Source organism: Enhydra lutris, unplaced genomic scaffold (genome assembly GCF_002288905.1).
Source record: "Enhydra lutris kenyoni isolate GAN:26980312 unplaced genomic scaffold, ASM228890v2 scaffoldscaffold30, whole genome shotgun sequence".
Taxonomy (NCBI): domain Eukaryota; kingdom Metazoa; phylum Chordata; class Mammalia; order Carnivora; family Mustelidae; genus Enhydra; species Enhydra lutris.
In genome coordinates, this window is record NW_019154114.1 from 10,901,460 (window position 1) to 10,971,773 (window position 70,314).

Genomic DNA, 70,314 nt, shown 5'->3' on the forward strand with positions numbered 1-70,314 from the left:
ATAGCCCTGGGTGGGGGCAGGTTTGTGAGGTTGTCCCCCCCTCACCCCATGCCTGCCCGGAGGTAAGAGGTCCTTGTGGCCAAGGTTAAGAACAGGTCAAAGGAGGCTTGGCCTCACCCCCCCAAAACTAGCTGCTTTTCTCTAGGCCTGTTTGCCCCGGACGACCAGACACATGGCCAGAGTGAGTGCCCTGCCCTGCCCACAGAGGCTTCGCCAGCTCTCACCTTGCTCCCTGCCGGGCCACATGCAGGGCGCACGTGGAGGGGCCCAGGCGGCCACGCCTTCGCACATGCTGCCTGGAGCCCAGTCTCCCCTTCCATTTGGCTGACCCCTTCTGCTTCATCCTCCCTCCAGCCAGCCTGCCCTCTGCGTGCACGGACCCTAAGAGCACCTGCGCTGTCCCTGTGCCCAGGCCGGGGCTCCCTCCTGAGGGTTTGGCAGACAACTACTTCCCCGATAGACAGTGTCTGAGAAGCAGACACTGGGTAGGGGCCAGGCTGCCCACAGTGGGTCTCAGCCTCCTGCTTGGGACAGCAGGATGGTGGGCAGTGGCGGCTACCTGCACCCCAGCCCAACTCACCTTGCAGCCCGGCCGCAGGGCCAGAGCGGCGTACCAGGCGTTGTGCCGCGCCGCCCAGAGCCGGCTGCGCTCCTGGGCACCCTTGGCCCAGGAGAAGTGGGAGGCTCCGTTGTGCTGGGTGATCTCCTCTGCAAGGGTGGGGTGGGGGGAGGTTCACACGGGGCCTCACTCGGGGCCAGCCTGAGACCCCACCCCACAGGAGCCCAGCACACCTGCCCGCTCTATCTGCTCGGCCAGTGCCCTCTCAGACCCATGGAACTCGAGGAAGAGTGTGGGTGCCACGGAGGAGTTCAGCTGGCTGTGCCTGTTGCAGGCGTCCATCATGACTTCATCCAGAAACTCTGGGGCCAAGGAGAGGGCAGGTGAGGTGAGGCCCAGCCTTCAAAGAGGGCCTCTTCCAGGAAGCCCACCCAGACGGCCCAGCCCCCAGCTCACCAATGCGGGCCACGGGCACTGCAGCTTGGAGGATGTGAACGGTGGCATCCACAGCCGCCTGAACACTGGGAAATGTGCAGGTGGCGGCCACCGTGGCCTCAGGGGCAGGGTGCAGGCGCAGGGTGGCGGCCGTGATGAGTCCCAGTGTCCCCTCAGAGCCCACGAAGAGCCCTGTGAGGTTGTAGCCGGCTGCACTCTTCCTGGACCCCGGGGACATATAAGGCAGGTGAGTGCCCGGCCATGAGGTGGTGGCTTTCTGGCCACCAGCCTGAGCTGGAGGCCCAGCACCATCCCCCCGGCCCCTGCCAAGTGGGGAGTCAGCCCAGCCTGCCATCAAGACAGGTGAAGAACGTTGGCCCGTGTGTGTGATGGGAGCCTCAGAGCCCTCAGGGGCCTGGCCCCCCAATCCCATTTCCGGGAGGGGGAGGGTGCTCACCGGAAGTGCCGGCCCAGGCCCGCGGTGTGAAGCAGCCGGCCACCAGGCAGCACCACCTCCAGGTTCAGCACGTTGTCCCGCATCGTGCCGTACCGCACAGCGTTGGTGCCGGAGGCCGCGGTGGCCACCATGCCCCCGAGGGAGGCGTCCGCGCCGGGGTCTGCAGGGCAGAGTACAGGCAGAAAGCTGCCTGGGGTACGTACCCGGGGACGGAGGGCTCCCCTCGCACCTGGAAACAGCCCTGTCCCCCTGGGAGCCCTCAGGGCACCGGGGAAGGGCCTGGAGCTCCAGCCTACCCACAGGAAACCAGAGGCCACTGTCCCGCAGGTAGGTGTTGAGAGTTTTGCGGGTGACGCCGGGCTCCACCACCACAGAGAAGTCCTGTGGGTTCACCCTCAGGATTCGGTCCATGTGTGTCAGGTTGATGCAGACGCCGCCCTGGTGGGAAGGGATGCCAAGGAGCTGATGGACCTCGGTCCTCCCGGGGCCAGGCCACCTCCCATAGGACCTCCTCTCCAGGCTGAGCTGCGGCTGGGTCAGGAGCCTCAGGAGGCCAGGCGGGGAGGAGGCAGCCACAGGTGTGACAGGCAGGAGTGGGGGCCAGAGCCCAGGCCTGGGGAGGGGGGCGCCTACCTGCATGGCACAGACTCCACCCTCAAGCCCCGTGCCGGTGCCAAATGGGACGATGGGCACTCCTTGGCTGTAGCACAGGGCGGCCAGCCGGCTGACCTGTTCCACATTCTGGGGCCACACCACAGCGCCTGGAGGTCGGCACCTGGAACCAGACCATCAGTAGTTTCTGCAAGTACGGTGTATCCTCAGGTCCTGCTCATGTCGGAGGAGCCCAAGGTATCACAGGGCCTGAGGCTACACGTGGGAGAGGGATGGGTGGGGAGGAGAGGCAGAGAATGCAGCCCTCCCCCCAAAAAACGAAAGGGTGGGGTAGAAGACAGCCCAGGACTCTGATGGGGGAGGGGCCCCCACACCTGTGCATGGACTCATCGTGCCCGTGCTGCTCTCGGTCAGCAGCGGTAGTGGACACATGAGGGCTCCCCACAACTGCCTTCAGAGCCTCCACAAAGCCTTTGCTGAGCTCGCCCTGCAAAGAAGAAACAAACTGCCAGAGTCGCTCAGAGCCCCCCCACCCCCGGCCCCCCTGGGGCAGGTCCAGGAGTGGGGGAGGGGCTGCCAGCACCCCACTGATATTAATGGGAGGGCCAGCACAGCTAGGCCTGGCCCGTGGACCCACAGGAAGTAAACCCACTCTACAAGAAGGCACCTTTCTAAACAGAACCATCGAGGTCAGTGTTTCACTTGGGAAAAAACAGCACCTGGGTCAAAATAGGAGCCAGATTCACTCTACAGAAAGGAACCCTACAGGGTTCCATAACGTAGCCAGTCCTGCCCTAGTGGCTTGGAAGAGTTACTTATCTCTGCCCTTCCTCCAACACTGCCCCAGGTACGCTAGGAAGCTGAGAGGGATAAAAGAAGAATGGGAAGGGAAAGCCCCATCCCCAAGCCACTGAGGTGCCTCCCCCCACCATCCTTACCTCCTAGGCATTGTTTCAAAATGTGTCTACACATTTGGGAGCCCCAAAGAGAGCGTTCTGGAGCCCACACACTTTCAGTTTTATACCCCCCAGCCTCATTTGTGGCAGCTGTGGGGACCTCAGCCTATCTCATTCAACACCCACGCTTGGCACTGAGTGAGCCCAGTGGTCCTCCGCTCAAGGTCATAGGGTGCTGGTGCAGCACACAGAGCCTGGTGGAAGCTTGACATCTGGCCCCACACCCTCCAGCGGGCTTCCCCGTCGTCCCCCACCTACCTGCGTCCCCCTGGAGCAGTAGCCCCTCCAGGGGAACAGCCCCCGGGGATTCGCAGCAGCCCAGAGCAGACTGGCCATTGTGGGGCAGCAGCCTAAGGGGAGTGTGCAAGGTGGCCAGGTTGCCACCCCAGCCCAATGGCTGCGCTTGGTGGAGGGGGGGGGGTGCCTGCTTAAGGTGGCACGGCCTTAAGGTGGCCCTGCCAGCCCTTGGTGAGTCAGGCGTGCACCCCATAGGCGTGTGTCAGTACTCCCAAAGAGGTGAGGGTTACCTAACACAAAGGGAAACAGGCTAGCGGCCCCTCTCTGGCTTAAGGCTCTGTGGCGGCTTCCCTTGGTCTTTAAAATAAAGGCAGCATCCTTGCCATGGACTTAAAGGTCTCTATGGTCCCTGCTGTCCTTGACATCTACCCACTTTTTTCCAGTCTCCTCTTTGGCATCTGAGTTCCAGTTTCCCTTTGGGTTCCTGTATCCCCTGAGCTCCAGCCCAGCTCAGGGCCTTGGCACACACCCTTTGTCTCTCTTACCCTGCAAGTCTCAGGACTCTGAGGAGGGAAGTGCACAGAGGCGGAGGTGGGGAGGGAGTAGGGCAGTGAGGCAAGCCCGGAAGTCTCCCTGGAAGAAGGGAGATCTAAGTAGGCACTGCTCTAGTTCACCAGCTAGGTGAAAGGAAAGGAGGGTGTCCTTTCATCTCCACTGTTCCACTGGGTGGATTTCAGACCCATCCTGCAGTGATGTGGCTGCCGCTCCTGAAGCTCTTCCAAGCTCCGTTTTCCTTCCACAGCAAATTTGGAGATGCATGTTGCTAACATTACTAAGATAAAGCTATTCCCAGCTTTGTTTTTCTTCTCAATTGAATCACGAATACAAACTCCTACTTGGGTCCTTCTCCCCAGCCACGTTTGAATGAATTCACATTTCCACTCCCAGTGTGTTGCTTAACTGGCTTGTCTCAAAAAACGTCTCTTACAGTTGGCTAGTTCAAATCAAGATCCTGTGAAAGTCCACACAATGCATTTGGTTAACATGTCTCATAAATCTGTTTTCTTCTCTAGCAGTTTCCCTCGCCCCATACCTTTTTTCCATGCCATTTATTTGTTAAAGAAACTGGGTCTCTTGTGTAGAATTTTCTATCTTCTGTTTGTGGATGATTGCATCCATGTGGTATTGTTTGATATCTTCCTCTGGTCCCTGTATTTCTTGTAAATTGTTAGATCAAGGTGTGGCGCTGTGCAGTACAACTTCCTGTTAACTTTTAGAAATATTCAGTATCTGTGCTTCCATTAGCCACAGGTAGCTAATGGTACTGGAGGTATCTGTTGTTTGAGGAGAGATGCCAGGGAGAGATTGTGGCAAACCCTAAAAGAAGAACTGCAGTGCAGATCCCTAAGGTTTGGAAGCAGGGTCATGACATTTGCAAGAGGGACTATATACACCATTCAATAAAGTGCCCCTGGCCTGTTACCAGGTCCTGGTTATGATGGTGAGTATGAGCACATCAAGTGGCTACCTGGCTGGAACTGGGCATCATGGGCTGTGTTTTTTGTTTGTTTGTTTGTTTTTAAGATTCCATCCATTCATTTGTCAGAGAGAGAGAGAGAGAGAGAGAGAGAGGACAGCAGGCAAGGGAGGGAGCCCAATGTGGGACTCAATCCAAGGACCCTAGGATTGTGACCTGAGCTGAAGGCAGAAGCTTAACTGACTCAGCCACCCAGGCATCCCCATGGGCTGTATTCTATCAGACTCACCAATTCATAAAGGCAGGTGGGTCCAAAACAACCCATCATTAGACAAAAGAGTAATAGGCAAAATTGGACACAACCAGGGCCAGAAGGCAAACTAAGCTGCACAGGTAGACAGCTTGGATCCCCAGGTCACCCACCATCACCTGGCCAGCACTTTCCTTCAGCTCACACCTTTATGGCCATAAGGGGAACTTTGATGACCAGCTGATAGAAGAAGGAATAGTTCAAGCTCGGTTCATGAATGGGTAGGCTCAGTATGAGGGTGTGAGCCAACAGACTGTTGCTACACTAGGGCTCCACTTAGGGGTAAAGGAAGTCCCTCCAGTTGGCAGAGCTCCAGGTCATGCACCTAATCATCCCCTTTTGTAAAAAGAAAAATGGCCCCGTAGAAGAATAAGTATAGGCTCCTGGGCAATGGCAAATGGCTTGACTATGTGGTCAAGGTCCTATTAAGGAGAAAGATTGGAAAATCAGGGTCCAAGAGGTTTGGAGAAGAGGCATGTAGATGGATCTCTAGGAGTAAGCACAAAGTGGGATCTCTGTAGCACAGGTATCACACGTTAATGCCCACCAGCCAGTATCTGACACGGAAGAGACCAAATGAAGCAGATAGCATGATTCTGCCAGTTATCATTGGCCAATGATATCAGTGGTCAAAGACCACTCCAGTGCTGGCACAATGGTAGCATGGATAGAGGCTAATAATGGATCCGCCAGCGTGGAAACCATTCACTAAGGCTGATCTGGGCTGCCACTGCTGGGCATTCACCCTATTGCCACATTGAATCCCCCACATAGTACCATTCCTCAAGGAGACCAACCAGCCATTTGGTCACAAGTCAGTTACAATGGACTGCTTCCACTCTGAAAGGGGAGCAATTTATGTGGGCTGAGATCAACACAACACATGTTATGCATGTGGGATTGCCTCTCCTGCCTCCATGGCCTCAGCCAACCCTACTGTCTGGAGGTTCACAGAATATTTGATCCACCAACACAGCATACCACATAACATAGCCTAAAGCCAAAAAACCCACTTTTTTTTTGTTCAGTTCAGAGGCCATTGACCTTACAGAACAGTGGTGGAATGGCCTTTGGGAGGTACAACTAAGACAGCAGCTTGGAGATACATCCACTCCACTGCAGTGCCAGAAGAGGAAGAGATTTTCATATAACTAACAGATAAAAGGTGAGTATCAAAATGACTTTTAACCTTTTATTTTGAAATAATTTTAGACTTCAAGAAAAATTGCAAAATTAGTACAGGGAGTTCCTATATACCCTTAACTTGGTTTTCACTAGTGTTTACATTATATATAACCATAGGACAGCTGTCAAAACTAAGAACAAGTAAAATATTCATCAATATAGTTAGAGAATTGGTGCAAATTTGATTTCACCAGCTCTTCCAATAAAGTCCTCTTTTTGGGGGGTGGGGAGAGGAGTTGTTTGGTCCAGGATCTAATCGATCATCTCATTCTGCCATTAGTTGTCTTGTCTCCTTCGTCTCCTACAATCTGTTGCAATTCCTTAGTCTTTTCTTGTCTTTCTGACCTTGACATCTTGAGGAGTACTTGTCAGTTACTTTATTGAATGTTCTTCAGTTTGGATTGTCTGTTGTTTTCTCATGAGTATATTGAGGTCATGTGTTTCTGGCAAGGATGCCACAGAAGGGCGATGCCCTTCTCAATATATCATATCAGCGGTTTCAGATGTCAGTATGTCTTATTAGCAGTGACGTTTACTTTGAACACTTGGTTTAGGTCATGTCTGTGGGGTTTCTGCACTGCGAAATAACATTTTTCTCTCTCTCTTTTTTAAAAGATTTTATTTATTTATTTGTCAGAGAGAGAGAGAGCGCGCGCGAGCGAGCGGAGGCAGACAGAATGGCAGGCAGAGGCGGAAGGAGAAGCAGGCTCCCTGCTGAGCAAGGAGCCCGATATGGGACTCCATCCCAGGGCGCTGGGATCATGACCTGAGCTGAAGGCAGCTGCTTAACCAACTGAGCCACCCAGGAGTCCCACATTTTTCTCTTTTTAATTAGCAAATATTTGGGGTAGATACTTGAAGACTGTACCAATATCCTGTTTCATCTCACTTTCATCCACCATTCTTAGCTTCTACTGGTGGATCTTGCCTGCAGTCGTTGTTATTGTGTTCTGTGTGTTCTGTTGGTGATTTTCTACTTCCCTTATTCCCTCAGTATTCGTTGATTAGAATTATTCTCTAAGGAAGAGCCATCCTTCTGCCTCATTTATTTATTTACCTACTCAATTATTTATATATTATCAGTATGGACTGATAAATACTTATTTTATTCCACAGGTTATAATCTAATACTGTTATTATTTTGTTGCTCAGTCAGTTCTGGCTTTGGCCACTGGAGACCGCTGTCATATGGATTTCTCTGCCCTTTAGACACCCACAGCTATTTCTGAGCACTGCCTTACTTTCTAGAACTATAAGATGCTCCAGGCTCATCTTGTCTTCCCCCTTCTCACACCAGTAACCAACCACTTTTCCAAGGACTTCTGGCTCCTTTTAGTGGAGAATAGTATTTTGAACTCGAGATTTGCTTGTTAGATGTGCTCCTAAACTGAACAATAAGAAAACAAAAAACGTGTTTTAAAAATGTGCAAAAGATCTGAACACTTCACCAAAGAAAACATACAGGTGGAAAAAAAGCATATGAAAAGATGCTCAACATCACCTGTCATCACAGAATTACAAGTTAAAACAAGACATGCACCCATTAGAATGATGAAAATTAAAAAAAAAACAAAAAAACAAAAAACCTGACATCAAACGCTGACAAGGACACAGAGCAACAGGAATTCTCATTCACTGCTGGTGGGAATGCAAAATGGTACAGTCACTTTGGAAGATAGTTTGACAGCTTCTTACAAAGAAATGCCATAGTCTTACCATATGATCTAGCGATCATGTTCCTAAGTACTTATCCAATTGAGTTGAAAACATATGTCTCTACAGAAGTCTGCACGTGAATGTTTACAGCAGCTTTACTCAAAATCTCCATAAACTCCACATCTCCAAGATGTCCATCCAAAGGTGAATGGTAAGCCGACCATAGTGCATTAAAACAAGAGAATACTTAGCTCCTAAAAGTCACAAAAAGACATGGAGGAATCTTAAATGCATCGTGCCAAGTAAAAGAAATCAGTCTGAAAAAAGCCACATGCTATATAATTCCAACCATGTGACATTCTGGAAAAGATAAAACTAGGCAGGCAGTAAAAAGACCAGTGGTTTCCAGGGACTAGAGTTGCAAGGGAGGAATACATGAACTACAGGGGATTTTTAGGGTGGTAGAACTATTCTGTATACCTTGGTAATGGTGGGTACATGACCTTACGCAATGCTCAAAACCTACAGAACTTTACAACACCAAGAGTGAACCTTACCTCAAACAAATTTTAAAAAAAATCATTTAGGGGATTGGAAGATCCCAGCAAAGAATGCAGGCTGTGACAAGAGGATCTAACTATATTTTTCTAAATATATGAAGTAAACTCACTGAAGGAGGTGGGGGAAAGTAGTGCTGACCCAAGGAACTTTGGGAATGGAGTGTATAAGACTAAAGGCAAAAGGAACTGCCCATGTACCTAGTCAGTACCACAGAGGTACGAATTAACAGTTCTGATACAACCATACATATATGCTGGATTGATTGAATAAAGTAATAAATGGGGAGAAGAAACAAGCTCCCCATGCAGAAGAATTCCAAATAAGTTATGTAGGTACTCAACCCTAAAGATAGGGAGCATAACTTCCCACTCCAAAAATGTGGACTGTTCATAGTGACTTCCTTGCCAAGAATAAAGTATGGAGAGGGGATAAGAAAAGAGTCACTTTGCAGTGGGGAGCTCTAACAAACACTACGTGGCCAAGGTCAATACCAACAGTCATAAATCATGTTGATAGCATGGGTTCAAGAGTATCCTCCCAAAATTCATGTCCTTCCCAAGACCTCAGAATTTGACTCTATTTGGAAATTGGGTCATTGCAGATGTAATTAGTTAAGATGGGGTGATTCTGGGGTGCCTGGGTGGCTCAGTGAGTTAAGCCTCTGCCTTTGGCTCAGGTCATGATCTTGGGGTCCTGGGATCGAGCCCCATATCAGGCTTTCTGCTCAGTAGAGAACTTGCTTTCCTGTCTCTCTCTCTGCTTGCCTCTCTGCGTACTTGTGATCTGTCAAATAAATAAATGAAATAAAAAAAAAAAGATGGGGTGATTCTGGAGTAGGGTTGGCCCTTAATTCAATATGATTTGTCTCTTTGTAAGAAGAGGAGAAGAGACATAGGGACAAGAGCTGAGAATACCGTGTGACAAAGAGGCAGGGCCCAACATGCTACAGCAGGAGCCAAGGAAGCTAGGGAAACCACTGGAAGCTACAGAGAAGCAAAGAAGGATTTTTCTGTGGTTTTCAGATATGGGATGGCCTTGCCAACTTGATTTCAGACCTCCAGGCTCCAGAACCAGGAAAGAACAAATTTATGTTGCTTTAAGCCAGTTTGTGGTACTTGGTTATGACAGCCCTAGGAAATTGATACAGTGCCCTTGACATGGTATGATGAAAATGGTCCTTTATCTTTCCTCCCTAGAACCCATAACTCCTGTCTAATCAGGAGAAAAACACCAAACAAATGCCAAACATCCTACAAAAGTCCTGACTAGAACTCAAAACTGACTAGAACTCAAAACTGTCAACATCATAAAAAACAAGGAAAGTCAGAGAAACAGTCACAGCCAAGAAGGGCCTATCTCTTAAGCCACTAGAGCTGCTGAAACCATTAACAACATGTGTTTCTCATAGTTCTGGAGGCCAGGAAGTCCGAGCTTTAGTTTTTCCATTTGTAAAGAAGTATTTGGACCAAAGAGACCCCACAATCCATTCTGTTTCTGGATCCACTCATGAAAAATGGGACTCTTTGATTCAACTGCTTAATTTTGTAATAATACTTGGCCCAAGAGTACTCATACCCGTGTCTTTTTTTTTTTTTTTTTAAGATTTATTTATTTAAGAGAGGGAGTAGTGAGAGAACAGGAGCATGAATGGCGGAGGGAGAGGAAGAAGCAGGCTCCCGCTGAGCAGGGACCCCATTGTGGAGACCCATCCCAGGACCCTGAGATCATGACCAGAGCCAAAGGCACAAACTTAAACCAACTGAACCACCCAGGCACCCCTACCTATGTCTTTCTGATCCATATGAAATTATCTCTAAATCCTCTACAAAAATAATGCATCCAGTACTGAAACTTATTCAAAATGACTATGATTTTGTTTTTTCACTTTACAAACTATTCTTCATTCTGTTTTTGTTTTTTTTTTTTTAGTTTTTGTTTTTTTAATTTAAATTCGATCAGCCAACATCTGGTACATCATTAGTTTCCCATGTAGAGTTCAAAAATTCATCAGTTGCCTATAACAGAATGATGATTACTTTTTTTTAAAGATTTTATTTATCTGTTTGACAGAGAGAGACACAGTGAGAATGGGAACACAAGCATAGGGAGTGGGAGAAGCAGGCTTTCCACTGAGCAGGGGGGCTCGATCCCAGGACCCTGGGACCATGATCTGAGCCGAAGGCAGATGCTTAACAACTGAGCCACCCAGGCATCCCTGAGGATGACTTTTTTGCAGAGCCAAGATCTGGCCAGCAGGAGAAACAAGCTAAGGGGGCAGCTCCCTCCTCTGGCATGGGTACCGCTTGTTCCCCTCTGTGACAAAGAAATGTTGGGTGGTGCTGGTAGCCACCCCCTGAGGCAAGAGGCAGCCTGCACAGGCAGCACCTGGTACCCTCAGGTGGACAGGACTACAAAGTTGGATGATCTTGGTCCTGGCTGCATTTCAAGCATCATAAATTCCTGCTCCTGTCATTCTTTTTTTTTTTTTTAAGATTTTATTTATTTGTTTGACAGAGAGAAAGAGATCACAAGTAGGCAGAGAGGCAGGCAGAAAGAGAGGGGGAAGCAGGTTCCCCGCTGAGCAGAGAGAGCCTGATGCGGGGCTCAATCCCAGGATCCTGAGATCATGACCTGAGTCGAAGGCAGAGGCTTAACCCACTAAGCCACCCAGGCACCCCATCTTTTTCATTCCTTATCTATCCCAAGCATAGTACTGGAAAGACAGAGAAAAATGAAACAGTCCCTGTATCCCCAGGGACTCCTTGGATAAAACCTTTCTAAGCCATTGGCCATGTGAGAATCCTTCACTTACCAGGGAGAAAGACTTGTCAGATGCTCAGTAAGATAACTGGATTTTGCAAGGTTCAAGCTGTTCCATTTATGTTTAATTTACGTTTAAAAATGGAGGAATAAAAGCACAAGGTGTTTACTTTGCTCGGATTTGGGAGAATTTTTTGTGGGCTTCCTACTTTGTAATTTTGCAGGGAGAGAAAAAGAGATTGAAGGCCATTTCTCAGAGCCCCCAGATGAGGAAGGAGAAGCTGTGATCAGGTATCATTCCCTTCCATCATCTCAGGTATGAAAGGGGGAAGCAGGTTGGCTTGCTGGGAGGAATGGAAACCAGATGGAGTGGTGTTGTCAGACACTGGGAATAATCAAGGGCATCTCCCACTAGGGGTCTGCTGATAGAGTCTTGGAATTATGATTACTGAGCCTCATACCTGATTGCAGTCTTGGCTCAAACCTCACCTGCTTCCCTAACCACTCTGTTCCAAAATGCACCCCACCACAGCGCTCCTGATAGGTCCTCTTTAGTGGTGAATGCCACCTGACTCGCTCTATATTTTGCTTTTTGTTTATTGCCTGTCCTCCAACAGGAATGTAAGCTCGCAAGGGGAGGGAGCTTTGTGTGTGGCTCACAGCTGTGTCTTCACGGGTGCCTGATAAACCTTGATTGCAGGAATGCTGAATCGAGGGGTAGAAAATAAAGACACCTGGTGGAAAAACCCGACCCTGTCACTAAGTATCTTTTTTTTAATTTTATTTTTAAAAGATTTTATTTATTTATTTGAGAGAGAGAGACAGCGAGAGAGGGAGCACAAGCAGCAGCAGAGGCAGAGGAAGAAGCAGGCTTCTGGCTGAGCAGAGAGCCCACATGGGATTCAATGCCAGGACCCTAAGATCATGACCTGAGCCGAAGGCAGATACTTAGCCACAGAGCCACCCAGGTGCCCCTGTCACTAAGTATCTTAGAAAAAGAATCATTTTTAGACCTGGCAAGGAGTAGGGAATCGCTATTAATATGTGGCCAAAAATTCTTCCTAAACATTGACCTCAGGTTTGGAGTCCAGATAAAGGAACAGAAAGTTGTTAATTAAAATTTAACATGATCAGGAAAATCCAAATGTGGAAATTCTTCAGGAGAAACAACACTGTGTTTTCAACATATAAACGGCAAAGAAAGAAAAGATACAGATGGAGAACCTACGATATGGAGTTATTTGGATCTTGAGTTATAAAAACTTAAAGAAATATATGATGTTTTTGAAAAGAATTGGGAAATATGAGAGCACCTGGATGGCTCAGTTGGTTAAACATCAGCCTTCCACTCAGATCATGATCCCAGGGGCCTGGGATGGAGTCCTGGAGTGGGTTCTCTGCTCAGCGGGAGTCTGCCTCTCTCTCTCTCTGCCCCTCCCCGCTGCTTGTGGGCTCTCTCTCACTCTCTCAAATAAATACATAAAATCTTAAAAAAAAAAAAAAAGGATTTGGAAATACGAACAGCAACTGGATATTTGAATACCACTAAGGAAACGATGTTAATTTTTTTAGGTGTGATAATGGCACATAAAGATTATACTGTTAATGTAGTCTGTAGACTCCTGGGGTTCCCAGGATACTAGCAGGAAATCCAGGAGGTCAAGATTATTTTGATAATAATACTTAGACATTACTTTCTTGCAAAAGCAGTTGGAGGGGAGGGGGCTTTCCTGGGGCCACCGCAGGATTGAAGAGAGTGACACCCCACTGAACTAGCCCTCATTGCATTCTGTGCTCTCATGTAATTCTAGAGAAGGAATGCTTGGTTTACTTAAGAATGACCTTAATGGAGCAGTAAACATTATTAATTGTATTAAGTCTCAACCTTCCGAGCATGTCTTGTTTTTGTATTTGTTTTTAAGACTTTATTCATTTATTTGAGAGAGCACAAGCAGGGGGAGCGGCAGGGAGAGGGAGAAGCAGACTCCCTGAGGAGAAAGGAGCCCCACGTGAGACTTAGTCCCAGGACCCTGGGAACCACGACCTCAGCCAAAGGGAGGCACTTAACAACTGAGCCACCCAGGTGCCCCGAATGTGTGTTTTTAATAATCTGATGAAACAAGAACGCACAAGTATTCTGTCCCAGGCAGGGACCTGATGATTGTCTCCAGGAAAATCACTCCTGCAGTCCTTTTTGAGTGGTGAGCTAAACGGGCTGCTTTTCTCATGGAACACCATTTTTACTGGATTGGCTGACAGTCAAACGAAGCCTGAGTGTTTGGCAGACATTTTCTCAGAAATGAATGAAGAGAGCTGTCACTTCAAGGAAAACAACTGACTATATTTGTTGCTCAATGATAAAATGAGCTTTCAAGTGAAGATCAGAGTTTTGGCAAAGACTTGTGTCTGCTTCCGAATACTTAAAGCTTTTCTGATGAGACCGGTGGTGATATTATTGCTGTCCTTTGACACTATGTAATGAAATCTATTAACACTTGAAAGATCTTCATGACTCAGTGAGCCAGTTATTTTTCAAATGCTCATTTTCTCTCTCTCTCAAATAAAACAATAAAATCTTTCAAAAATAAATAAATAACTTATTTATTTATTTATTTGAGAGAGAGAGAGAAAGCACACGTGGTGTGGGGGAGGATCAGAGAGAAGGGGAGGAGCAGACTCCCCACTGAGCAGGAAGCCCAATGCAGGGCTTGGTCCCAGGACCCCAGGATCACTACCTGACCTGAAGGCAGACGCTTAACCAACTGAGCCACTCAGGGGCCCCCAATGGATTTTAATATAACAGAGTACAAAAGTTCATTGATATGCAATGTGGCAACACCTGGATGCCTTCCTTGGCTGAACAGTTGGTTGAATAGTTGCTTCCAGCTGAGGTCATAACTCCAGGGTCCTGGGATCAAGACCCACATCGGGCTCCTTGCTCAGCAGGGAGCCTGCTTGTGAGTGCGCGCGCTCTCTCTCTCTCTCTCTCTCTGACAAATAAATAAAATCTTAAAAAAAAAGCACAAATAAAAATGCAATGTGTTTTCCAAAAAGCATTCTCTACATTTGTCCTTTATTCCTAAGAGGAAATTAATAGAAAATAATGTGGTTTTGAATTTTTCAAGCTCTTCAGAAACAGTCCACACTACACAGTATTCTGTGTTGTTAAGCATAAGGCATAGGAGAAATTATTTTGTGTGTGCATATGGGGGATGGGTTCTTCCCTTTTTGTATATTCCAGTAGTCTTTTCAAAATACACCCAAAAGTTTTTCATTATTTTGTGTAATACATGTTTATATCTATTAGCTATTAATCTGTCTTTTTATTTTATTTTAAAGATTTTATTTATTTATTTGACAGAGATCACAAGTAGGCAAAGAAGCAGACAAAGAGAGAGGAGGAAGCAGGCTCCCTGCCGAGCAGAGAGCCCGATGAGGGGCTCGATCCCAGAACCCTGGGATCATGACCTGAGCCAAAGGCAGAGGCTTTAACCCACTGAGCCACCCAGGCACCCCACCCAGTTTATTTTTTAAAATTCTGATAAAATGTACATAACATAGGGCGCCTGGGTGGCTCAGTGTGTTAAAGCCCCTGTCTTCGGCTCAGGTCATGATCCTGGGGTCCTGGAATCAAGCCCTGCATCAGGCTCTCTGCTCAGCGGGGAGCCTGCTTCCTCCTCCCTCTCTCTCTCTCTTTCTGGCTGACTCTCTGCCTACTTGTGATCTCTGTCAAATAAATAAATAAAATCTTTAAAAAATAAAATATACATAACATGAAATTTACCATTTTAACCATTCCAAGCATACAATTCAGTGGCATTAAACATATTCACAATGTTGTATAGCCACCAGCATTATCTGTTTTTTTTTTAAGATTATTTATTTTTTTGAGAGAGAGAGAGTGTGAGCAGGGCTGGAGGGGCAGAGGGAGAGATAGAGAAGTTCAAGCAGGCTCTGTGCCACCAACCACGACCTGGAGATCATAACCTGAGTGGAAATCCTGAGTCAGGCACTCAACCGACAGCCACCAAAGCACCCCATCACTATCTCTTTTCAGAACTTTTTCATCATCCTACACATTGTCCCCATGCCTCCCTTCCTCTAGGCCTTGGTAATCTCTATTCTACTTTCTCTATGAATTTACTTAGTCTAGATACTTCCTGTAAGTGGAATTACACAATATTGGCTTAAGTCACTTAGCATATCTTCAGTGTTCAGCCATGTTGCACCATGGGTCAGAACTTCATTCTTTTTTTTTTAAGATTTTATTTATTTATTTGACAGAGAGAGATCACAAGTAATCAGAGAGGCAGGCAGAGAGAGAGAGGGGGTGGTGAAGCAGGCTCCTTGCCGAGCAGAGAACACGATGCGGGACTTGATCCCAGGACCCTGAGACCATGACCTGAGCTGAAGGCAGAGGCTTAACCCACTGAGCCACCCAGGTGCCCCTTCATTCTTTTTTTGGCTGAATGATACTGCATCATACATATATACCACATTGATTTATCCATTCTTTTGTTGGTGGGCACTTGGGTTCTTCCTACTGTTTGCCTATTGTGAATACTGCCACTATGAATATTGATGTACAAGTACCTTTTTGAAATCATATATTGTTTTAATTAAAAGCTAGTTGTTACCACCACACACCTATTAGAATGGCCAAAATCCACAACAGTGACAATACCAAATGCTGACAAGGATGTGGAGCAAAGTGAATTCTCATTCACTGCTGGTGGGAATGCAAAATGGCACAGCCACTTTGAAAGACACTTTGACAGTTTCTTACAAAATGAAACAAACTCCTCCCACATGAACTAGCAATTATACTCCTTAGTGCTTACCCAAATAAGTTATTTTGTTTCCACACAACCCTCTGCACATGAATGTTTATAGCAGCTTTATTCCTAATTTTCAAAACTTGGAAGCAACTTGGGACACCTGGGTGGCTTAAAACAAAACAAGACAAAACTTTAAAAAAATGAACTACCAAGCCATGAAAAGATATACAGGAACTTCTAATGCATATTTCTAAGTGCAAGAAGCTAATCTGAAAAGGCTACATTCTATATGATTCCAACTATATTAAACTATGCACATGTAAATATCAGTGTTTTCCAGGGGCTTGGGGAGAAGGAGGAAGGGATGACTAGAAGGAACACAGGGGATGAAAAACTATTCCATATGATGTTATAGTGGTGGATATATGTCATTATGTATAATACTTTATATATACGTATCAAAATCTATAGAATGTACAACATGAAGAGTGAATCCCAAAGTAAACAACAAGAAGAGTGAAACTGTGTCAATGGACATTTCATTATAACAAATTTACCACTGTGGTTAGGGGATGTTGATAGTGGAGGAGACTATGCAGGTTCAGGGGCAAGTGGTGTACAGAAATTCTCTGTACTTTCTCCTCAAATTTTGCTGTGAACATAAATCTGCCCTAAAAAATAAAGACAGAAGAAGCTAGTTGCAGCCTATGATATCTTTATGGCCTTTTTTTTTTTTTGCTTTAAAAAAGAAAAGATTTTATTTTTAAGTAATCTCTGCACCCAACGTGGGGCTTGAACCCATAACCCTGAGATCAAGAGTTGCATGCTTGGCGCCTGGGTGGCTCAGTGGGTTAAGCCTCTGCCTCCAGCTCAGGTCATGATCTCAGGGTCCTGGGATTGAGCCCTGCATTGGGTGGCGGGGAGCCTGCTTCCTCCTCTCTCTCTCTGCCTGCCTCTTTGCCTACTTGTGATCTCTGTCAAATAAATAAAAATAAAATCTTAAAAAAAAAAAAAGTTGCATGCTCCACGGACTGAGCCAGCTAGGCACCCCTGGCCAATTTTATTTTTTAAAAATCACGAAGGTATGAATTTAATGTTACACAAGGCTATCTTTGAAAAATTATAGATGATATTTATTTTACACATATTTTCTAATTAGTTACCATAGATTACCTATGTAATCTTTAGAAGCCAGGTTTTTATATTTTTGGGGAGGTGGTGGTTGTAATTCATAACCCTTTCTGCGGGAAATGAACAGTTCAGGGGGGTGATTACCGCCTCCGCCAGGGATTATCTCCGTCAGGCTCAAGCCACCCGCCAAACTAGAAACCTTCCTTAGGAGTCCCTACAGCGGCACGCCCAAAGACTTATGGGAAATGTAGTCCCGGAATTTGATAAACCACCCCTCAGAGGACCCTGGGACGGCCAGCAGCCCTTGCATCTGCGCATGTGCAATGCTGCGAGCGCGCCGGTGGCTGCCCTTCCCCCACCTCCTGCCGCGAGTGGGTGACAGGGACCCGGTCTCCGCGCGTCTTCGCCGACTCACTCCCTGACCCGGCTAGGCACTGAGCCACAAGTGGAGGCTGTGCCCCTCCAGGTATGAAGGTGGCTCCCACGCAGATCTGCGAGGCCTGGGGGCTGAGGGGAAGGAGTTGAGGGATGGGCTCCTGTCCGCGCGGGGTGGGAGCCCAAACTTCCGCGACTCGAAGGCGGCGACGACCCTCGGGGCGGCGTCGGGGGCTGCCTGGCGTTGTTCTCGGCGCGGGGCTGGCGGGACCCGCCTGGCCGGACGTGCGGGGGCGGAGACGGAGGCTGGGGGGGCGGCGGCGAGGGCTCGCCTTCCTCCCTTTGTCAAAAGAAGCGCCGCCGACCGGCCGCAAGTGTCTTTTGCCGCGCGGGAGCGAGTCCGGAAGCTCGCGCGGGTGCGCGCGTGACCAGTTCCCGGGGACGCGGGGCGAGTCTGGGGGCGGGGGCGGGGCCGGACACACCTGGCGGCTCCGGGAAGGCGCGTGCGGCGTGCAGGAGCCTCCCCAGGTGCGGGGAGGAATGAAAGCCCCGGCAAGTTACCTGAGGCACACGGGGTTCTTAATAAGAGCTCTGACCTCTTAGGAAAAACCTTTTCAGCCAAATCTTCCTCTGATCCTTACACCTGGCCTGCGACGCCGCTAGTATCTCAGCTGCAACCGGAGGAAAAAGGGAGGCTCAGATGGGTGGAAGACCCGAGATCATACAGACAGCCAGTACTTTGTGTAAATGGCACGTGTTTTTTCCATTTGCCTTTTGATTTCACTCACTGATAGTTTTGCCATGCAGGCGTTTTGAATTTCTCTGTTGTTTAATTTACTGCTCTTCCCTTGTATGACGTCCAGAAACCTTCACCACTTTGAGATTATGCAGGTTGACTTATGATTCCCACTGTACTTTAGAATCAGTTGTATTTAAAAAAATCTGTCCGTACTTTTATTATTATCCAATTAATGGCTGCATTTAATGAGGAATGGACTCCTTTATGATACTCCTTTATGATAGGCCTTCCCAGTGTTCAAGTCCTGTTTTGTTTTGTCCCCTTCAGGGCACTTGATAATTACAGTTTGTCGTTTTTTCAGCTTTATTCTTTTTTTTTTTTTTAAGATTTTATTTATTTATTTGACGGAGAGAGAGAGAGAGATCACAAATAGGCAGAGTGGCAGGCAGAGAGAGGGGGAAGCAGGCTCACAGCTGAGCAGAGAACCCGATGCGGGGCTCAATCCTAGGACCCTGAGATCATGACCTGAGCCGAAGGCAGAGGCTTAACCCACTGAGCCACCCAGACGCCCCTTCAGCTTTATTCTTTTTTTTTTTTTTTTAGATTTTATTTATTTATTTGACAGACAGAGATCACAAGTAGGCAGAGAGGCAGGCAGAGAGAGGAGGAAGCAGGCTCCCCGCTGAGCAGAGAGCCCGAGGCGTCCCTTCAGCTTTATTCTTATGTAGTATTTTATTGAAGATGTAATCATTTTTCCATTATTTCATATGTTTTCTCTTGCTTTTGTTCATATTTTCCACTGTTCTTATTTTGTATCTTGGGACTTCTCCCCTTTTTGTTTTTGCCTCCTTTATTATGGTAGCTAATGGTTATTTTTATTATTAATAACTTTAATATCTGTAGCATCTGTAGTAGTGTCTACTCCGTCATTTTTTATCTTGGAAATTGGTGTCCTTTTTTTTTTTTTTTTTTTCTTTTTTTTTTTTTTTGGTAATTGGTTTTTTTTTTTTTTTTTTTTTTTTCACTTTTGGCCAGTTTGCTTAGAGGTTTTTCAATATTATTGATGTTTTCAAATAACCAGCTTTTTGGTTTTATTGAATTTTTCTGTTTTGAGGGTTTTTTTTTTATTTTTTATTTTTTATTTTTTTTAAAGATTTTATTTATTTATTTGTCAGAGAGAGAGGGGGAGAGAGCGAGCACAGGCAGACAGAATGGCAAGCAGAGGCAGAGGGAGAAGCAGGTTCCCTGACGAGCAAGGAGCCCGATGTGGGACTCAATCCCAGGACGCTGGGATCATGACCTGAGCCGAAGGCAGCCGCTTAACCAACTGAGCCACCCAGGCGTCCCTGTTTTGAGGGTTTTTTTAAAATTTCTATGCTTACCTTTATTATTTCCTTTCTTATGTTTGCTTTGGGTTTAATTTCCTTTTTTTTCTGATTTCTTAAGGTGGAAGCTGAGATCATTGATGAGAATCTTTTTTTTTTTTTTTTTAAGATTGATTTATTTATTTATTTGAAAGAGAGGCAGTGAGAGAGAGCATGAGCAAGGAGAAGGTCAGAGGGAGAAGCAGACTTCCCATGGAGCTGGGAGCCCCATGAGGGACTCGATCCCAGGACTCCGGGATCATGACCTGAGCCGAAAGCAGTTGTCCAACCAACTGAGCCACCCAGGCGTCCCTGTTCTTTTCTGATATAAATAGTGTAATGCAGTGGTTTTTAATTTTTTTTAAAATTTTTTAGGATTTTATCTGTCAGAGAGAGAGCATAAGTGGGGAGAGCGGCAGGCAGAGGGAGAAGCAGTCTCTGCTGAGCGAGGAGCCCAATGCAGGACTCTATTCTAGGACCCCAGGATTATGACTGGAGGCGAGGGCAGAGGCTTAATTGACTGAGCCACACAGGTGTCCCTAATGCAATGTTTATAGTTACAGTTTATATAGTTAATAGCTTAATGCTGTATTACTACTTCAGCTATATCCCTCAAATTTTGTTATGTTGTGCTTTCATTTCCATTTAGTTCTTTGGTTTTTTAAGCTTTTCCTTGTGACTTTTCACCCCTTGGCTATTTAGAATTCTGTTTAATTTCCAAGTATTTGGAAGGAAGGAATTTCCAGATCTGTTTCCATTAATTGATTTTTAGTTTAATTCTGTCAAGGAATATACATTGTTACAAATTTCAGTTCTTTAAAACTTGAGGTTTATGGGGTACCTGGGTGGCTCAGTTGGTTGGGCAACTGCCTTCAGCTCAGGTGGTGATCCCGGAGTCCCGGGATTGAGTCCCACATAGGGCTCCCGGCTCCACGGGGAGTCTGATTCTCCCTCTGACCTTCTCCCCTCTCATGTGCTGCTCACTGTCTCTCTCTCAAATAAATAAATAAAATCTTTAAAAAAAAAAAAAAGCTTGAGGTTTGTTTTCTGACCAATCTTAGGAATTTTTAATATGTATTTTAATGACTATTGTGCTGTTGGTGGTAGAGTCTTCTATAAATTTGAAATGGGTCAGGGTGGTTTATAGTATGGTTCAGTTCTTCTGTATCCTACTGGTTTTCTCTCAACCAATTCAGTCACTGAGAAAAGAGTATTGATGTCTCCAACTATAATTATGGATTCATCTATTTTTTCTTTCAGTTCTGTCAGTTTTTGCTTCATGTATTTTGAAGTTGGTAGGGACAATACATTTAGGATTGTTAGGTCTTCTGGTCATTTGACACATTGATCAGGTGTTATCTATCACATCTATCTATTGATCAGGTGATATCTATAATATCACTCTCTGGTAATATTATTTTGAAGCCTACTCCATTTGATATTAATATAATCACTCTAGCTTTTTTTTGATTAGTGTTTACAAAGCATATCTTTTTCATACTTTTACTTTTTTTTTTAAAGATTTTTATTCATTCTAGAGAGGGAGAGAGAATGATCGTGTGGGGGGGAGGGGAAGAATAGGGAGAAGGACAAGCAGACTCTGCTCAGCATGGAGCCGCATGTGGGGCTTCATCTTAGGTCCCCGAGATCGTGACCTGAGCCTAAACTAAGAGTCAGACAAATACACTGTGTCAGTCAAGTGCCCCCATCCTTTTACTTTTGATCTAGCTATGTTTTTATGTTTCAAACTGTGTATCAACAGCACCTAGTTTGGCCTTGATTTTTTTTTTTCCCAGTTGGACAGCCTCTGTCATTTCATTGGTGTATTTATACCAATTATCAGTGTGGTTTGATTAAAACCTACTGTCTTGCTAGTTTTTTCTACTTGTCCTATTTGGTCTTTGTTCCTGTTTTCTTCCTTTTCTACTTTTGGATTAGTGGGTACTTTTATGATTTCATTTTTTTCCTCCACTATTGGCTTATCATTTATATGTCTTTAAAAAAATTTTTTTGTGGTTGCTCTAGAGTTTATAATGTAAATCTGGAGTTAATTCACAGTGGACCTTTAAGTAATATTATACTGCTTTATGTATAAGATCATATATATACTCCCAATTCATCATCCTATCTTTTGTGCTGTTGTCATGTATTTTGCATATGCCATAAGCCCTCGAAACTATTTTTTGACAAATCAGTTATCCTTTAGAGTGATTAAAAGTAAGAAAAAGTTTCCTTTAGAGTCATCTTTATTTTAACTACTCCCAGAGATCTTTATTTCTTTGTGTAGATCTAGGTTTTTGTCTGGTTTTATCATATTCCTTCTACCTGAAGAACTGCTTTAAATATTTTGTGTAGTACAAGTCTACTGGTAATGAGTTCTCTATGTTTTTGTTTGTTAGAAAAGGTTTGGATTTCACTTTCATTTTTTGAAGAATATATTTGCTGCGTATAGAATACTGGGTTGATAGTTGCCCCCCACCCCTTTTAAAGTACTTCACAGATGTCACTGCATTATCTTCTGGCTTGTATAGTTTCTAAGGAAAAATTGGCTGTGACTCTTTATCTTGGTCCTCTATATAATGTGTCAGTTTTCCCTCTGGCTACTTTCAAGACTTTCTCTTTAACCTCAGTTGTCAGTGGTTTGAATATGTTGTGTTGCATATGGTTTGGCTTGCTATTTATCCTATTTGGATAAATTATTTGAGCTTCTTGGATCTGTTGTTGGTATCATTCCTTTTTTTTTGGAGAATTCTCAGTCATTATGTCTTCAAAACTTCTTCTGTCCCATTCTCTCTTCTCCTTTTGGGATTCCAGTGACGTGTTTGTTAGGCTGATTGATACTGTACTACAGCCTTTGGATTCTCTAATTTTTCATTCTGCTTTGTCTTTGTGTTTCATTTGGGTAATTTATTTTTAAAAAGGATTTATTTATTTGAGAGAGAGAGACTGTGAATAGGGGGAGGGCAGAGGGGGAGAGAGAGAGAGAGAGAATCCTAAAGCAGACTCCCTGCTTTATCAAGAGTCAGGAGTCAGCTGCTCAACTTATTGAGCCACCCAAGTACCCCCTTTCTGTCCATTCTGAAGAGACAAGGGACTATCCCAGTAGGTGGTGTTTCCCCCAGTGATGTGTAAAGCTCTATAAACAAGTTATTGTTTGTAGGGATTGTAGGCGTTTGTAGGGATTCCAAGATAGGTCAGATCATTAATAACAATATCTTCCTTTTTCTCTCTTCCAGTTCTGCCTTCATAGTTCCTGGGCTTCACCCAAATACTGCAAAAAATGAACAAATCCCAGGTGAGTTGATTGTTTTTCCCAACTTTATTTTTCAGTGCGTTTGAGGAAGTTTATAAGGACCCAGAGAATGAAATAGAAGGGAAAACATAGTAAGAATGGTTGATCAATACTAGCAGCCAAAAAGCAAACAAGTTGTCTTGAATTGATTATGTGAGTGTTATGTTCTTGGTTCTCTGGTATTAGTTCTGAACAAATTTTATGGACCTTCACGTAAATGGTGTTTTGGACAACATCCCCAGACACCGTGGGTTTATCAGTTTGTCTCTGGTTGTTTTATATTGCATTCTTCACTGCAAATGCAGGGTTTTGTGTGTATTTTATTCTTTCAATCAAATTAGCATGATGCCAAAGAATTCAGTAAATCTCTGGGTGTGTATTTAAATTCTCCACCAGCCTCCACGAGTGCCACTGTCATTACTTTCTTGACTAGCTTTCCAGAGTTTGTATGTACATATTTATACAAGTATAGGTTATTTTAAGATAGCATATTAATCATGCTGGTTTGTTTATATGTGTTTTTTTTTAAAGATTTTTTTTTTTTGAGAGTGTGAGTGAGAGAGGGAACACAATGAGAGGGAGTGGCAGAGGGAGAAGCAGGGTCCACACTACACAGGGAGCCCAATGTGGGGCTCAATCCCAGGACCCCAGGATCATGATCCAAGCTGAAGGCAGATGCTTAACTATCTGAGCCACCCAGGCGCCGTATATGAGTTTTATTTTGTTTTTACTTAATACACTTCAGGGTTTTCTTCTTTTTTTTTTTTTAAAGATTTTATTTATTCATTTGACAGAGAGAGGGGGGTGACACAAGTAGGGAGAGTGGGGAGGAAGAAGCAGGCTTCCCACTGAGCAGGGAGCCCAGTGCAGGGCTTGATCCCAGGATCCTGGGATCATGACCCGAGCCAAAGGCAAATGCTTAATGACTGAGGCACCCCTAGACTTTTAGATTTTTTTAGAGCAGTTTGAATTTACAGAAGATGTGAGCAAAAAGTACAGAGTTCCCATATACTCCTTCACTCCTTCCACACAGTTTACCCTTATTAACATCTTGCATTAATGTGGTATACCTCTTATAATTCATGAGTCAATATGGACACTTCAAAATCTGTAGTTTACATTAGGGTTCATCTTGGTGTTGTACAGTCTACGGATTTTCCCATTATATGACAAGTATTCCCCACTATGGTTTCCTAGAATATTTTCCTGGCCTATCTGTTAATCCTTCTCTCCCTCTCCCTGAGCCCCTGGAAACCACTGATCTTTTTACTGTGTGCATAGTTTTGCCTTTCCCAGGATGTCATATAGTTGGAATCATACAGTATGTAACCATTAGTTTCTTTCACTTAGAAATATGCATTTGAGTTTCCTGTATATCTTTTCATGGCTTGATCATTTCATTTTACCACTGAACAATATTCTGTTTTATGGTTGCACTGACATGTATTTTTCCATTCACCTATTGAATGGTTGCTTCCAAGTTTTGATAGTTATGACAGGTGCTACAAACATTCATTTGCAGGAGATAAAATAACTTGAGTAACTACAGAGGACTGTAATTGCTAGATCATATGGTAAGGGTGTGTTTAGTGCTGTGATAAACTGCCAGAGTGTCTTTCAAAGTGTCTGTGCCATTTAGCATTCCTGTGAGCAGTGAATGAGAATTCCTGTTGCTCCATATCCTTGCCAGCATTTGTTGCTGTCAGGGTTGTGGATTTTGGCCATTCTGATAGGTGTGTAGCAGTATTTCACTGTAATTTGAAATTCCTTTATGACATGATGTTGAGCATGTTTTCCTATGTTTATTCGCCATCTCTATATTTTCCTTGATGAATTGTCTGTGAAGATCTTTGGCCCATTTTTAAATCAGGCTGTTTGCTTTCATATTGTTGATTTTTAAGAGTTCTTTTATAGAATTGGATACCAGTCCCTTTTCAGGTATGTGTTTTGCAAAGATTTTCTCCCTATCTGTGGCTTGTCTTTTCATTCTCTCAATTTTGTATTTTTATCACTCTATAACATGTCTGAGGTCTCCATATCAGAACAGTTTCCTGTTTTTTTAATTGTATAATGTAACATATATACAGAGGAGTGTTTAAAGCTTTGTGAAACTCTTTATATACATTACAACAATGTGTATAATAAATATGTATGCCTTGGGTGCCTGGGTGGCTTAGTTGGCTAAGCGTCTGCCTTCGGCTCAGGTCATGGTGTCAGGGTCCTGGGATCATGTCCCTCATCTGGCTTCTTGCTCAGTGAGGAGCCTGCTTCTCCCTCTCCCTCTCCCTCTGCTGCTCTCCCTGCTTGTGCTCTCTCACTCTCTCTGTCAAATAAATGACTTTTTTTTTTTTTAAGATTTTATTTGTTTAATTGACAGAGAGACACAGAGCACAAGTAAGCAGAGTGGCAGGCAGAGGGAGAGAGAGAAGCAGGCTCTCCGCCGAGCAGGGAGCCCAATGCAGGGCTCGATCCCAGGACCCTGAGATCATGATCCGAGCTGAAGACAGAGGCTTTAACCACTGAGCCACCCAGGCACCCCTGTCAAATAAATGACTTTAAGAAAATAAAAATAAATAAATATGCATGCCTTAATAATAAAATGGGCATCCATGTACCATACCCAAGTTAAGAAACAGAACATTCTCTGGGGTGCCTGACTTATTCATTTAAGTGTCTGCCTTCTGCTCAGGTCTTGATCCCTGGTCCTGGAATCGAGCTCCACATCAGGCTCCGTCCTCAGCAGGGAGCCTGCTTTTCTCTCTCTTTCTGCCCCTCTACCCTGGTGCACATATAGGCACGCTCTCAAATAAAATTTTTAAAAAAGCGAAACATTCTGTGTTCCTTATGATACATTTTCTGATTCAGTCCTCCTAGTAGGTAGCCACTATCTTGATATTTCTGTGAATTCCCCTCCTTTCTCTAAAGATTTTATAGCTTATCTATATATATTCCTAATCAATATAAAATTCAGTTTTGAGAAACTATAACTGGAATTTATATTACTTTGTTTTGCATAATTTTCTTTCTGGTTGGTGGGGTTTTTTCTTTTTCTTCCAGACAATAAGATTTAAAGATGTCCTTTTATGCACCCGTGTTCCCTTTGTCAAGACTTGGGTGTTTTTTGTTTTTTGGGGGTGGTTTAAGAAATTCAATTATTATATAGTATATTATTAGTTTCAGAGGAAGAATACAGTAATTCATGAGTTATGAATAACACCCAGTTCTTATGACATCATGTGCCCTCCTTAATGCCCATCACGCAGTTACTCCATCCCCCAACCCACCTCCCTTCTAGCAACCCTCAGGTTGTTTCCCATAGTTAAGAGTCTCTTATGGTTCTCTCTCTCTCTGGTTTCATCTTACAAAATTTTCCCCTCTCTTCCCCTTCTCCTATGATTCTGCTTTGTTTCTTAAATTCGACATATGAGTGAAATCATGATACCTGTCTTTCTCTGATTGACTTATTTTGCTTAGCATAATATCCTCTAGTTCCATCCACATACAAAGGTTAAGATTTCATGGGTTTTTTTGATGGCTGAGTAATATTCCATTGTATACATGTACCACATCTTTATCCATCTGTTGATGGACATCTGGGCTCTTTCCATAGTTTGGCTATTGTGGACTTTGCTGCTCCAAACATCGGAGTGCAGGTGCCCCTTCAGATCACTACCTTTGTATCTTTTGGGTAAATATGTTTTTTGGTAATCATTGTTTTTTCAAGTTACATTAGCCAGTGTTCACTAGAGAGATGTAACCACTCATGTGTTATTGGTGATAGTCTAAAATGATACAACCTTACTGGGGAGCAATATGGCAAAAATGATTAAGTAAGCATAAGTCTAATTGTATCTAGAAATTTTGCTGTATTGGGTAAAGGTTTCTAGGAGAAAATGAGCTGAATAGAGTCTCTGGGTCATAGTCTTGCTTCAGCTTTTCTGAGAGTTTCCAAAAATCCCATTTGGAGATGTCATTGGCAAGGTCATGAGAAACATAGGAAAACATAGGGCTCACATAGTTGGGCCATCTGGCAGGGTCAAAGTGTGGATCAGGTATAGAATGGTAGAAATATAATTAGAGCAAGTGGGTTGCTCTATATTCTTTATTTCTTAGCTCACTGGGCAACGGCCACCTCTCAGGAGTAGATTACAGCAGAACACAAGAAGTGAGTGTCTTCATCTGATCTAGGGTAGCCTGGTGTGGAGGGGAGAAATAGATGCCATCACTACGTGTTCAAACCAAGTCAAACCACATATGGCTAAGAATCTGGGCCAGGCTCACCCAGGCATTCTACCCTCCGGTTGAAAAGGTGGTACAGTGCGGTAGGCATCTTGTTTATGACAACCCTCAAAATGCTTGCTTTTGAATCAAACTATTACAATCTCTATGACAAGCGGTTTGGTACCAGTAGAGGATCAGTGCCGTCCTGCAGTCTCCTTGAAACTTGGCCTAGCGATTTCCTTCGGCTCTGATATTGATCATTTCTTTGCCCCTTCCCATGTCTTTGTCTTATTTGGGTTACTGTTGTTTTACTGGAATACATTCATTCTCCAGTATCCTCTTAAGAAAGGGTACGTTTTGTAGACTTTGCATTTCTGAAAATGTCTTCCTTCTGTTGTGATACTTGCTTGATAAGATAGTATGAATGTGTATTTGTCCATTTGTTGCTTTAGTTCTCTCTGGTGTTGCTTCTTGTAATTTGAAGCTGTGTTATTGAGTGTGTGTGCATTTATGATTGCTCTGTCTTCCTGGTGGTTTTACCCTTCTGTCATTTTGGAATGCCCTTCTTTATTTGTGGTTATAGAAATACAGCCATACCTGCCTTTTTATGATTAGTGCTTTTGTGTTGTATTTTTTAAGTGGTTTCTGTAGGGATTACAGCTTATATACTTTACTAGTCATCTTGAATTAATATTTTACGACCTGGGGACACCTGGGTGGCTCCGTTGGTTGAGCATCTGCCTTTGGCTCAGGTCACGATCCTGGGATCATGGGATCGAGTCCCACATTGGGCTCCTGGGATTGAGTCCCACATTGGGATCCCAGGGTCCTGGGATCAAGTCCCACATTGCTTCTCCCTCTGCCTCTGTTGCTCCCCCTGCTTCTGCTTTCTCTCTCTCTCTCTCTCTGACAAATAAATTAAATCTTAAAAAAAAAAAATACTATACCACCTCAATATGATCCAAGAACAGTATATATTATATTGCAATGAATTGCAGCTTTTGTTTATCTCTATGTATGCCTTTATTTTACCTTTTTTTTTTAAGATTTTATTTATTTATTTGACAGAGATCACAAGTAGGCAGAGAGGCAAGCAGAGAGAGAGGAGGAAGCAGGCTCCCCGATGAGCAGAGAGCACGATGCGGGACTCGATCTCAGGACCCTGAGATCATGACCTGAGCCAAAGGCAGAGGCTTAACCCACTGAGCCACCCAGGCGCCCCTACCTTTTTTTTTTTTTTTTTTTTAGATTTTATTTATTCATTTGCGAGAGAGAGTGCACACCACACAAGCAGAGAGGAGGTTCAGTATGGTTCAGAGGCAGAGGGAGAAGTAGACTCCCCACTGAGCAGGGAGCCTGACATGGGATTTGATCCCAGGACCTGGAGATCATGACCCAAGCCAAAGGCAGACATCCAACCATCTGAGCCACCCAGGCAGTGCCCCTATTTTACCTTTATTTTTATTTATTTATTTTATAAAAAGATTTTTATTTATTTATTTGACAGACAGAGATCATAAGTAGACAGGCAGGCAGAGAGAGAGAGGGAAGCAGGCTCCCCGCTGAGCAGAGAACCCGATGCGGGACTCGATCCCAGGACCCTGAGACCATGACCTGAGCCGAAGGCAGCGGCTTAACCCACTGAGCCACCCAGGCACCCCTATTTTACCTTTATTTTGAAAAATATTTTCCCTGGGGATAGAATTCTAGGGTTTGTTTTTTCTCTCAGTACTTTTTTTTTTAAGAGTATTTGTTTGTTTATTTGATAGACAAAGAACACAAGTAGGCAGAGAGGCAGGCAGAGAGAGAGGAAAAGCAGGATCCCTGCTGAGCAGAGAGCCTGATGCGGGGCTTGATCCCAGGACCCTGAGATCAAGACCTGAGCCTAAGGCAGAGGCTTAACCCACTGAGCCACACAAGCCCCTCTTTCAGTACTTTATTATTTTTTTCATTTTTTAAAATTTTACTTTTTTTCAGTGTTCTAGAATTCATTCTTTATGCACCACACCCAGTGCTCCATGCAATACATGCCTCCATAATACCCACCACCAGGTTCACCCAACCCCCCCACCCTCTTCCTTCCAAAACCTGCAGTTTGTTTCTCAGAGTCCACAGTCTTTCATGGTTTGTCTCCCCCTCCAATTTCCCTCAGCTCACTTCTCTCCATCTCCCAATGTCCTCCATGTTATTCCTTATGTTCCACAAGTAAGTGAAACCATATGATAATTGACTCTCTTTGCTTGACTTACTTCACTCAGCATAATCTCCTCCAGTCCCATTCATGTTGATACAGAAGTTGGGTATTCATCCTTTCTGATGGAGGCATAATACTCCATTGTATATATGGACCATATCTTCTTTTCCATTTGTCCATTGAAGGGCATCTTGGTTCTTTCCAGTTTGGCGACTGTGGCCATTGCTGCTATGAACACTGGGGTACAGATGGCTCTTCCTTTCACTAAATCAGTATCTTTGGGGTAGATACCCAGTAGTGCAATTGCAGGGTCATAGGGAAGCTCTATTTTTAATTTCTTAAGGAATTTCTACACTGTTTTCCAAAGTGGCTGCACCAGCTTGCATTCCCTTGAACAGTATAAGAGGGTTCCCCTTTCTCCACATCCTCTCCAACACTTGTTGTTTACTGTCTTGTTAATTTTGGTCATTCTAACTGGTGTAAGGTGGTATCTCAATGTGGTTTTGATTTGAATTTCCCTGATGGCTAATGATGATGAACATTTTTTCATGTGTCTGATAGCCATTTGTATGTCTTCTTTGGAGAAGTGTCTGTTCATGTCTTCTGCCCATTTTTTTTTTAAGATTTTATTTATTTATTTGACAGACAAGCTTTGCGCAGTGGCAGTATCGTAGCCAATGAGGTTTATCCGAGGCGCGATTATTGCTATTTATTTGACAGACAGAGATCACAAGTAGGCAAAGAGGCAGACAGATAGAGAGGAGGAAGCAGGCTCCCTGCTAAGCAGAGAGCCCAATGTGGGGCTTGATCCCAGAATCTTGGGATCATGACCTGAGCCAAAGGCAGAGGCTTTAACCCACTGAGCTACCCAGGCGCACCTCTTCTGCTCATTTTTTGACGTGATTATCTGTTTTGTGTGTGTTGAGTTTGAGGACTTCTTTATAGATCTTGGATATCAGCTCTTTGTAGTGTCATTTACGAGTATCTTCTCCCATTCCACAGGTTGCCTCTTTGTTTTGTTGACTGTTTCCTTTGCTGTGCAGAAGCTTTTGATCTTGATGAGGTCCCAAAAGTTCCATTTTCGCTTTTGTTTCCTTTGCCTTTGGAGACATATCTTGAAAGAATTTCCTGTGGCCAATATCGAAGAGGTTATTGCCTATGTTCTTCTCCAGGATTTTGATAGATTCCTGCCTCACGTTTAGGTCTTTTATCCATTTCGAGTTTATCTTTGTGTATGGTGTAAGATAAGGTCGAGTTTCATTCTTCTACACTTCCAGTTTTTCCAGTATCATTTATTGAAGAGACTGTCTTTTTTCCACTGTATATTTTTTACTGCTTTGTCGAAGATTATTTGGTCATAGAGTTGCAGGTCCATATCTGGGCTCTACTCTGTTCCCCTGGTCTATGTGTCTGTTTTTGTGCCAGTACCATGCTGTCTTGGTGATCACAGCTTTGTAGTAAAGCTTGAAATCAGGCAACGTGATGCCTCAGTTTTGTTTTTCTTTTTCAACATTTCCTTAGCAATTTGGGGTCTCTTCTGGTTCCATACAAATTTAGGATTGTTTGTTCCAGCTCTTTGAAAAATGCCCGTGGAATTTTGATCAGGATGGCATTGAAAGTATAGATTGCTTTAGGCAGTACAGACATTTTAACAATGTTTATTCTTCCGATCCATGCGCATGGAATGGTCTTCCATCTTTTTGTGTCTTCTTCAATTTCTTTTTTTTTTTATAAAGATTTTTATTTATTTATTTGACAGAGAGAGAGATCACAAGTAGGCAGAGAGAGAGGAAGGGAAACAGGCTCCCCGCTGAGCAGAGAGCCCCATGCGGGGCTCGATCCCAGGACCCCGGGATCACGAACTGAGCTGAAGGCAGAGGCTTAACCCACTGAGCCACCCAGGCGCCCCCCAATTTCTTTTTTTTTTTAAATAAACACAATATACTTATCAGTATTACTGTTTTTGTTTTTGTTTTAAAGATTTTATTTATTTGACAGAGAGAGATTGCAAGTAGGCAGAGAGGCAGGCAGAGAGAGAGGGGGAAACAGGCTTCCCGCTGAGCAGAGAGCCTGACATGGGGCTCGATTCCAGGACCCTGAGATCATGACCTGACCTGAAGGCAGAGGCTCAACCCACTAAGCCACCCAGGGGTGCCCCGTCTTCTTCAGTTTCTTTCATGAGTGTTCTGTAGTTCCTTGAGTACGGATCCTTTACCTCTTTGGTTGGGTTATTCCCAGGTATCTTATGGTTCTTGGTGCTGTAGTAAATGGAATCAATTCTCTAATTTCCCTTTCTATATTTTCATTGTTAGTGTATAAGAAAGCAACTGATTTCTGTACACTGATTTTGTATCCTGCCACATTACTGAATTGCTGTATGAGTTCTAGTAGTTTGGGGGTAGAGTCTTTTGGGTTTTCCCAAAAGATATATATAACATTTCCCCAAAATATATATATAACATTTATATATATATATATAAATGTTATATATAAAGTATCATGTCATCTGTGAAGAGAGAGAGTCTGATTTCTTCATTGCCAATTTGAATACCTTTTATTTCTCTTTATTGTCTGATTGCTGTTGCTGGGACTTCTAGTACTATGTTGAACAAGAGTGGCGAGAGTGGGTATCCTTGTCGTGTTCCTGATCTCAAAGGGAAGGCTGTCAGCTTTTCCCCATTGAGGATGATATTCGCTGTGGGTTTTTCATAGATAGATTTTATGAAGTTGAGGAATGTTCCCTCTATCCCTATACTTTGAATCATTTTAATCAGGAACGGATGCTGTGTCTTGTCAAATGCTTTTTCTGTATCAACTGAGAGGACCATGTGGTTCTTCTGTCTCACTGACTTGTTCCGTCACATTGATTGATTTGTGAATGTTGAACCACCCTTGCATCCCATGGATAAATCCCACCTGGTCATGGTGGATAATCTTTTTAATGCACTGTTGGATCCTATTAGCTAGGATCTTGTTGAGAGTCTTGGCATCCATATTCATCAGGGATATTGGTCTGAAATTCTCCCTTTTGGTGGGGTCTTTGCTTGGTTTGGGGGTCAGGGTAATGCTGGCTTCATAGAAAAAGTCTGGAAGTTTTCTTTCTGTTTCTATATTTTGAAACAGCTTCAGAAGAATTGGTATTATTTCTTCTTTGAATGTTTTAGGGAGAGATCATGACTAACACCAAGGAAATAGAAACAATCATTAGAAATTATCATCAACAATTATATGCCAATAAGTTAAGCAACCTAGATGAAATGGATGCATTCCTGGAAGCCTATAAACTTCCAAAACTGAATCAGGAGGAAATTGACAACTTGAATAGACCAATATCTAGTAACGAGATTGAAGCAGTTATCAAAAGCCTCCCAAAAAAACAAGAGCTCAGGACCTGATGGATTCCCTGGAGAATTCTTTGAATACTTTTTTTTTTTTTTTGGACAGACAGAGATCACAAGTAGGCAGAGAGAGAGGAAGGGAAGCAGGCTCCCTGCTGAGCAGAGAGCCCGATGCGCTGTGGGCTCGATCCCAGGACCCTGGGATCATGACCCGAGCTGAAGGCAGAGGCTTTAACCGACTGAGCCACCCAGGCGCTTTCCTTTCAGTACTTTAAAGATGACATTCTGTTTTTGTATCACTTCTGTGATTTCTTTCTTTTTTTCTTTTTTTTTAAATTTATTTGACAGAGGAGACGCCTGGGTGGCTCAGTGGGTTAAGCCGCTGCCTTCAGCTCAGGTCATGATCCTGGGGTCCTGGGATCGAGTCCCGTATCGGGCTCCTTGCTTAGCGGGGAGCCTGCCTCTCTGCCTGCTTGTGTGCTTTCTCTCTCTCTTTCTGACAAATAAATAAATAAAATCTTTAAAAAAAAAAAAATTTTATTTGACAGAGATCACAAGTAGGCAGAGAGGCAGGCAGAGAGAGAGGAAGGGAAGCAGGGTCCCCACTGAGCAGAGAGCCCGATGCGGGGCTTGATCCCAGGACCCTGGGACCATGACCCGAGCCGAAAGCAGAGGCCTTAACCCACTGAGCCACCCAGGCACCCCTATTTGCAGAATTTTAGGATTTGCAGAATTTTTTATTCTGTACCCCTATGCAGAATTTTAGAATCAAATCTCAGTTGCTTTGCAGACCCACATGCTAATTTTTTTTTTTTTTTTTTCAATGTAGCAACAGTGCCACTTGCTGCTTGGGTTCTATTTCTCTGTGTTACTGTTTAGAGAAGATACCTTTAGGGACATTTTTGCTGTATGTAGAATTCAATATTGATTTTTTTTTTTTCAGGGCTTTTATCATCATTTGAATGTGGGGCTCCCCTCATGTTCACTGTTCTTTCTGTAATTGTAGCCCTGCAGTGGTTGCTCTCCAGTGCCTGCAAATTACTTTATATATTTGCCCAGCTTTTATTACGGTTTTTCTTTCTCAGAATTTTAAAGTGATTGCTTTTCAGTGTTGTAGGCATGAAGTCCAAATGCCTTTCTGCTTAACAGAATGTGACCTTTGAGTTCTCTCCAGAAACTTGTATCCTTTTCTCTTTGTACCCAGTATTTTTAAATTTTCTGATTTGTCTTTAATTCCTGTTTGCATGATAGTTTCGGAGATATTTTTTGTCACCTTTTTGTGTTTGAGTTTGTGAGGTGTGAAAGTGCAGAGAAGTACAAATCAAATTGTACTAGGTTTGAGCTGTATGAAATTGCAGTATTTGTATGTCAGAATAGTTGAAGGGCATTGATTTCAATGTGGTTCAGCCTAATAACTATCAACCTATTACAGTATCCAGTAGTCAAGACTTAACATCTTGGCTTGTTTGCTCCCATTCTGTGGGTATATATAATATGTGCATACACTAGAGAGAGATACTATATGTATATAATGTATATACTATGTATATATATGTAAGTTTTGTCTTTACATTACATAGTTGATATGTGAATTCTGTCTCAGTCTTTCTCACTGTCATGGTTCTGATCTCCCTAGCCGGCTGTCACTCCTGGTATTGTCACCTTATTCAATGTTAAAGTCTTCTTGACCATAAAAGCTTGTCTCCTCACTTTAGAGGTAGCCACTATTACAAGTTTTGTGCAGGTGTAGCCACTTCTCATTTTTTTGCATTCTTTTGTATGCATTAAATAGAATGTATAGGTTGTGGCATATACATATTTTTGGAATTCTGTTGATTTTTTTGTTTAATTATTAATGTTCCTGTGGCAGTGTTTCTGCGGCTTTTATTTTGAAGCTTTACTATTCAAGTTTGCCTCTTGTAAAAAGTATGTGTTTTTTTGTTTGTTTTTTTAATTATCTGGAGGCATCTGGGTGGTACAGTTGGCTAAGTGTCAAGCATGACTCTTGGTTTCAGCTCCAGTCACGATCTCAGAATCGTGAGATCGAGCCCCATGAAAGGCTCTGCACTCTGGGAAGTATTTGTAAGTTTCTTTCTCCCTCTTCCCCTGCCCCCACCTCTAAAATAAACTAACCTTTTTTTTTTTTTTTTTTTTTTTTTTAAGATTTTATTCCTTTATTTGACAGAGAGAGAGACAGCGAGAGAGGGAGCACAAGCAGGGGAGTGGGAGAGGGACAATCAGGCTCCCCACTGAGCCCCCAATGTGGGGCTTGATCTCAGGACCCTGGGATCATGGCTTGAGCGAAAGGCAGATGCTTAACAACTGAGCCACCCAGGTGCCCCTAAATAAACCTTTAAAAAGGAATCTTCTCTGAGGATCTTTTTTTTTTTTAAGATTTTATTTATTTATTTGACAGACAGAGATCACAAGTTGGTAGAGAGGCAGGCAGAGAGAGAGGAGGAAGCAGGCTCCCTGCTGAGCAGAAAGCCCAATGTGATGTGGGGCACGACCCCAGGACCCTGGGATCATGACCTGAGCCAAAGGCAGAAGCTTTAACCCACTGAGCCACTCAGGTGCCCCTTGGTGCTTATATTTAACAAAGTTTAAGAAGTTAATTACAATTTATATTTTCTCCCCACGCACAATACTTTCTGCTACAACTCCCAGATTGCTGGAATCCAAAAATTAGTTTCAGCTAATTATTTAAAACCTCCTTCCCACATCCTTTATATACTTATTTTAACAGCATATTTTGCTCTCTTATTTGCTCCTTGATGCTTTTTGCATTCAACTGACTCTTACTGGATTTAACTGTCCTCTTTATGGTTCATATCATTTTATAGTAGTAAAAATACCTAATATTTACCTGACATTTATTATTTAGGAGCCATCATTTTTTTTTTTTTTTTTAGATTTTTAAAAAAATTTATATATTTGACAGAGAGAAGGAACACAAGCAGGGGCAGTAGTCTCCCCACTAAGCAGGGAGCCTGAGTGGGGCTCGATCCCAGGACCCTGGGATCATGACCTGAGCCTAAGGCAGAGGCTTAATGACTAAGCCACCCAGGCGCCCAGTAACCATCATTTTAGATCAGGTTGTTAAACTAATGCCCATGAGCCAAATGCCCTTCAGCCTTCTTTTTGTATGACCCACAAGTAAAAGTGGTTTTTACATTTCTTTAATGGCTAGGGAAAAAAATCAAAAGAATAGTATCTTATGGTATGAAAATTATATGAAATTCCCATTTCCGTGTCCATAAATCAAGTTTTATTGGAACACAGCTATGCCCATTTGTTTACATACTTCCTGTGCCTGTTGTCGTGGTACAGTGGCAGACTTGATTGGTTGTAGTTGAGACTACATGTGGCCTGCAGAATTGAAAACATTTACTATTTTCCTTTATAGAAAATTTGCCAACTCAATTTCTAGTATCTTCAATACTTTGGTGATAGTCTGTTGTTTTCTGGCTTACATTGTTTCTGTTGAAAAGTCAGCTGTTGGTTTTATTGTGCCTTTGTAGACAGTGCATCTTTTTTCTCTGGGATTGTTAGCAGTTTTATGATGTGAATAAATGTGATTTTCTTTTTATTTTTTCTTCTTGGGGTTAATGGTGTTTAGTGGTCTGATGTGTGAGCTGTTTTGGAAAAATCTAAGTAAGCCACTGTGTCTTCAAGTATTGCTTCTGTTGCGTTTTGCCTCTTGTATTGGGACTCCCAACTGCAAGTATATTAGGCCTTTTTAGTTTGTCCCATGGATCTTTTAGTCTTTTCGATGTGTTGCCCACCCTTTATTCTTCCTCCATTTCGGTCTAGATTCCTTACTGACCTATCCAGTTTTCTCATCATTTTTTAGAAATGTCTAACCTGCTGTTAAATCCAGTTACATACTTTTAAAGCATCTTTTCTAACGCTCTTTTTTTCCTGTTCAATTTTACTCTGTGCTGTTCCTTTCTTTTGTGAGAGGTTATGTGGCCCATGACTTATGCCTGGGTGATGATGAGTCATATTGTATGTCTCTACTTACATTATGCTGAAAATGTGATGATTTCACTTACACTTACTCCATGAATGTAGTGATCATATCCTGGATGCCGAAAAGCTGATGAACCACTAGTAAAACTGATACCTAGATCAAATATATTGCCAAGTACAAATACAGCCAGAATCGACCTAGGAATCATGTAGATTACAAACTGAATAAAACACTTTTAATGAAGAGACAAGCATACTGGAGCATGACATCTCAGGAAAAAGAGCCAGATATTAGGGTTCCCCGTGTATTACCAAAATCTTTACATAATCTGAGTATGAACAACTGAGATGCTCTATTATTTTGGCTTGCTACTTAGGATATTGCTGTAGGAATTATGTGGCATGTCTCTTCAGGAAGAAGATGATAATGAAAACCAAAGTTGAATACTCCATTCAACTCGGCATTATTTTGTTTGTTTGTGCCTGACATATACTTATGTACTTTGTGCTAACAGGAATATAAAGATGAGCAAGGTACAATTTCTGGTCTAAAAAATTTTGGCATCTAGTAGGGATAATGGAAGGAATAAAACACACTTAACAAAAGAAAGCAAGGCAAAATTGCCACAAGAGATAGAAACAAAATACCCAGGATTTAAAACCAACCAGGGACTCACAGTATGGAAGGATCACATCTAAGTGATCTAGGATGTGATCTTACCGGAAGGATCTTTGCATAGAGAGGAGAGCCATGGGAAAGAGGGATGGAAAAGAAATTTGAATGATGTTGAATACGAACTAGTCATTGTTTATTAGTTTTCAGTGGGTAAGGAATGATTGTGTCTACCCAAGGTAATCGTGTACTAGAACTATTCTTTAGGAAAATGATGTTAGCTGTAGAATGTGGGGTAAATGAGAATAAGGGGAGACAGAAAATAAGAGGCTTTTGTAATAATTGGGGTGGCAGTGTAAACAGTAGGCAAAGGAAGAACTTGAGGGGTTCTCTAGCTTGCCTATCCGGATGAAGACTGATCTTGTGTTTTGTGTCCCTAGTCCCTTTGAAATTTCCTAGTGATTCTGTTATTTGAACTGTAATTTCAGAAGTGATACGATAAAGGAATAAATTTTTTCTACTGAGAAAATGTTGACACTATGATTGTTGACCCTCCGTGGCCTTGATCTCAGGAATTGACCCACCGCCTACATTCTCTGCTCCTATGCCAAGTGGCTAAAGAATCCTAGAAGGTGTCGTGAAGTAATGCTGCTGAGGCTACCTGTAAATTTGTGCAGTATAACTCAGTCATTTGTAGTACTCAGACCTTCATGTCATTCTTTTCTTACAACTTTTCCCAAGGCTAGGAGTTATCAGTGAGAGATGGTGAGAAGTCAGTAGGGCAAGGCTTTTAAAGATAAAGATGGGGACAAGTGTAATCTAGATTTTGGAGGTATGGAATCTAAGAGGGGCACTGACAGGTAGGAAGAATCACAGAGGCCGAAGGAATCAAAGGTCATCACTGAAGATGAAAGATTCAGAATAGAATGCGCATAGGTTAAAGAAGATTCTTGTACTCAAAAGTAAATTGGGAGGTGACAGTTTAGATGTACAGACAGTCCCCAGAATGAAATTGTTCATGATTTTTTTACCTTACGATGTTGTGAACGCAGTACGCATTCGGTAGAAACTGTACTTGGAATTTTGAACTTTTCTTGGCTTAAGGGTACGTGGTAGCATGTACTTGTGATGCTGGGCAGCGGCAGCGAGCCACAGCTCCCTGTAAGCTACACGGTCAAGAAGGTAAACAACCAGTATACTTAAAACCATTCTGCACCCCAAACAATCATTCTGTTTATCATTTTCAGTACAGAATTCAATAAATTGCATGAGATATTCAGTGCTTTATTATAAAATAGGCTTTGAATTAGATGATTTTGCGTACATGTCTGCTAACATTAGTGTTCTGAGCATGTTTACAGTAGGCTAAGCTCCATTGTTCAGTGGGTTAGGTGTACTAAATGCATTTTCAGCTTACGGTGTTTTCACATTATGGTGGGTTTATCAGGATGTAACCCCACATCATAAGTCAAGGAAGATCTAACAGTTTGAAGAGTTGAAGAAGGGGTATTAAAACATGGTTGGCTCTGGATGTCAAGTATGCTAGGCACACCTCTACTCATGGCCATCGGCTTTCTCCCCAGAACTCCAAATTCATTCCAGATGGAAACTATACTGTCTTGGCAAGTCTTTGCAGTCAGTCATGCTTGATGTCCCTTTTAATGCTGTGGTATCCGAATTGTGTTTTACGAAGTTTTTTTTTTTTTTTTTTTTTTTTTTTAAGATTTTATTTATTTATTTGACAGAGAGATCACAAGTAGGCAGAGAGGCAGGCAGAGAGAGAGGAGGATGCAGGCTCCCCGCTGAGCAGAGAGCCCGATGCAGGCCTCGATCCCAGGACCCTGGGATCATGACCTGAGCTGAAGGCGGAGGCTTAACCCACTGAGCCACCCAGGCGCCCCTTATGAACAGTTTTTTGAGTTGTTTGTATAAGTATAGAAAATGGCACTGTGAGAAAAAAAAAAGTATTTTCACATTTGATGTTGGAGTCATTTCTAAATTATAGTTACTTTGGGGCACCTGAGTGGCTCAGATGGTTAGGCATCTGCCTTTGGGTCATGATGCCCGGGTCCTGGGATTGAGTTCTGCATTGGGCTCCTTGCTCTGCGGGGTTCTGCTGCTTCCTCTGCCTCTGCCTCTCTGCCTGCTTGTGCTCTTTTCATCTCATGCATGCATGCACTCTCTCGCTCTTAAATAAAATCTTGAAAAGAAAAAACCTTGTTTACAAAATAAATTACTGTAACTTGAGTCAATGTAATGTGCCAGAGGCTCATCCCCCTTGTTGGTCCAGCAGCCATGCAAAAGTTCTTATTGTACCTGTCACTTGGCCAAGTGGATGTAGGTTAATAAAATCCAGATAGCCACCATTCAGGCCAAGAAATAGAAATTACCCAGGATTCTTGAAGCTCTTATGAATTCTTCCCTGTGTAGCTGGAATTAGTTCATTTTCACTGCTTTATAGGACTCCATTCTAATAGACACAGAAAATCAGTCTACTGTTGATGAACGTTTGTCCTTGGGCTCTTTTTTTTTTTTTTTTTTTTTTTTTAAAGATTTTATTTATTTATCTGACAGAGAGAGATCACAAGTAGACGGAGAGGCAGGCAGAGAGAGAGAGAGAGGAGGAAGCAGGCTTCTTGCTGAGCAGAGAGCCCGACGTGGGACTCGATCCCAGGACCCTGAGATCATGACCTGAGCCGAAGGCAGCGGCTTAACCCACTGAGCCACCCAGGCGCCCTGTCCTTGGGCTCTTAATGTAAAATGGGACTGTGAACATTTTAAAAAAAAATTTTTATTGAGGTATAATGACATAGGACTGTTTCATGGGTACAGTGTAACGATTTGATATTGGTATATATTGCTAAATGATCACCTCAGTGAGTCTGGTAAACATACATCACCAATACATGTTGCAATTTTTTTCTTGTGAGGAGAACTCAACAGTTTTCAAATATGCAGTGCAGTATTGCTAACTCTCGTCACCGTGCTGCGCATTCCATCTGCACGTCTTGTCTAATAATTGAAAGTTTGTACCTTTTGACCTCCCTTCCCCCATTTTGCCCAGTTCCCACCCTCCACTCTGGCACCCAGACTGTTCTCTGTATCAGTGAGCTTGGTTGTTTCGGGATGTTTTAGATTCTACATACAGGTGAGAGGATACAGTATGTCTTTTTGTGACTTATTTTGCTTAGCATGATATTCTCAGAATCCATCCATGTTGTCACAAGTGACCAGATTTTCTCATATGTCTGAGTAATAACAGTCCATTGTACGTATGTGCCCCATTTCCTTTTCCATTCGGCACGCCTTGGACATGGAGGTTGTTTTTATATCTTGGCTGTTGTAAATAAGGTGGCAGTGAACGTGGGAGCGCATGTATCTTTTTTTCCTTTTAAGATTTATTTTTGGGGGAGAGAGTACATGCACGAGTGGCGGGGGGTTGGGCAGAGGGAGAAACAGACTTCCTGCGGAGCAGGGGGCCCAATGCTGGACTCTATCCTAGTATCCTGAGATCATGGCATGAGCCAGAGGCAGACACCCAGGTGCCCTGCATGTAGCTTTTCAAGTTAGTGTTTTTGTTTTCTCTGGATAAATACCCACAGGTGGAAGTGCTGGATCAGGAGGTGGTTCTGCTTCTGGAGGTAGCTTCCCACTGGGTTTCTTAGTGGCCGTACCAGTTTGCGTTACCACGAACAGTGCACTGGGGTTCCCTTTTCTCCACATCCTCAAGAAATTCTTTGTATATTTGGATATTAACCCCTTATCAGATGATTTGCAAGTATTTGATCCCATTTGTAGGTTATGCCTGACATTTTGCTTTAATTAATTCTTTAATACTATCTGGTTTGATACCACAGAAGTACCTATATGAGCATCATCTCTGCACTGGTAACACTAAATACTGCATATTTATGCGTTTATCTCCCTATACACATTTTCAGAGAACAGTGTTTTCTTAATCTTAGATGCCTGTCAAATGTGATAGTGCCGGAGGTATAAGGGAATCTAAATAAATGCTCTATTATAAAAATATTTTTTGGAAATATGACAAAACCATGAAGATATATAGTTGGTGTTCTATATAAATTTTCATGGTGAATGACTGTTTTATAACAAGGTGAGAATAAGTTTTCACATATCCTTTCTACATTACCAAATGTTGATCATTGCAGAATGAATAGCAATATGCCATTTCAGGGATCTGTTTCATTCACGGATGTGACTGTGGACTTCACTCAGGAGGAATGGGAGCAGCTGGACCCCTCCCAAAGGATCCTGTACATGGATGTGATGCTGGAGAATTACAGCAACTTACTGTCAGTGGGTAAGGGCCTCTTTCTGGTGCAGCTCAGTGTCCATTACCAAAAACTCTTGAGTTTCTGAATTTCTGAGTGGTTTTGGCCTTGGGCTCCAGTTGTTTAGCCGTGAGAGAGCAGACTCTTAAGCTGTGCCTTCTTTATTTTGGAGATCTCTGAGGTCCGGGCTATGTTCCATTAGTAGTTACCCGATATCAAATCAGATGTGATTTTCAGGCTACAGGAAGAGAAGAATGGATAGCATATTAACAACTGCCAGTTCACAAATTTCTAAGGAAGATGGCAAAAGAGGGAAGGAGAATCAGAAGCCAGTGGAAGTAATATCTTAGGAATTATGAATGGGTTGAAATACTTTAAAACATTTTTTAAGAATCAGTTTTCCAGGTTCCCAAACCTTTAGGGATGGCCAAGACTAGATGACCTATATTGCTCAGATCTCAGAATCATACCTCCAACTACCAGTTGTACCAGTACCAGTTGTACCTGCAAAACTTTTGTATTTTTCCCTCACTCTTAGCATTTGCCTAACCTGCCCTAAACCTTTGTGTTTAGTATTCTCAGTTTGCCAGAATGGTGACTCTGACATTTTAGGTCTTGGAATTGGTGTAATAGCCGTAAGGAATTTTTTTTTTTTTTTTAGCATAAGGGTGATATCTTTGTCCTAGACACAAATGGCAGCAGGATCACAAGAGTCAGGAATAATCAGGAACACACAGATGAAAATAAAGGTTATTTCAGGTCTAGGTCAAGGGAATAAATCTGATCCTTAAGATTTTTTTTTAAATTAAAGCAGGGACAAGATGGGTTTAGAGAAGAAATTAAACATAGTAGCATAAAAATGATTGTCTCAAGGATATGGGACTCTTGGATTAATTTTATTTCCTACAAAATAGGAGTTCTGGATCTGGTCATCCACTTGCAAAAGTAAAGAGATGTGGATCTTTGCAGCACTATCAGCTCTGCAGACCTGTGAGAAGTGTTGGCTCTAGGAAGTTATGTGGCAGAGATGAGCAGCCCACAGTCAATTCAGAGCCTAAGGGGAGCTAAACTCAGATCAGTTTGGCCTTTTTTCCCTTAACATCTTCATCTGTGCTAACTGTTCGGTGTCCTTGAGGACAATTTTTTTTTAAGATTTTATTTAGTTATTGGACAGACAGAGATCACAAGTAGGCAGAGAGGCAGGCAGAGAGAGAGGAAGGGAAGCAGGCTCCCCGCCGAGCAGAGAGCCCGATGTGGGGCTCGATCCCAGGACCCTGAGACCATGACCCGAGCTGAAGGCAGAGGCTCAACCCACTGAGCCACCCAGGCGCCCCCCTTGAGGACAATTCTTAATCTCCTTTGTCCCCAGACTTGCCAGCCTTCCCACATCATTTGTGCCCTGTTCGGTGCTCTTTGTTTTTTATTTCACCTTTTAGGGCCATTTTGTAATCTGTCAAGGCTACTTACATCCATTGTCAATTTCTACTTTTTTTTTTTTTTTTTTTTTTGCCAAGGGCTTTTGTCTTTCAAAGCTTAAGAAGTAGGTAAAATTTGCATTGGAGATTCTAATACCGGAAGACTGGATCCCACACTCAAGAGGCAGCCTCACACTTCCATTCTCTAACGTGGTACTTCATGTGCTCTTTCCTAGAGGTGTGGAAGGCCGACGACCAGATGGAGCGGGACCGCAGCAGCCCAGATGAGCCGGCGAGGCCGTTTATCATTTTTAAGAACCAAACCCCAATGGAGGAAAGAGGTAATCTCTTCGGAAAAACATTTAATCTGAGCACAGATTTTGTTTCTTTAAGGCAAGTACCCTATAAATACGACTTATATGAAAAAACTTTGAAATCGAATTCAGACTTACTTAATAGTAATCGAAGCTACATAAGAAAGAGACCTGATGAGTGTAATGGATTTGGGAAAGCACTCCTCTATCTGAAGCAAGAGAAAACCCATAATGGGTTAGAGTACTCCGAATATAACAAAAGTGGAAAAGTCTTTAAAGAAGGCATTTTTAAACATCAGAAAATAAGAAATTTGGTACAACCTTTTATTTGTAATTACTGTGACAAGGCTTTCTCCTTTAAGTCACTCCTCATCAGTCACAAGAGAATACACACTGGAGAAAAACCTTACGAATGTAATGTATGTAAGAAAACCTTCTCCCATAAGGCAAACCTCATTAAACATCAAAGAATTCACACAGGGGAGAAACCCTTTGAATGTATTGAATGTGGAAAAGCCTTCACCCACCAGTCAAACCTCATTGTCCACCAGAGAGCACATATGGAGAAGAAGCCTTACGAATGCAGTGATTGTGGCAAGACATTTGCCCAGAAATTTGAACTTACTACACACCAGAGAATTCATACGGGAGAACGACCCTATGAGTGTAATGAATGTGCAAAAACCTTCTTCAAGAAATCCAACCTCATTATACATCAGAAAATTCACACCGGGGAGAAGCGCTATGAGTGCAGTGAATGTGGGAAGTCCTTTATCCAGAACTCTCAACTCATTATACACATGAGAACTCATACGGGAGAGAAACCCTATGAATGTACTGAATGTGGCAAAACCTTCAGCCAGAGGTCAACTCTGAGATTACATTTGCGAATCCATACAGGAGAGAAACCATATGAGTGTTCCGAATGTGGGAAGGCCTTCAGCAGGAAATCCCGCCTCAGTGTCCATCAAAGAGTTCACCTGGGGGAAAAGGCCTGAGACTGCAGGCAGCCGGGCCTGTGGCAACCCCTCCCACCCCAGCCCTTCCCGAGGGGAAGAAACCGCACAAAGGTACTGAAGGAACATGGAAATTCACAGTGAGCTACAATCCATCACATCGAAAAATGTGTAAAAACAGGGTCCCCTCCGTACAGTGTTAGACCAGAAGTTAGCTGTGATGCCCAGCTAAAGAAGATCTAGCAGCTTATAGCCAAGTGTAAACAGACATGCTCAGTTGTATTACAGTGTGTATTTTAAAATCTTGAATTACCCAAGAATGAAATATTCTGGGCAGCAGCATAAAGGATCAGTACCTTAGGAATTTAGCGGTTATGTGTGATCCTATCTTGGGTCTACACATGTAGATTTGACACAGTCACTGGGAGTTTGAGATTCTTGTCCTCTGACAGTAGGGGCACAAATAAGATTTTCCATGCTAAACATCACGTGTTTTTCAGTACCTTTCCAAGTCCGTATGCATTCCACGTGAAACGCGTGACAGTCTCTGTGGCGTATGGCCGCTGTTCTCTCCTCCTTGCTGCCCTAGAGAGTCGGTCTGCCATCGGTCTGCCTCTTCACTAAACAGAAGACAACGTTGAAGTTTTAACTTGCTTCTGGGGTTGCTGGAAAACATTCTTCCCATCAGTATGTAAGTGAGCGATCATCAGGAGGGGATTGGGGGAGTGCAGGAGCCCGGTGGGCCGGCACCCCGTGCCCCAGCCCACGAGGCGCCATCGCTGGTGTGCAGCTGCCGTGCAGGTGCTTACTCCGGATGCATGTCGTTCAACATAGTGTATAACCCAGAAACTACGTGTACTTTTATTTGTGCGTTTCCCTATTTCTCCTAATATTTTACAAATTGTCTTACAAAAAAGTAGGATGTGTATGTGGTTCGCAGATGTTACATTTTAGAGACCTTAGAGAAAAAATTTAAGAAACTGTCAGTAAATGTGTTACTGCTTTTTAAAATGTCCATGTGCACAACACACTTTAGAAATGCATTCTTGCCACATTCTGTTTAAAGGAGGCATTTCCACTCCCTGAGTTTCATGGTCACCTACCGAAAGCATCTCCCTTCGGAAGTCAAGTAGAAGTTAAGCCTTGCCTTTAAAGGTTCACAAACACCTTAGAAGTTAGACTTTTCGGTGATCTCTCCATATGTTTAACAATTAACCTAAAAAGCTTTTCGCATAACTCAGAGGCAAACCATCTTAGTATTGATTTCAGATTCCCAAGTTTCTCTCCTGATCTGTCATAAATCGCACACCAGATTTGTCACCGGCAACTATAACTGGCCTTGTGTCTTCCTTGTTCCTGAATGTCACTGATGTGTGTGAATCTGTATGAGTGGGAGAGACTTTCTGAACAGATTTACCAGAACAGCTATAGTCCAGGAAATCTCTTTCTAAATTGTCATCTTGTCTACTACCAACAAGGAAGCAGGGGAAGAGATTCATTTCATACACCGCTGTTAGAAATGTGTCAGGTGTGACTCTTAACATTAAGAATACACCTACCCTTCAGTCCAGGAGTCTCACTCCTGGGACTCTATCCCTAAGACAACAAAGTGCCAGTACTTAAGATTATATGTTTATCAACGTATATTGTATTTTTTGATAAGGACAAAAAAAGGAAACAATGAATGACCATCAGAAAGAGAATGATTGAATAAACTGCAGTAAAAATGTACCATGGCTGGACGGTATTCCATGGAAAAGAATGTGTAGGAGCAAATACCTCCAGGTCAGATGAAAAGAAGAGAGGGCGGGGGGAGAGGTAAAGGGGAGAGAGCGTTTGTGTGTGTACACATTTTTAAAATAAAGAGCTAAGTATACGTGTGTTTGTGTGTATTTGTATGATTTTATGGTCCTGGATAATAAATTCTAAATATCATTAAGTCTAGTGGAAAATGTTTCATGCATTCCTTGGTCCCTGAATTAGCTCATTTATACTAAAATGCCATAAGTCACTTGTAACACAATTAAATCATTATTCATAAGTAATTAACATTAGTTAACACAACATGAGGCAGGTTCTCGTACTTTATAAACAGCTCTAACTTTCATAGCTGTAGGGTATGCTTGAGCCTGTGTTCACCATGATAACACATATTTGACACAAGGAAACCTTTAATACAAAAAAACAAAAACAAAAACAAACAAAAAAAACCGAAAAGGAAAAACCCATGAAAAAATTTCAGGGAAGCCAAGGTCACTATCACAAATCAGCAAGTTGCAAATGCTTTGAGAAAACATACTACCTTTACACATACAAAGATAACCATTGGGCTGACTGTCCTTTCGTGGGCTGTTTTCTCCCAAGGTCCTAGAAATCCAGATCAGGGAAAAAAAAATCCCTTGTAATCCTCATAAATCAAAGTGGTTTTAGATGAAACTTCTCCTGAAACAGGTTCTTACAGCCTGGGCATAGAGCCGCATTTCAGTCTTGCAGGATGCTGGGGACAGTAGGCCAAGAGGCAATGCACTTTGCACAGCAAAACCCAGCCCAGAGGGGTCTCCAGATTCTGACCTCTGCCTATCTGACTCCCAACACCCACGTCCACTGCACTTGACCCCATTACCGGTCTTGACTCCATTTGATTTTTTTTTTAAGATTTATTTTTTTTTATTTGACAGATCACAGCAGGGGGAGCAGCAGGCAGAGGGAAAGGGAGAAGCAGACTCACCAAGCAGGGAACCCAATGTGGGACTTGATCCCAGGGCCCTGGAATCATGACCTGAGCCAAAGGAAGACACTTCTATTTCCACAGATAACCTTTTCATAACTAAAATGCTTAGATACTTACACTTCTCCCCATTGTTTAATGCTTTATAAATTTAAAGTTGGGGATCATGTTGCATAAAGCTGGCATGGATAAATTTGATTGGCATCTCTCTACTCTGAAGTCTAGGGATGGTGGGGGGTTGTAGGTCGGAGGAAACTGCGGGGTGAGAGGCTGAGGCACAGCTTGCAAAAACGTGGCAATGTGAGACGCCGTGGGTCCTCAGGGTTGGGGGAGGAGACTTTGTGGAACGCAGCTAGAGGTTTCATTCCAGGCCCCCCCGCCCCCCACTCTGTCTTCGTTCTCTGTGGCTGCACGATGACACACAGCCCCTCTCCCAACCAGACAGCTGGTCTGGACGTCAGGAGCCTGGGCCTCGTTTGGCTAGAATGTTTCTTGACTCAGATCCTTACCTGGATTGTCCCATCAAATCCAGCCGGCCTGAGGAGAATGGACTCTTGGTACCTGCTCTCCACTTCCATCTTCTGCCTTGGCTAGGTCTGTACTCCGGGGATTCTGAAGGCGAAAACTCCCGCAGCTCATCCTGCCGAGCCCGAGTCAGGAGAACGGGTCTGGGACCCTGCTCCGGTGCTCCAGATCTCAGCACAGGAGGTGTTAGTGACCTCATCCTCAGTCTGACTCTTCTGTCCCGAGAGGCTGCTCTTCCAGCTCAGACGTACACACTGGATTGTATGTGATAGGTTTGAATTAAGGACAATCTACCTTTCTCCGTTTTATAAGGACTGTCAGAATGTTAACCAAAATACAACAAACCAACCAAAACACACCTCTCGGGGCTAGTGAGACTCGTGAAAGAATCCAGAGATGGGGACCGAGGACTTCAGTTACCGGAAAGGAAAGAGAGCATAACCCCCCGTGAGAAGCCCGGACCACAGCTGGGGACACTGACGGTGGACGTGAGGACATGCATTCACTCCAAAAGACATTTTGAGCACCAACAAGGCACCAGGCATCTGTGGCCCACCAGGGACACAGTGGGAACAAGAGCCTGCTGGGACGGAGGGCTCCTGTCTGGGAGGTGCTAGAGTACTGGCTGTGCTTCCCCAGAGCTGAAGGGAAACCCGGCCCCAGGGGCCGTGCTACGGGAGGGCGGAGACACAGGTATGGGCTGGGCCTGCCGCGGTGAGAAAAACCAGAAGCCACAGGAAACCTCAAGGAAGAGCATCATCTGCTTTTTAAAAAGAGTGAACTTGATGCTAACTGGGAGGGGCCCTGGGGTAGGTGCCCAGAAACAGAAACCGGCCACTTAACAGGAAACCCTAGGAGCCGAAGTTCTGCCACGTCGTGGCCCCCCTTCAGTGGCTTTCAACAAAATTTCAAATAGCAACCAAATGCTTTCTCTATTACCGACTGGTGGCAATCAGTGAGAAGTCTTCTTGCAAACTCAAGTTCACTTAAATTCCTGCTTTCCTAGATTTTTTTTTTTTTTTTGAGATTTTACTTATTTATTTGACAGAGACACAGCAAGAAAGGCAACACAAGCAGGGGGGAGTGGGAGAGGGAGAGGCAGGCTTCCCGCCGAGCAAGAGCCCAATGCCGGGATTCCAGGATCCCAGGACTCGGGTCATGACCTCAGCGGAAGGCAGATGCTCAAGGACTGAGCCACCTGGGGAACCCGCCCCTGCCCAGATCTCTTCCTAATGTCTCCTGGTGTTTGAACCATTCCTCTTCCCCCAGCCCACCCAGAGTCATGAGAATTACCTGTTCTTACCCCAAAACCCTGGAATTCCACACCCCAAAGAACATTTAGAGTAACCGTCCAGGTGATCAGGGACAGGCCAGACCTGAGCGCTTCCTCCACTGGGTTGAGGCTGAATGTGGGACGGGGAGTTCTCTGAGGCTGGTGTCCGTGCAAGTGCCGGAGTCGTTACTGAAAGTGCGAGAAGGGTAGTGATGCCTCTTAGCAAAGTGGGGAGAGGCCAGGACGGAGCCGGGGCTGCCCCCTTTCAAAGTGACGTGGCAGAGACCAAGACGTGGGAAGAACGCTCGTGCTGGGCAGTATGTGTTTCAGGGTAGCAGGAGGCCTGTGGGACTGTGGCCTCATCACTTTGCTCGGGACAACAGACACCGTAATGTTGAAAAATAGCGCCAGACTCCGTTAGCGGCAAGCGTCGGGCTGGGGGTGGGGCAGGGAGTGGCTCCGGCCCGAGCGCGGGAACAGGCTGAAGGGCGGGCACAGGGGGGCCCGGTCTGGGCAAGGAGGGCAGCTGAGGGGTCCCTGCCGGGACGAATGGTCGTTGATGGAACAGGCCATCCGGAGGGACGGGTGGCGGACGGCAGGTGCGAAAACATGACCTGAGGGTGCTTAATGGCTGCCCGTGGCCCGAGGAGGTCAGACGCTTCAGACGCCGGTAACAAGTATTAGCAACAGCGGCCGCGTGGACGGCAGCAGCCGGGCCGGTCCCTCGGTGCCGCTCCCGGCCGCGCTCTGGGCAGCACTGCGGTCTGCTCTCTGCGCGTTCGCTCACTGAGGAGTCACCTGCCCCCGCCCCCGTGTCATTCCGAGTCCCCGGGCCCCACGGGGTATCGTGGGTTCGTTCAGTCCCTGGCGGGATGTCACTTAAAAAAGGGACAAATATAAATGCCCCCGATGAGGGAGCAGAAGGCTGAGGACAGGCCGAAGCGGACGCCCCACAACCCCCACAAGACAGGAGTCTCCCTCAGTTTAACAAAAGCCGTAGCAAATGACAAGAACAAAGCATTTCTACCAATAACTGAGCTTCCAGAAGGAAATGTAAACACAACTAAATGTTCTCAGAACCTGCAGCCCGTTGACAGCCACCCGAAGCGGGCGGAGTGTCGTGTTCCTCCAGGAAGCTCCCGACTGTCTCACTGTTAATGCCTTACCGGAAGAAAAACCACCTTAACCTGACAATGGCAAGACCTAGGGTATCCCAAGAGTCTTCTTTAACATACAAAAATCCTTTAGAAACCCTCCCTTTTCCTTACCTCCCCCGACTCCCAAGTACCTCATCAGCCGCACCTCCCAAACCAGCTGCTCACAGAGAGAGGTTTCAAGAATTCCTTCTCGGCCTTCGGCTCCAGACCTCACCTACATTCCAAAACCCCATCATCCCAAACGTGAGCAACCAGCATTTCCTAAACACCCTGAGGGGTGCATCAGTCCCCTGGCAAAGGGAAATCCTCTGTGGAAGGTTCCTGGGTGTTGCCCAGTGCCTCGGCGAACCCACTGCCCCGCGTCTGGCATGAATGTGCCAGAAGTTGAGGGGCTGTAACCAGAGGCAGACCCCAATCCCAGGGAATTCCTGGAAAGGGAAGGGGCTGCCTTGGAAGAGGGTACACAGGAATATCACCCACAAATTTTTCCAGCAACAACACAAGATGAGGGTAACAGGAGAAAATCATCAAGTAGAAACTGGGATCAGAAACTATCTTAACTGAAACTCAAACCTTTAAGATTTTATGCAGCAGGACAGAGAGAAGGGAATTGGCGGGCTGTCCCAGGTTTGGGGGCTGAGTTCTGCATTATGACTCACGGCTGCTCTAACGCTTTTACCGGCCAGTGTCTCCGGAGACCCTACGATGCTGATATCCATAACCCGCTCAGAGATCCGTCCAGGCCATAGGCTTGCTTCCCCTGAGACGCCACAGACCCTGCGCCCCTCGGCTCTCGCCTGACTGGGGCAGAACCAAGCAACGTATCTCACAAGGCGCCCCCCTGCCAAAGGGAAAGCTAGCGGAGTTAGAGACCTGCAGTGATGGGGAAGGCGGGGAAGGGAAGGCAAAGGCCCCAGAGCCACCCACGCGTGCCAGGACCTGCCTCTCCTCGCTCGGATGCTTACTGCCGCGCGCTGTGCCTGCCCTTCGGTCCCCGCGGTGACAGCTAAGGCTCACAGCGAATGGAAAACATGGACGAGCTGTGCAAAGGTAGCAGCCTCCCACGCCTGATCCCACTGCGTGTGTGGGAGAGGGGTTCCCCCCACGCCCACAAGCGATTCTCGGACACCCGCGGGGTGCTCTAAGACTCAGCTCAGTTCTGACGCCTCCCACTTAGAGATCACATCAGATGCCACAGGTTAAAAGGTCAGTCCTAAAACCCTTGTGCTGTTGGGTCCGTGATCAAAGGAGCGAGACAGATACAGAGCGAAGGTCAAGCAAAGCTTTATTTCACACCAAGCATCGAGAATCAAACCGACCGGTGGGGCTGTCCCTTGTGGAGAGAGCGACCCCTCCCAGCCTCACAGACTAACTTTTATAGGGCAAAGGCCCTGTGGTTGAGCCTGGCCACACACGGGTGGCCAGTGAGATTGTTACACACAGAGAAAGCCGCACAGTCCTGCTAGGTCCCACACAGGTGGCCAGTTGAATTACAATTCACCCCATAGTAGCTATTTGAACCAGCCTATCACTTTGGTCAGAATTGGCGCCCAAAAGGCGCCCAAAAGGCGGGGCCCACGCTCCTTGGTAGTTAGGGAGACAGTATGTGCGCTTTACTGACGGGATGTCTCCACCTGGCCTGACTCGTCCTTGTATTCTGGGCTCTGTTTCCTGGACTTGCTTTTAAGTACGTTCCCCTGGGGGCGGCAGGGTCAGTGTAAGTTTTACTGCATCAACAACAAAATCACTGTTGAACCAGATGGCATCGCTCTGGCTGAATAGGCCCTCACAGGGCGCGTTTATGAAGCTTCCTTACGCGGCAGGATTGATCAAGTCACTGGCGGTCAGGGACTGAATGCAGTGTCCAGGTTCTCTCCTCTCCCTAAAGGACAAGGGGTGGGACTCAAAGTCCCAACCCTCTAGTTGCCCGGTTGGTTCCACTGGCAACCAGCTCCCCGACTTAGGAGAGTTCCAAAAGTCAGCTCATTAATGTAACAGAAGACATCTTTACCCCTCTTATCACTTAGGAAGTTCCAAGGATTTCAGTAGCTCTACGCCAGAAATGGGGACAAGAGCCAAATACACATTTATTATAAATTACCACATCACAGCCCATCCCCTCTTCTCAGAGGTGGATCCCTTAGAGCAAAACAGTCTTAGAAGTCAGAAGTTACTGGCATCTTCCTAGCATCCCATCCAGTCCTGGTAAGCACCTGGTCCACGCCATCCTGTGACAGCATCTCCGCTGGCGAGGTCACTCAGACCCGCAGGTTACCGTTCAGTGCCCTCGGCTTCCCAAAGCAGGAGTGGTCGCAAGGCTACAGCACCCTTTCATACCTCTGGGGTGATCCAGTAAGAGACCTACCGCCTCTTGCTGCGAGCCTCTTTCAAGATGTGAATGTAATATTTTATTTCCCTCGTCACATAACCCACGTATTCAATCCTTGACCCACAGCTACTATTTTTTCCTCCTCTCCATTTATCTCCCATTTTTACCCCTTTGGAAGGGACGTCCCGTACGGCCCCTGTGCTGGCCTTCACTGCACGCAGCTTCCGGACAGGGTGTTGTCCATTCATCTGGGCGCCGCCCACCGTAAACCAAGCAGCTTTGTTGGTGAGAGGAGAGCTGTTCCTAGAGCCCGGTGCACAGGACACTTGGTTCTGGTGGCTCCTTGCATGGCCCCAAAGGCCGTCCGAGAGAAAAAGAGGCTCCTGCTTGTGGATCCAGTGTGTTCCCGTATGAACGATGTCCACGTTCTTATGGAATCTTCTGGGCAGAGTGTGGTTCTCTGTCATCACCCAAGACATTAGGAGAATCTCATCTTTCACGGTTATTTTACGTCCTGGAAACCCTCCCAATCAGTCCCCAACCGCAGGCTAATAACTGTCGCTCTCTGGTATACCCCGTCAGCACCATCCGTGCCCGCTAGTCTGGTCCAAAATCCCCCAGTCACTGCGGGGAGGCTGTCCCAGAAAAGCACCTATGTGAGCGGTGTCTTTCCACAAAGACACGACTTTATTCAATCCTAAAGCAAGATTAACGCCACAGTCCGGCAGTTTCAGGATTCCCAACACAATGACATTTCACACGCATTTAACTTGGCTTCCTTCGCGCCCCACAAGGCAAAGTCCAGAAACACAAACTCACAACACAAAGATACAACCAGGGGTAAGAAGCTCAGGAAACGAACGTGAGGTCCGTCTGTGACCGGTTGAGAGGAGGCCTCCGCGGCGTCTGAGCTTACTGCTTACTCTGTTCAACGGCCGAGCAGCTAGGCTGTGTACCGGGATCAATCGGGCAGACATCTGGTGGCATCGTGCCTTCCTAACGTGGCCAGACGCAAAACGGTCACCGTGTGGAGAGTCTGACAGCTCGTTGCCCAAGTCCTCACTTTCTGGCGGGGTGTGATCAGCCTTGGGCCCCTGCGGGTCTCCTGGGGCTAGTGATCGTCCTCTCAGTTCTTCCAGGTTCACACGGCCTCACGGACTGTCAGTCCTTAGTCCTACCGGTCCGTGCTGGCTTCGGGGAAACCCGGCCATGGCTCCAACGCCCTCTGCCCGCTTGCATCACTGCTCGACACGAGCGACTCCATCTTGCTCTCCACAGAGGCACTCCTGGGCTTTTGCCTTAAGCCCCCATCTGCAGTACAGGTGGCAGACACTTCCACATCCCCTGTGAGTGGGGTGACATGGTCCCAAGGCACTGGGAGGGCTTCGCCTTTTGTAGTGCAGACACGGCCTGCCTTCGTTCAGGTCCCCACTCAAACACAGCCTTTTTGTGGGTTTAGAAACAGGAGTGAGCAAATCCCCAGGGAGGATGCATTCTCCAAAATCCGTATCAACTAACGCAACACCAGCTTCCCGTTGGTCCTAGGCACGGGCAGTGACACTTACTGTTAGTTGCTTGCTTGATATCCCGAGTGGCTCCTGCCCACGTTTTCCCTGAGAATTTCATGGCTGGAGGAGACCTTGGCCCCTTCCTGGATTTAGGACCCAGGACGAGCGGGTCACGTGCATCATTGTCACATTCAAATGAGTCCCAGCCTGACCTTCATTTTCCCAGTCTTTCATGTCATCGATGTAGCCTCTTAGTACACTGGACACCCGCATCAGTTCGAATCCCTTGTGACCACGTCACTGACAGCACCGGCGACATCACATAACCAGAGGCAGCTCAGTGAACATAAATCGAGATCCTTCCCACACGCAGGCAGACAGCAGTGGGCTCCTTTCCAAGAGGAAGAGAGGAAAGCTTTTGCAAGACCCGTCACCGAGGACCAGCCTCCTTTAGCCTGTTGTGTTTTCTTTTGACCTTTCTTTTTTTGTTTTTTGTTTTGTTTTTTTAAAGATTTTATTTATTTGACAGACAGAGATCACAAGCAGGCAGAGAGGCGGCAGAGAGAGAGGAAGAAGCAGGCTCCCTGCTGAGCAGAGAGCCCGATGCGGGGCTCGTTCCCAGGACCCTGAGATCATGACCTGAGCCGAAGGCAGCGGCTTTAACCCACTGAGCCACCCAGGCGCCCCTTTGTTGTTTTGTTTTAAGGTTTTATTTTTAAGTCCTCCCTACAGCCAACGTGGGGCTTGAACTCCCAACCCTGAGATCAAGAGTCACGTGCTCCACTCCGTGGACTGAGCCAGCCAGGCGCGCCAAGCTTGTTGTGTTCTCTGCATGGCCGGAGCCGCGGAGGCTGTGGGCCTCTGGGTTCCGTCCTCGGAGTCTTACTGTTGGTGGCCATGAGCCCTCGATGCTCCCACGGCACACGGGGCTACGGTGCCGAGAGCGTGTGGCCACAGGACTCCGGTTTCTAGCACATCATTACCCAGAGTCGCCACCTCCTGTTCACCGAGTGTTCAATCAACTGCTTATGTGGGCTCGGGCTGGCCTCCACAGCGCCCCGATCTAAGCTCGGCCCCTAGTAAGGCTTCGCCCACAGGTTTTGCCAGCACAGTGCATGGGCTCCTGCATCAAGGAGTCCCCGAAAAGGCTCCTCTCCCTATCCACCCCACCCCCGGCACATCTGAGAAGCTTCTAGAACTGCTGTTCAGTTTTCTAACAGTGAACTTACACGAGCTAAAGGCGCCCACTCCTCCCAGCTAGAATATGGGTAATGGGCACATTCAGTGGCTGAAGATCCCAGTTACCCCAGAGCTAATCCCACGGGGCTCGCCTACTTCATCTGGGGTGTCCCCACCTGGTATTTGTAAGGAGAGTGAGCAGTCCCCCTTCTCAGGACAGACACACCTCATAGGGCCTTTTTTCCAGGCCACCCAGCCGGCTGTACCCTCGGCAATAACCTTGTGTGTCGGGATCGGGGCAGCCGTGTCCTTGCAGTCCACGTGGGACACCTCCTCCCCAGGAGGGCACCCGACCCCTGTTGGAGGAGATCGTCGAGAAGACAGGCCCGCAACTGAGCCACCAACTAGACCCAGTCTGCCAGAGGCTCCCGCCCCTCCCCCGACCTTGGAATGCGTGTTCCCCACTGTCCCTGTCCCAGGAGCCCCTGCGAGGATGAAGCCTTGAGAGATTAATGTGTTCGAGGCCACCTGGACGGTGCACGTGACTGAACCCCACTGACGCCTCTCTGTGAACATGAGGTTCTGGACGGCGGGTGTGGAGATCTGCTCCTGGGGCAGCGGCCCATGAGAGCCTTCGTGGAAGTCCCCTCCTCACGAAACCTGCCGTCTACCAGGCCTCGGGGGTCCACCTCTTCCTCCCCCCAACGGAAGCTGGTTTCAAATCTTACCCGGAGAGCTCCCGGGGTTGTAACCCACCAGTTCCGAAGTGACAGGGCTCAGCCCCACAGATGACACGTGCACCCCTCCCCCACTCTGGATGCGGTCACCAGGTCGGGTTGCCCCCCGGGCCTCCGACGGACTCGCCGTACACCGGAGCCCTCCCTTGTGCCAGTTCATTCGCCGGAGCAGCTCAGAATTCAAGAAACCCGTTTCCTCACTAGGTTACTTTCTCATTGTGAAAAGATGTAACTCGGGAACAGCCAGACGGAAGGCAGAGGGGCCCCGAGCGTCCGTGCTCTCCGGGGGCCGCACGCTTCTGAATCTTCGCCTGTTCTCCAACCCCGAAACCCCCAACTTAGTTCTTCCGGGCTTCTGTGGAGACTCCATTACATGGGCACGACCGATTAAATCATCGCCCACCGGCGACTGAACCCCATCTCCAGCTCCTCTCCTGTCCCCAAGGGTCAGGGCGTGGGACTCAAAGCGCCAACCCTTTTATCCCATGATTGGCTCCACTGGAAACCTGCCGCCCCATCCTTAAATGGCTTCCAAAAGTCCCCCATTAACCTAACAAAAGATGCCTCTAGGGCTTTCACCACTTAGGACAAGGCCCGGGTTGTAGAAGGTCTGCACAGCGACAGGGACAAAGACCAGGGATGTATTTATTATACGTCACAGTGTCACAACTGGGTTTACCCTTCACAGGGCCATAGTGACCCAAATGACCCCTTCTTCATTTCCAATCCTGAAGAGGCTCACCTCGCCCAGAGTGGAGAGAAATTTTTCTGGCAATGTCCTCCCCCTAATCACAGGACACGGTTACTACGTTGACTGGGATCGCTGAAACCGTCCCCAAGGCCCTGCAGGACACGGACGTGGTTCCTAGACATGGAGGAGACACCCATCCCAGACACGCAGATCCTTCCGACCCACGTCCCTCCACTCCTCCCACCCCGGAAGGGTCCCCCCCCGAAAAAAATTTCTTTCAACAGAAAAGGCTGCCCGCTTCTTTCCAGTAAACCCGTGGTCCAATTTCGCCCACTAAGGTAAACCGAACAGTAAACCGTTCTTGGGAGTCATGAAAACTCAAGGCTCCTGGCCACTTGCTCTGGACAGCCGCTCTCCGGACGCCAGGCCCTGAAACTGGCACGCTCCCAGCTACAGCCCCCTCTGCTGCCCACTGTCCTGCCACACACTGCCCCCGTGGCCCTGAGCCTGTCCCGGCTCTGTCCCCTTCACTAACCTCCAGGATTGGCAGTCACCTAAGCACCTACCCTAAGACACTGGCAGCCCCCAGTGGGCCTGTCCCACTTCCCGGGGAGAATCGTCCCTATTCCACCTGGTGGTCCGCTGAGACAATAAAAATACGCAGTCCGGGGGCGCCTGGGTGGCTCAGTGGGTTAAGCCTCTGCCTTCGGCTCAGGTCATGATCCCAGGGTCCTGGGATCGAGCCCCACGTCGGGCTCTCTGCTCTCTGCTCAGCAGGGAGCCTGCTTCCTCCTCTCTTTCTGCCTGCCTCTCCGCCTACTTGTGATTTCTGTGTGTCAAATAAATAAAAATCTTAAAAAAAAAAAATGCAATCCGTTTGGGCCCAATGAGGCCCCAGTGTCCAAGTCAGTATCATTCTAGGAAATCCCTCTAAATTCTCTGAAGGGAAGTCCTTGTACCCACAAGGCATCGCCAGTGAAACTGTCACAGGTATACGGACCCACTGAGATGTAACCACTTGGACACTGACCTCAGCTTCCCGGGGGGTGGCCCCCGGCTCGGTCTTCCCAGGCGTGGGCGCGTCCACACCACCCCCGCGCAGGGAACAAGCCCAAGCTCTCGGCCTTACTGGTGGGACTCACCGTGTGGGGGCCGGCGACTCTTCCTCGCCCGGTGAGGACAGAAAGCCCTCCGGAGTACGGAATTACACCTGCTGCGATGACAGTAGTCGCAGAGCCCACCCTCTCCCGCTGAAACGGCCCCACGTGGCCGGCACGCAAGCCAGTCACCAATGATGGCGCCTCACCCTGGACTGGGTTCCCCCGAGGCTCTGACGGCTCTTCTCACAGAACCGACTGAGCACACAGGGTGGACGCAAGGAGCGTCCCTTGCAGTCACTGATGTGGCTAGAATGTTCTACCTGTTCTCCCACAGAGGAACTCCAGGACCGATCTGGTTTCACTTTGGAAGTGGCCACTTTTTTTTTTTTTTTTTTAAGATTTATTTGCTTATTTATTTGGCAGACAGAGATCACAAGTAGGCGGAGAGGCAGGCGGTGGGGGGCGGGGTGGGGGGAAGCAGGCTCCCCGCTGAGCAGAGAGCCCGATGCGGGGCTCCATCCCAGGACCCTGGGATCATGTCCTGAGCCGAAGGCAGAGGCTTTAACCCACTGAGCCACCCAGGCGCCCCGGAAGGGGCCACTTTTATGCAGTTCCTGAGGGGATGTGTTTTTTCATTTTTTAGACAGAGAGCAAGTGGGGGATGGGGAGAAGGAGGGAGAGAGAGACTCTTAAATAGGCTCCACACCCAGTGTGGAGCCCGACACAGGGCTCGATCTCACGACCCTGAGATCCTGCCCCGAGCTGAAATCAAGAGTCCAACGCCAGACTCCCTGAGCCACCCAGGCGCCCCCACGACGGGTTATTTCAACAGCCCTACAGTGACATGTAGCCTCCACCACCAGGATTCAAGCACCTCACAGTAAAAAGTATTGCTTGGGGCACTCCGGTGGGGACGTCACGCCGAGGGGTCCCTCTGGGGAGGCGGTCCTGGCAGCATCGCACCCCCGCACAGGCCACCTACCCCTCACGCGCTCCACGGCCCAGCCCATCCGTGCCGTCTCTGGGCATCACCTGGTTCTCTAAGGACTGAGAAGCCCCCACGGGTCACACAGGCCTCACTGGCCCTTAAACCGCCCAAACGGGCAGGACACCTGCTCGGCCTTCTCGTGCTCCAGAGGACACGCTCTCCAACCCTCCAGACGCAGCCTCGTGCACGTCCGCCCCTCGCTCTCGCAGGCCAGCACCCCTCACCGTTAGCCCCACACAAGTCCTCGGAGTCTCTGCAGCAAACCCTCGTCTACCTGGCTTCCTACGGGGTCGATGCCTAAACGCCCTCCCCCAGCGCCAGCACAATATATGGCCCTTGAGCGCCAGGTTCTAGAATCCTACTGGGCTCTTCGAGAGTCCAAGGCCCTACCCAGCCCCACCCACTCTGAACAAGTCCCCGCACTGGCTGAGGTTAGAGACGCCGCCGGCAGAAGCTCCGCCCCGGCTCTAATGCCTAAAGGGTGGAAGGGGGGGCTTCAGGAGGGGCTGACCCTAGCGTCAAAGGCCTTTCCCTTGCCTGAGAGCTGAGCAGTGAGGGTGACACCCTGCTTCCTCTTTGTCCCGGTGCTTCCTGGGGGGCCCCTTGGGACCAACTGTCTGCCGTGGACGGGTGTCTTCACTGATGGCGACACCACCGTCACACGCAAGCAGCTGGCTGGGGACCACGGCACCCCGGCCTCGGGCACTCCGGCCCAGCCAACAGGTAGAACCTGTAGCTGCTGGCCTCGCCCTTGAGGAGATGGCGAGACGGGCCTTCTGCAGGTCCGCACTTCCCCAGACCGACCTTGTGGTCCGTCTGACCAACAGCCAAGGGACGGGTCCTCGCAGAGCGCCCACCTGGGCCGCCGCACAGGCAAGCGGTCAGCACCGGCCCCAGTTCCCACCGCTGTTCATCCCACACACTAACCGCTCCGCCGGAGGCCACTCGCGGCAATACCTCGGACCCCCTCCCTCCGGCCAGCGCCCACCCTTCCCAGCGCGCGCGAAGGGGCCCACGCAAGCTCAGGTCGCAGGGGGATTCGTGCCTGAACAGCCCTGGGCTCGGGACTCCCCCTCTCTACAGCCACGGCCAAGCTGGGGACAGACAAGTACGTTCTCTGCTCCCTCCCTGATCAGATCATGGACACTATCCTGCTGGGGACACGGTCCTGGGGAGACCTCCCCGCCCCCACCCACCTGCCAACAGACTGCCCTCCCTGGCCCCTGCCGCCCTCTGCTGGGCCTTCCAGAGGGGCCAGCGATGCCCCTGACGCTTCCCCAGGGCTCCCCTCGGGGACCCCCCCCACCACAGCTCCTCCTCAAAGCAGGCCAGCTCCTTCCTTGTTAGCTCTGTCCCCTGGGACCACCTGACAGGACAGACTCTGACCAGGGTGCCCCCGCCAGCTCTCTGGAGACAGCCATGGACACTCTACCACAGTGCTCCCCGGAACTCACTACCGCCCCCAGGCGGCTGGCTCCTTCAAGACACCCTCCGCCTTGCTTCTTGCCCCCTGGGCCTTCACACCTCACGCACCCCACACACCAAGTGTTACAGACCCCCCAACCGAGTTCCACTTCGTGTCATTTCTGGCAGTCCTCGCACCTGCACCCTCCAGGACACTGTCCTCATTACTTTGTCCTGATCCCACGCCTCGCTTCTGTAGGATTTTCCCAGCAGCTCACCCTCCAGTTCACACTGGTGAGCTCAGCAAGGCACACAGCCCAGCGTGAGGCCCGCATCCCTGAATCCCCCCGCCCAGGTGAGGAGCCCATCAGGTTAGTGGGAGAGGACTTCCCGGGGAGTCCTGACAACAGTGGGGACGCTCCAAAAGCAGCCACATACCCACCAGTCGCTCTCCCCAGATACGGCAGCCGCCAGGGCTGCCCCATGAAGCTAAAATCCCGGCTAGTTTTCAGGCAACAGAAACCCTCTCTGGGGACCCACCAGTGAGCTCAACAAACGCGGTTTTGGAGGTCGGGAGTGGCTGACCTCGGGCTGCGCACGGCCTGGGGGTTAGGGTTACTGGTAGACCTGGGGCCTCACCATTGCACAGACGCAATGCTGGAACACGACGGCTCCCGCCTGCGACTGCACCACAGGACGGAAATGCCGGGAACGTTGGAGAGCCCAGTTGGCGGGGCTCAGGCCAAGCACGCCACGCATCTGGGCGGCAAAGGGACTGAATCTCTTTTTAGGCGGTGTCCCCCTGCAAGCAATTCTAAAGGACACTCGCCCCCTCCCCATTTCTGCACACATGTGGCTACAAGCTGATGCCATACGACTGTGTGTCAGAGGCCTTGTCGATGGCCCAAGATGTTAAGATATTCCACGACAGTGCCTCAGTCTCTGAAGGGATTGCCAGGGCCTCGGAGATCCCCACGCCACTTTGACGGCTGGACTCGAAGTTTGGGGCCGGGCTACGCACTGGATTTCAGACGAGCGCCCGTGCAATTAGTGCAGGATTTGCTTCTATCACCTTCACTCGATGGTAACGAAGTAATGGTTGGTTAAACCATTGGTAGGTAGGTAGGTAGGTAATTGGTTGGTAGGTTGCTCTACCTACCTGACTTCTAAGCCATCCTCTACCGGTGCTGCTAACACCGTCCCTGCCAGGAGGCCCCCCCCCCCCCCCCCGGGCATCACAGCAGGGGCTGATCTAGGGCTCGGTTGTAAGAAAGCATCTGACTAGAGCTAGTGACCCCCAGGGCCTCCCTTCCAGAACCGCTGCCTCAAATAAACCCTCCGCCAGCTGCTTGCCTGTCCACCGCCATACCCCTGCTTCCCTGTGTCTTGGAGATCTCCCCCTTCGACCTCGTTTTTCCCTTCTCGGGCTTTCATTCCCGCGCGTCTGGCTGGAATTCACCGATAGAGAGTCCGGGAGATGCCGGGCGCGGGCATCCCTGAGTCCCCACGGGATGTGGCTGCGGCTGGGGTGAGCTCCCTGCTCTGCGGAGCCCCACTCACAGAGGAACGACCCCTGCCGCACAGGACCCGCGATCCAGATGCAGGCGAGGCCGGCGCAGGACAGGGTCTCCACCAGCAGGGCCGCCCAGGTGCGCCGGAGGCGGGGGCAGCGCGGAGCAGGAGGCAGCGCGGAGCAGGGCGCGCACCCGACGCTGGTTAGGAGGCCGCCTGCGAGTCTCGGGCGCACAACGCCAGACTGGGAGGCAGCTCGGCCTGCGGGTCCTCGTCCTTGATTTCTTTTGCCCGCACAGACTGAGCAGGGCCCCTGGTAGCGCTCCCTCTACTGTGCTCTGGAGGACAGGGCCCCGGAGGCCACTCCTCAGGGGGAGTGCATCCACTCACCCGCCACCTCAGGGGTCCCAGCACGCGGTCCCCGGCAGCTCTGGTCCGTAGCAGCGCCTCCCTCCACCCGCCCTGGCCAGTGGCCAGGCCCAGGAGCCCTGCTTACGGCTCTCTCCCCGGCACGTTCTCCCTGGCTTTGCCGGGTGGGCACGCCTCCCGAGCCTTCCCGTGGAACAGCCCCTGGGCCTTCTGCCTGACGTGGTGCCTTCCCTCTGCAGCACCTTCTTCTGCACCTTCTATCCCTACACCCCACCCCGACCCCGCAGACCCTCTTGGCATTTCTGCCTCATCGACCGTGGCCCAGGGCTGGTTTCGGTTCTCTTGGGAGCCATCTTGGCAGCCCGGGGGCACCATCCCCTGGGACCCTGGCCAGGGGCCCAAAACCTGCACCCTGGAAGAGTGCTCCCGAATCAATAAAATCTCCCTCCTCCAGGGGGAGGTCCTGCCCCCTTGACCCTGAGCACTTGCGGGCCCCTTGGGGAACAGCTTCCTTCAGCTCTTACCAGGCCTGGCACAGCCTCAGGGCGGGGTGAGGGGGTCGATGCCGGGGTGTCTGCTGGCCTGCAGGGCCCTGACCTAGTGGCAGGCCTGTGCCAGCCTTGGTCAGCCTTGGAACCTGGCGGCGCTGTGACTCAGTCCTGGACCCAGGCCTCAGCTTTCCTCACCAGGCGGACTCCGGAGGGGAGCGCCTCCTCCCGGGCTCCCAACAAGGCACACCGGCTTTCACAGCGAGCTTTTAATTGCCCAAGAATCACTCTCAGCTTTTCCTTTTCTTTTCCCAAAACTTAACTGGGCTTAGCAACAGCCACACCATTTCACGGTCCTTATATTTTCTCCCTCACTCGAGGTTTTTCAAACTCCTGACATACGGAAAGCCCTGGTGAGTTCTCTCCGGCCAGAATAGCACCCCAGCTCATCAGCGGTAAACATTTTAACAACTTCATGGTTACCTTGTTCCAGGGGCACAGAGGCCAGGAGTCTCCCTGCCAGCCGCAGCCCCCGGTCCAGCTCAGAACCCCACCCTGCAGCTGCTTTCTGGGGCCCACTCCTAGATAAGCCCCCCATAAAGAAAGCTTGTCAGAGGGCGCTCCCTACCTGGTTCAGGAGCCGCAGCTGTTGGGCAGAGGGAAAAGCTTCGAGAAGAGATGGGGCCTTTATAAACCCGCAGCTCTTCAGAGCTTTGGGCTGCCTGGAAAGGAGGCAGGGCCTGGCTCTCAACAATTCTCTTCAGCTGAGGAAATGCCCAGAGAAGACAGACAGCGGAGAGCTGCCTGGGGTGTCCACCATCCCTGTGTAAGCTGTCCCAGGATCCAGCAGGCTGTGGGTACCGATGTGGGCTGATAGGTGGCCAGCAACTAGTGTGACATTGTCCAGAGGTAAATGACGAACATTCTCGTCTGCTCAATTCCAATGTTTCAGTTGGGTAGAAGCAAGTTCACCTGTGCCCGGACACAGAGAAGGTGGGGAGCGTGCACTGAGTCAAACACGCCTAACTCGGAACAAGAATATGGGGCAGCAGATCCTGTCTTCCAGAGGCTCTCTCTGCAGACAGGCACAGACTCCTGGTTCAATTGTGGACAGTTCGATTAACTGTACTTAACTGATAGCAAAAATGTATATTTGGAACATGGATATGTAAACCAACCTTTTCAACTGTAATTTTTATGAAACTTAAAGGCGGGTCAAGTATTCCTTTCGAGATCTGAGCATCTTGCTTGAGATGTGCTGTAAGTGCGTGTTACACACTGGATTTCAAAGACCAAGTATGAGAAAAAGAATGTAAAATAAACCGCTAATTCTAAAACATTGATTATATGTTGAAATAATAGGTGCCTATACTGGGTTAAATAAAATATAGTAATAAAATTAAATCACCTATTTCTTTTTACTTTTTTTGTAAGGCTAGCGGGTAATGCAAAAATCACGGATTTGGTTTACCTTCGGTTTTGCACACACCTAGCTGGAAGGAAGTCAAGACGCAAGGCACTGCAATGTGGTTCTCGTACTGGCCACTAGATGGCAACCTTAACCCAGGACTGCGATTTTCAGATTCCAGGAGGCAGCTTCTCCCAAGATCAATCTAGAGGGAAATCTAGAGGACAATATGGAGACAGGAAAAAAGTGGGAGAAAGACCCGGGAGAGGAAAGGACACTCCGAACTGCGGGTTGTGTGTGGCCATGACTGTGACCAACAACAGGAGGCTGCGGGCTCAGCTCTGGGAGAATAAAATAGAAGTGCATTGTCTAGGGTGCATTGTCCCAGGCGGGTGGCTCAGTGGGTTAAGCCTCAGCCTTTGGCTCAAGTCATGATCTCAGGGTCCTGGGATCGAGCCCCACATTGGGCTCTCTGCTCAGCAGGGAGCCTGCTTTTCCCTGTCTCTCTGCCTGCCTCTCTGCCTTCTTGTGATCTCTCTGTGTCAAATAAATAAATAAAATCTTTAAAAAAAAAAAAAAAAGTGCATTGTCTACCTGCCCCAGACCCGCCTATGCCGGCTAGTGCAGATGTCCTTGGATAAATGGGTCATGCAGAAACGGTGCCGGTGAGGAGCCAAGGTGGTCAGAGAGACCACCTCCTTGCCCCCACCCATCCCTCCCAACTGCCTCTGGGTGCTGCTTTTCCTTGGAGACAGAGATAGAGCACGAGTGCAGCCCAGAGCAGTCTCCTGGTGGAAAAGGCAGTGATGAGCTGTGGCTGTGTACTTCTGGGTCCTGATCTCAAGGGACTGACACCCACCAGCAGCTTTGGCCTCTCTCCCTGTGTGTTGCGTGACCCAGTACTCCATGCCCCATATGCCAAAATAATGAGAATTCTGAGGACATCAGCTCCTTCAAATGGAAAATTACAGATTCCACTGGAAACAGACATGAGGGGGGAAAAAACAGACCAAGACTTAAAATAGGCATAAGCACCATACAAAATAAGATAAGATAATTTGCCAGCAATATCGAATTAGAACAAGAAACTAGGAGACACCTGGGTGCCTCAGTCGTTTAGGCGTGACCTTCAGCTCAGGTCATGATTCCAGGGTCCTGGGATCGAGTCCCTCATCAGGCTCCTTGTTCAGTGAGGAGCCTGCTTTTCCTTCTTTTTTTTTAAAATATTTTTATTTATTTGATAGACAGAGATTACAAGTAGGCAGAGAGGCAGGCAGAGAGAGAGGAGGAAGCAGGTTCCCCGCTGAGCAGAGAGCCCGATATGGGGCTCGATCCCAGGACCCTGAGACCATGACCCGAGCTGAAGGCAGAGGCTTTAACCCACTGAGCCACCCAGGTGCCCCTGGGAGCCTGCTTTTCAAACCTCCCCCTGCTCATGCTCTCTCTCTCTGCCAATTAGATTAATAAAATCTTAAAAAAAAATTTTTTTTTAAAGAAAGTGTTAAAAAAGAAAAGAACAAGAAACTAGAAAAGGAGCCAAGTAGAAGTGATAGACATGAAAACCACAGTGATTAAACTAAAGAACATAATAAAAGACTCAATAGTAGAAGTAAGACAGTTGAGAAATTGTGGGGTGCCTGGGTGGCTCAGTTGCTTACGCATCTGACTCTTGATTTTGGCTCAGGTCATGATCTCAGAGTCATGGGAAGGAGCTCTGCATAGGGCTCCTTGCTGGGCATGGAGCCTGATTAAGATTCTCTCTCTCCCTCCACTCTTTGCCCCTCCCCAACTGCCCTGCCCGCTGCACACTTTAAATAAATAAAATCTTAGGGACGCCTGGGTGGCTCAGTTGGTTAAGCGGCTGCCTTCGGCTCAGGTCATGATCCTAGCGTCCTGGGATCGAGTCCCACATCGGGCTCCTTGCTCGGCAGGGAACCTGCTTCTCCCTCTGTCTCTGCCTGCCTCTCTGCCTACTTGTGATCTCTCTCTCTCTCTCTCTCTGACAAATAAATAAATAAAATCTTTAAAAAAAAATTAAATAAATAAATAAATAAAATCTTAATTTAAAAAAATAAATAAATTGATGGGTTAGAAGGTAGGTTAAGAAAGTCTCTTGGAAGAAGCAGGAAATGAAAGGAAATAGGGAGGATTAAAAAGGGAAATGCCAGTGCCTAGAAAACAGGGGTGCCAGAAAATGAGATGAAGAAAAAAACTGAAATGGATACAACTCTCTGGGAGAAGGAACTGTAGAGATTCCTCTGATTGAAGGAAAGATTTTTAAAAACCTTAGGATGGAAAAACTCAAGGGTGCAGCTCTATGATTCCATTTGTATGAAGTTCCAAAGGGGCAGAGCCAGGCCATGGCACTGAGGTCGGCAGAGTGGCTCTGCTGGGGCTACAGGAGCACCGAGACCGAGGGGGCGACCCGGTCTCGGTGCTATTCCCGGGTCAGCTTGCTGTGTGACTGTGCGCTCACGACAATTCATCTAACTGGGGCACCGGGCTGGCTCAGTCGGAGCAGCGCATGACTCTCGATCTTGGGGTCGTGTGTTTGAGACCCATGTGGAGGGGTGGATTGTACTTGAAATTTAAAAAAAAAAAAAGTTCATCAAACTACCCACGGTTTGTGCTTTTTCTTGTATTACGTCATTCTTTGATAAAAGTCACTGGACCAGGACAGAACACACTGCCACATAACTCATAAGTTGAAGAAATGATAACAGAGGTAGAAAAACTTAGGACAACATATATAAAAATTTATGGGCCGCAATGAAAGCAGTGCTTTGAGGGAAATTTAAAGTCTGAAATATTTATATTAGGAAAGGGGAAAGGCAGAAAATGAATGAGCCACAGGGCCAAACTAAGATGTTAGAAAATAACAAATAATAAACACAAAATAACTAGGAGGCTAGTGTTACCCTGATACCAAAGCCAGATGAAACGTTACAAAAAATGACCAGCATGACTCGTAAGTATAGAAGCAAAAGTCCTCCATAAAACATTAGCAAACCAAATCCACCGGGTACTAAAAAGATTACCCACCGTGGCCAAATGGGATTTATCCCAAGCTCGAGAGGGTGGTTGAACATAAGAAATGGACCAGTGGAACACACTGTGTTAACAGAAGGAAGAAAAACCCAAATGATGATCTCAAATGACACAGGAAAAAAACCTTTGACCAAATTCAACAGGCTTTCATGATAAAAAGCACACAGACAACTAAAAAATACAGAAGAACCTGCTCGATGCTAAAGGGCATTTATGAAAAAGACACACAGGTAACGTTGCATCCAATGGCGAAGGAGTGAAAGCTTTCCCGCTCAGATCGGGAACAAAAACAAGGTGTTTGCTCTCACCACTGCGAGCAAATACTGTATTGGAAATTATGGCCAGAACAAATTAGACAAGAGGAAAAAAAATTAATAAAAGTCATCGAAACGGGAAAGGAAAAAGCACAGCTACCTCTATTTGCGCATGACATGATCCTACACACAGAAAAGCCCAAAGAATCGACAAGCGAGCGATTCAAGTTAATAACTTTAGGAAAGTGGCATGATGCAGGAGAAACACAAGAAGATCAGTTGAGGTTCTGTACCCCCGTGCCTATAACAAACATTCTGAAAAGGAAATTAAGAAAGCTGCTCCAGGGGCACCTGAGTGGCTCGGTTGCTTAAAAAATCCAACTCTCGGTTTTGGCTTAAGTCCTGACCTCAGGGTCATGAGATCGAGCCCCGTGTGGGGCTCCGTGCTCAGTGTGAAGTCTGCTGGAGAGTCTCTCCCTCTCTTTCTGTCCCTTCCCACACTCTTTCCCTCTCTCGCAAATAAATAATTTTAAAAAAGAAAGCTACTCATTAACTGTAGCATTTTGTTAATGAAATAGTACAACTAAAAGAAACCGGGGAGGTTTTAGACAAAGAGCTGACTCAGGCCGGGGGCATCTCGTCACCCCAGACCGCAAGGAAACCCTGAAACCCTGTTTCAGATGTCAGCGCGTCTCCGAGCCAAGGGGAGAAGCTCCCACCGGTCGAGGCATCACGGTCTGAGCTTCAATAAGGACAATAATTACAACGGAGCGAAACCCTCGTGTACATTTAAATGTTTATTTATCTTTTTATTTTTTAGAGGGGCTGGGGAGGGGCCAAGGGCGAGGGAGGGAGAGAATCTTAAGCAGCTCCAGGTCAGCATGGAGCCCGATGCGGGGCTTGATCTCATGACCCCGGGACCATGATTCAAGTTGAAATCAAGAGCCGGACACTTAATTGCCTGAGTCCCCCAGGGGCCCTCACCATTGTATACACTGAAATCTGCAGGAATGTCGTAATTCTAGAACACAAAAACGTAACGGGCTGGGTCACTTTTGGAGGATGATTGAGGACAAACATCCTGAAAATCAGTGAGAGAAAAAGTGTTAAAAACTCTGTGAAGGAGGCACCTGGGTGTCTCAGTCTATGGGGGCGGCTGACTCTTGATTCCAGCTGAGGTCATGACCTCAGCATCATGAGATAGAGCCCTACATTGGGCTCTGCCCTCAGTGCAGAGTTTGCTTGAAGTCTCTCTCTCCCTCTCCCCTGCCCCTCCCCAGTGAGCACATGCTCTCTCTCTCTCAAATACATAAGTGTTACCAAAAAAACCCGCAAAGGAAAAGTTGGTAAACATTTCCCCTCCACATGCTCTAGGAACAGCACTGCTGGGCAACTGATAGGTGGGGGCGTCCCTCTATAGAGCCAGAATGTCTGGAACTATTCCAGACAACAGAGGAGAAATCCATGTCAAAATTAAGCTGCCCCCATTGCACAAGCCCCAGACGAACCAGCGAATCCAGGCGGCGAGCGTCGGATTAGCTCACCTAATGAGAAGAGAGGCAGCCGGTCCTGACTGCTCTGATGAAGGAAGCCGGCTCCCACCTACAGCGGGGCCAATGGCATTGAACCTGAGTCTGACCCAGCCTCTAGATTTAACTGCTGAATCCCAGAAACAGAGGACAAGGAGGGAGCTGAAAGGACAGCGGTGCCAAGCTCTGGTGCTGGACTGGAGATCTCCCCAGCTACGGAGGCATAACGCGTGTCCAGCCTGAGCGGGGGCGGGATCCCAGGCAAGGAAGGGCCAAGGGCGCTGGGTACAGTGGGAGCTAAAGGCAGGCGAAGGGGCCTGGAGCACGTGGTCACAGGAGAAGGCTTCATGGGCCAGCTCTCTGGGTCCCAGGGCCCACCTTTCAGGGCTGTGGGCTGCATAGCCTAGCCAAGGACCACTGCCTTCCAGAAAGCTCCTTGGGTAAAGCTGGGTCCAGTAGGTAGCACCTCAGCTGGAGCCGACGGTAGAGTCCTGAGCAGGGAGGAGGAGAATCAGAGCTTCCCTAAGAAGTCGGGAATGCGAACAGAGAAGGTGACACGGCCACCTGGGTAGGTGACAGAGACTCAGCCCCATGCCTCCTAGACAGAGACAGAGGTGAACTCAGTGCTTCCTTCGTATGCTTTTATTGGAGACACGCAGGGCCAGCAGAACGGGAATCACGGGCTCAGTGGGCAGCAAGTATTTCCTGAACCCAAGGGATGAGCTCGGTGACGCGGGCGTACACGGCAGGAACAGAGGTGGAACAGATGCTGCTGCCCCAGGACACGACGCCCACCAGGGTCCAGACTCCGTCATTCTGACAGACCAGGGGGCCCCCAGAGTCGCCCTGCAGGAGGACAAAGGACTAGTTTCCAAGCCCGAAGTGGGGTGCCAAGGCCCCAGTGTGCCCTGACCTGCCCCAGCCCAGGTTCTGTGCAGAGAAATGACACGCCTGGGCACGGTGACTGAGCAGGAGACCCTTCAATGTGGGCCCCACGGCAGCCCCAGCTCCGTCACCAACTCCCGGAGGGCCTGGGGCAGGTGGCCAACCCTCTGACCCGGCCAGTGCCTGTGCAACGGGCTACAAACTCCCGGCTCCCGGGGGCTGGCGTGAGGGGGCTGAGGCCCCCAGGAGCCCCGCAGCACGCCCAGGCCAGAGAGAGCCCTCGGGCAGAGGCCCCTGCTCCTGCGGGTCTGGAATGGGGTCTGGGCAGCTGGCCTGATTGGGGGCCAAGACACGCGCAGACAGGACCTGCCCTCTGGGCTGAGCAGGGGCGGCGCGAGGTCCGAGGGGAGCACCAGGGTGGCAGAGCCAGGCCATACCGAGCAGGAGGACACGCCGCTAGCGCCCGCGCAAACCATCACGTTGGTGATCTTGCTGCCCCAGAACTTCGTGCAGTCGGCGTTGGACAGGAGGGACAGGGCCGCCTGCTGCAGCTTGTCGGGGATTTTGTAGGCTGGAAGGACACAGCAGGCCCGGAGGGGTCAGGGCCCCTCCCCCGCCCACCCCGCCAGACTCCCGGGGTCCCAAAGCACACCAGTACGTCACACTCCCAGCCCAGACCCCCTGGCCAGTGCCACACACAGCCACCAGCCTCGAGTCTGGAGAGAAGTCGGGCCTGGAAGTGGGGCATGGCAGTGAGGGGGGGCCACACTTGCCGGTGCTTCCGTGCTTCTCCGCAAGGTGGTCTTCAAGGCCAAAGTGCTTAAGCACATCTTTTTTTTTTTTTTTTTTTAAGATTTTATCCATTTATTTGAGAGAGAGAGACAGCAAAGCAGGGGGAACAGCAGGCAGAGGGAGAAGCAGACCTGCTCCTCAGCAGGGAGCCTAACGTGGGTCTCAATCTCAGGACCCCGGGATAGTGACCGAGGCCCAACCGACTGAG

The 70,314-nt window shown here is 47.3% G+C and overlaps 3 protein-coding genes across 5 annotated transcripts in view; 1 reads left to right on the top strand and 2 right to left on the bottom strand.

The window, feature by feature from the left end:
- LOC111153014 (lactate dehydrogenase D) overlaps positions 1-3,355 on the bottom strand; it is a 3,879-nt gene extending 524 nt beyond the window's left edge. Inside the window, exons 1-9 of the mRNA XM_022511816.1 lie at positions 3,278-3,355; positions 2,438-2,550; positions 2,085-2,226; positions 1,748-1,889; positions 1,452-1,611; positions 1,016-1,215; positions 793-921; positions 581-708; positions 1-6 (exon numbers count right to left, since the gene is read on the bottom strand). The exon at positions 1-6 is cut by the window's left edge and continues 85 nt beyond it. Coding sequence (XP_022367524.1) covers positions 1-6; positions 581-708; positions 793-921; positions 1,016-1,215; positions 1,452-1,611; positions 1,748-1,889; positions 2,085-2,226; positions 2,438-2,550; positions 3,278-3,355 — 1,098 coding nt within the window. The remainder of the gene's footprint in view (positions 7-580; positions 709-792; positions 922-1,015; positions 1,216-1,451; positions 1,612-1,747; positions 1,890-2,084; positions 2,227-2,437; positions 2,551-3,277) is intronic.
- Positions 3,356-17,488: 14,133 nt separating this feature from the next.
- Positions 17,489-46,068, top strand: LOC111152866 (ZFP1 zinc finger protein). 3 transcript variants are annotated; one of them, XM_022511559.1, is made up of 4 exons: positions 17,489-17,580; positions 22,829-22,887; positions 41,395-41,546; positions 43,169-46,068. In XM_022511559.1, exons 3-4 carry the CDS (start codon positions 41,396-41,398, stop codon positions 44,242-44,244), a joined length of 1,227 nt encoding a protein of 408 aa, XP_022367267.1. In that variant the 5' UTR covers positions 17,489-17,580; positions 22,829-22,887; position 41,395; the 3' UTR covers positions 44,245-46,068. The 3 variants fall into 3 exon arrangements, with proteins under 3 accessions (XP_022367267.1, XP_022367269.1, XP_022367268.1); XM_022511561.1 differs by having other exon boundaries at positions 41,420-41,546; XM_022511560.1 differs by lacking the exons at positions 17,489-17,580; positions 22,829-22,887 and having other exon boundaries at positions 41,296-41,546.
- A 22,990-nt stretch (positions 46,069-69,058) lies between these two features.
- Positions 69,059-70,314, bottom strand: part of LOC111152908 (chymotrypsinogen 2-like) — a 2,140-nt gene continuing 884 nt past the window's right edge. Inside the window, exons 4-5 of the mRNA XM_022511641.1 lie at positions 69,752-69,885; positions 69,059-69,275 (exon numbers count right to left, since the gene is read on the bottom strand). Of these exons, the coding sequence (XP_022367349.1) occupies positions 69,114-69,275; positions 69,752-69,885 (296 nt within the window). The 3' untranslated portion in view covers positions 69,059-69,113. The remainder of the gene's footprint in view (positions 69,276-69,751; positions 69,886-70,314) is intronic.

Bases quoted from the DNA above. Each gene is read 5' to 3' on its own strand.
- LOC111152866 (XM_022511559.1), top strand. From the start codon at position 41,396: ATGAATAGCAATATGCCATTTCAGGGATCTGTTTCATTCACGGATGTG. The intron at 41,547-43,168 runs GTAAGGGCCTCT...GCTCTTTCCTAG, and splicing joins CAGCAACTTACTGTCAGTGG to AGGTGTGGAAGGCCGACGAC.